Below are 72,089 nucleotides of genomic sequence, written 5' to 3' on the forward strand. Positions count from 1 at the left end.
GTGTTCGCGAAAAGGTGAACCGATGGCAACCGTCACAAACACACGCAAAGGGAAGTCAATTGTTCACCTGAAAAACACGGGAATGTATGGTACAAGTCAAAATAAAGAATTGCATCGGACATCATTTCACCGGTGAGTCAAATTTGGAAATGTCCTCCTCGTATTGAAAGCTTTAATGAGGCCTTGAATGTTGAAACCTTGATCAAACAACTTCTGAACAAGAGTCGTATGGCGCTCTTTGAAATCTTGGTAGAAAGAGCATACTCGATTGTATCAGAATGTTTAAAGAGTCGTAGAAGTAAAACCGCTTAGTGTATCAAATTGTCGGCTTTTCCTTAATCTATTTAGCTGACCTTGTTTGCTGTACAAACACACTCATAACCAGGTTAAAATGATAACCAAAATGGCTTCTACATCCAATTTGTTGTTTAAACAAACTCTTGGCTTCTGATTGGAATCCCCGAGGGCAGTATTTTGGTTCGGTTTGTTGTCTTACGCCGCACTCAGCAATATTCCAGCTATATGACGGCGGTCTGAAAATAATCGAGTCTGAACCAGACAATCCAGTGATTGACATCATGAGCATCCATCCACGCAATTGGGATACGATGCATGCATCAACCAAGTCAGCGAGCTTGACCATCCGATCCCGTTAGTCGCCTCTTACGACAAGAATAGTCGCCTTTTACGGCAAGCATGGGTTGCTGAAGACCTATTCTACGTATATAACATGGATTACAGAGTGCTGTCGTGGACACAGACCACAAAGCTGCGGGAACAATGTCCACTTTGAGTGAGTCAGTGAGTTGGGTTTTACGCCGCTTTTAGCACTATTCCAAAAGTATCATGCCGAGGGACATTAGACATGGACTTCACACATTGTACCCACGTGGGGAATTGAACCCGGTTCTTCGACGGTACGGGCGAACACTTTAACCACTTGGCTACCCCACCGCCTTTATACTGTCTTAATATTGCAGTTATATCACAGAACGTCCGCTAGATGTCGTGGTGAAACCCAGGAGTATGTAGGAAGGCAGCAGTCAAGTCTTTTGTAACCCATTTTGGTAGCAGTTCCACAAAGCTTTGCTTGCCTGACCACCCGATCATGTTAGTCGCCTCTTACGACAAGCATAGTCGCCTTTTACGGCAAGCATGGGTTGCCGAAAACCAAACTGCCTTATCAGGCGCTATATATCCCTGGTATGTATAAGAAGACATTGTATTACAGCTGTAACGGCGCTGTCGTTTTACCCTCTATAGCATTCGATTGAAAGATATTTGTTATGTCTTTACGCCATCGTAGCCATGACAACCAAGGACATCGTTGATGGTATTAGTGAAAACTTGATAATAAGCACATGTCTCCGAGACGCCAATACCAGTGATTTGAAAGAGCAAACATACTAGATTGATAAATGTATAACAGTGACTGCATAGTGCTTGTGTCATCAACCCGCACACTGCAGGTGCGCCATGCAGGTGCGAGCAGGTGCGGCTCGTAGTTGGATGAAGGTGTGCTGGAGCATTAAACCACTTTGACATCCCCATTTCAAAGGATAGTCTTGGACGATAGGTTAAAATATATACTCAAAAAAACTTAAAGAACATCCGATTCTTTCATATTATACTCTTTAAAAAAGCCAGGTAGGAAAATACATTTATACGAGGAACCGTACAAGGTATTGAGCCAAAATATTGTGGAGGGAACACTCAGTTATCGGTACATAGAAAAAATCCAAGGTGAAGGTCAGCTACCCTCAATAACGCGTATGTCCTCCGTTGGAATCGATAGCGGCCTGACGTCTCCTGCCTATGGAAGAGACGAGCATGCGAATCACATCCTGGGGAATGGTAGCCCACTCGGCCTGCAACGCAAAAGCCAACTGCTGCAACGTTCGGGGTTGTGGTTGACGTCGGCGTAGCCCTCTATCCAATTCATACCACAGGTGCTATATCGGGTTGAAATCTGGGGATTTGGACGGCCAGGGGAGAACATCAACGTTGTTGTTGTGTAGACAGGCTCTTGTGATCCGTGCTTATGCGGCTGAGCGTTGTCCTGCTGGAATACACCGTTGCCGCTGGCTTCAATTTGGAGGACGTGTGGTAGTAGAATTTCGTTGATGTATCGTTGAGCCGTAAGATTGCCCTGGATATGGACCAAACCTGTTCTGCCATGATGAGAGATAGCCGCCCACATCATAACGTAACCCCCACCAAACCTGTCCACTTCCTGTACGCAGTCTCCGGCGTAACGTTCTCCCCGACGTCTGTATACTCGTGCTCTTCCATACGCTGCGTTGACGACACCAATGCAGTCGTTGTTGAAGATGTTGTCGACTCAATATGCGCGAGGCAGTGTACAACTGGCATTAATTAACATTCAGTATAAATGTCCAATAATATTGTTATGCATTCATTCCTGTTTGAAGATATTTTTTTTCTGAAAGGCTATTGCTAAGCCTGAATGTAGGTTAGACTCCCATCTGACGTGATACCGCGCCTGAATGTGGGTTAAAAACGTTCTGGCGTGATGCTGTACCCATCTTCCCGAGGCAAGTGAGTTAACTGTCTTTTAAAAGTCCAGTTTCCACCCTTGCTGGTATTTTGGAGTTATATTGGCTGGACTAACGAGTTTATGCATAGTCCAATCAAAATCGCGCAACGAAATCGAAATCAACTTCGTAAACTGTCATGCAGATTTCGACCGATTGCAGGATTTGCAAAACATGTGAACCTCCAACTCGTTGTCAACAGATATTTTCCAAATCATTTCATGTTTTTAATCAAGATTTGATGCACTTCACGATTAACTCTCTTGCCTCGGGAAGATGTGCTGTACCTGAAGGAGGGTTAAAAAACGATCTGACGTGATGCTGTGCCTGAATGTCGGTTAAAGACGGTTCCGGTGTGCTGCGCAGCGCCGCTTCAGTGAGCTGACATTTAACCTCCTTTTTTTCTTGAGGCACTAACTGAAAATTATATGATTGAACGGTGGTAGATAATTACCACTTTGGTGATATACCCTTAAGCTTGCATTGCTTATAATCGGTGACACGTAGTGTCCAACTTATTAATCAAAGCTAACCCACCGAACATGAAGCATCAATCTTTGTGACATCACCCGAAATATGACTGGCTAAAAAAAACCAACAAATTTCCCAGGCATGTATGATCTGCCTCTGATTTTTTAATGCCAATGAAACTATTTAAGAAATACATTTTTATTTACTTTCTCTTTCCTACATTGTTGAATTTGATAGACAATGATTCATCTCTTTGTGATAAAGAACGCTGGCATTCTATCGCACGTATAGTTTATCAGCTCAGGAAGATTACTTTGAATGTTCACAAGAAAACACTTTATATTTTACGAGTGCTTTAGACGCTATGTTGGGTATTTCACAACCCCTGTTTTCTCGTTTGAGTACAAAGAGGATGAAATGTTATTTTAATTGTGGATATGAATGATAAAAAAAACATTTTTTGTACAATATGTTCGAAATATTAAGATATGCAATCCCGTGGTTCATTACAGTTATATGGAAGTGACTCGTCAATTGAAAGAAAATGAAACTCGTCAATTAAAAATACCTCTAGCATACCCCTGTTACGTCAATGTGTCGTACTTTTGTAACATCCATGTACCATACCTGTAGCATACCCCTGTAACCTCCATGTGTCGTACTTCTGTAACCTCCATGTACCATACCTGTAGCATACCCATGTAACCTCCTTGTCGTACTTCTGTAACATCCATGTACCATACCTGGAGCATACCCCTGTAACCTCCATGTGTCGTACTTCTGTAACATCCATGTACCATACCTGGAGCATACCCCTGTAACCTCCATGTGTCGTACTTCTGCAACATCCATGTACCATACCTGTAGCATACCCATGTAACCTCCATGTGTCATACCCCTGTAACATCCATGTATCATACTCTGTAACATCCATGTACCATACATGTAGCATACCCATGTAACCTCCATGTGTCGTACTTCTGTAACATCCATGTACCATACCTGAAGCATACCCCTGTAACCTCCATGTGTCGTACTTCTGTAACATCCATGTACCATACTTGTAGCATACCCATGTAACCTCCATGTGTCATACCCCTGTAACACCCATGTATCATACTCTGTAACATCCATGTACCATACATGTAGCATACCTGTAGCATACCTGTAACACCTGTAACACCATACCTGTAACATATCTATGTTACATCCATGTAGCATAGTTCTGTAACATCCATGTAGCATACTTCTGTAACATCTATGTAGCATACTTCTGTAACATCTATGTAGCATACTTCTCTAACATCCATGAACCATGCTTCTGTAACATCCATGAAGCATACTTCTCTAACATCTATGAAGCATACTTCTGTAACATCCATGTAGCATAATTCTCTTACATCCATGCACCATGCTTCTGTAACATTTATGTAGCATACTTCTGTAACATCCATGTAGCATACTTCTCTAACATCCATGCACCATGCTTCTGTAACACCCATGTATCTTTTATGTAGCATACTTCTGTAACATCTATGTAGCATACTTCTGTAACATCAATGTAGCATACTTCTGTAACATTCATGTAGCATACTTCTCTAACATCTATGTAGCATACTTCTGTAACATCCATGTAGCACACTTTTGTAACATCCATTTAGCATACTTCTGTAACATCCATGTAGCATACTTCTGTAACATCTAGGTAGCATACTTCTGCAACATCTATGTAGCATACTTCTGTAACATCCATGTAGCATACTTCTGTAACATCTATGTAGCATACTTTTGTAACATCCATGTAGCATACTTCTGTAACATCTATGTAGCACACTTTTGTAACATCCATGTAGCATACTTCGGTAACATCCATGTAACATACTTCTGTAACATCTAGGTAGCATACTTCTGTAACATCTATGTAGCACACTTTTGTAACATCTAGGTAGCATACTTCTGTAACATCCATGTAACATACTTCTGTAACATCTAGGTAGCATACTTCTGTAACATCTATGTAGCATACTTCGGTAACATCCATGTAGCATACTTCTGTAACATCTAGGTAGCATACTTCTGTAACATCTAGGTAACATACTTCTGTAACATCCATGTAGCATACTTCTGTAACATCCATGTAGCATACTTCTGTAACATCCATGTAGCATACTTCTGTAACATCTAGGTAGCATACTTCTGTAACATTCATGTATCCTTTATGTAGCATACTTCTGTAACATCTATGTAGCATACTTATGTAATATCCATGTAGCATACTTTTGTAACATCCATGCACCATGCTTCTGTAACATCCATGTATCTTTTATGTAGCATACTTCTGTAACATCTATGTAGCAAACTTCTGCAACATCTATGTAGCATACTTCTGTAACATCTATGTAGCATACTTCTGTAACATCCATGTAGCATACTTCTGTAACATCCATGTAGCATACTTCTGTAACATCCATGTAGCATACTTCTGTAACATCCATGTAGCATACTTCTGTAACATCCATGTATCATACTTCTGTAACATCCATGAAGCATACTTCTGTAACATCCATGTGGCATACTTCTGTAACATCTATTTAGCATAATTTTGTAACATCCATGTACCATACTTCTGTAACATCTATATTAGCATACTTTTGTAACATCCATGTAGCATACTTCTGTAACATCCATGTAGCATAGTTCTGTAACATCCATGTAGCATACTTCTGTAACATCCATGTAGCATACTTCTGTAACATCCATGTAGCATATTTCTGTAACATCCATGTAGCATACTTCTGTAACATCCATGTATCCTTTATGTGGCATAATTCTGTAACATCTATGTAGCATACTTCTGTAATATCCATGTAGCATACTTCTGTAACATCAATGCACCATGCTTCTGTAACATCCATGTATCTTTTATGTAGCATACTTCTGTAACATCTATGTAGCATACTTCTGTAACATCCATGTAGCCTACTTCTGTAACATCTATGCACCATACTTCTGTAACATCCATGTATCCTTTGTGTAGCATACTTCTGTAAAATCTATGTATCATACTTGTATCATATTTCTGTAATATCCATGTAGCATACCCTTGTAACGCCAATGTATCATACCTGTAGAATACCTCTGTAACATCCAGGTATCATCACTGTAGCGTACCTGTATAACACACATGTATCATACCTGTAGCATGTCTCTGTAACATCTATGTATCATACCTGTAGCGTACTTGTGTAACACACATGTATCATACCTGTTGTATACCTCTGTAACATCCAGGTAGCATACATGTAGCGTACTTGTGTAACACACATGTATCATACCTGTAGCATATCTCTGTAACATCTATGTATCATACCTGTAGCGTACTTGTGTAACACACATGTATCACACCTGTAGCATATCTGTGTAACATCTATGTATCATACCTGTAGAGTACTTGTGTAACACATATGTATCATACCTGTTGTATACCTCTGTAACATCCAGGTATCATACATGTAGCGTACTTGCGTAACACACATGTATCATACCTGTAGCATATCTCTGTAACATCTATGTATCATTCCTGTAGCGTACTTGTGTAACACACATGTATCATACCTGTTGTATACCTCTGTAACATCCAGGTAGCATACATGTAGCGTACTTGTGTAACACACATGTATCATACCTGTAGCATATCTCTGTAACATCTATGTATCATACCTGTAGCGTACTTGTGTAACACACATGTATCATACCTGTAGCATATCTGTGTAACATATATGTATCATACATGTAGCATACCTCTGTAATATCCATGCATCATACCTGAAGCATACCTTTGTAAGATCCATGCATCATACCTTTGTAACATAACCATGTAAGAATCATGCAACATACCTGTAGCATATCTCCGTAACATCCATGCATCATACCTATAGCATACCCTTGTAAGATCCATGTATCATACCTGTAGGATATATATGTAGGATCCATGTATCATACCTGTAGCATACATCTGTAATATACATGTAGCATATATCTGTAACATTTATGTACCCTACATGTAGCATACCTCCGTAACATCCATGCATCATACCTATAGCATATCCTTGTAAGATTCATGCATCATACCTGTAGGATATGTATGTAGGATCCATGTATCATACCTGTAGCATACATCTGTAACATACATGTATCATACATGTAGCATATATCTGTAACATCTATGTACCATACATGTAGCATACCTTTGTAAGATCCATGCATCATACCTATAGCATAGCCTTGTAAGATTCATGCATCATACCTTTGTAACATACCCATGTAAGAATCATGCAACATACCTGTAGCATATCTCCGTAACATCGATGCATCATACCTATAGCATTCCCTTGTAAGATCCATGTATCATACCTGTAGGATATCTATGTAGGATCCATGTATCATACCTGTAGGATATATATGTAGGATCCATGTATCATACCTGTAGCATACATCTGTAATATACATGTAGCATATATCTGTAACATCTATGTACCATACATGTAGCATACCTCTGTAACATCCATGTATCATACCTGTAGCATACATCTTTAGCATATATGTACCATACATGTAGGATACTTTTGTGACATCCATGTATCATACCTGTAGCATACCTCTGTAATATCTATGTATCATACCTGTAGCGTACTTGTGTAACACACATGTATCATACATGTAGCATACCTCTGTAATATCCATGCATCGTTCATGTAGCATACCTATGTAAGATCCATGCATCATACCTGTAGGATATATATGAAGGATCCATGTATCATACCTGTAGCATACCTATGTAAGATCCATGCATCATACCTGTAGCATACCTATGTAAGATCCATGCACCATACCTTTGTAACATACCCATGTAAGAATCATGCAACATACCTGTAGCATACCTCTGTAGCATCCATGCATCATACCTATAGCATACCCTTGTAAGATTCATGTATCATACCTGTAGGATATATATGTAGGATCCATGTATCATACCTGTAGCATACATCTGTAATATATATGTAGCATACCTCCGTAACATCCATGCATCATACCTATAGCATACCCTTGTAAGATTCATGCATCATACCTGTAGGATATGTATGTAGGATCCATGTATCATACCTGTAGCATACTTCTGTAACACGCATGTATCATACCTCTGTAACATCCATGCATCGTAACTGTAGCGTACTTCTGTAACACGCATGTATCATACCTCTGTAACATCCATGCATCGTAACTGTAGCGTACTTCTGTAACACACATGTATCATACCTCTGTAACACCCATGCATCGTAACTGTAGCCTACTTCTGTAACACACATGTATCATACCTCTGTAACACCCATGCATCGTACCTGTAGCGTACTTCTGTAACACCCATGTATCATACCTCTGTAACATCCATGCATCGTAACTGTAGCGTACTTCTGTAACACACATGTATCATACCTCTGTAACACCCATGCATCGTACCTGTAGCGTATTTCTGTAACACACATGTATCATACCTCTGTAACACCCATGCATCGTACCTGTAGCCTACTTCTGTAACACGCATGTATCATACCTCTGTAACATCCATGCATCGTAACCGTAGCGTACTTCTGTAACACACATGTATCATACCTCTGTAACACCCATGCATCGTCACTGTAGCGTACTTCTGTAACACACATGTATCATACCTCTGTAACACCCATGCATCGTACCTGTAGCATACTTCTGTAACACGCATATATCATACCTCTGTAACATCCATGCATCGTAACTGTAGCGTATTTCTGTAACACATGTGTATCATACCGCTGTAACACCCATGCATCGTAACTGTAGCGTACTTCTGTAACACCCATGTATCATACCTCTGTAACATCCATGTATTGTCCCTGTAGCATACGTGTACACACCAGCACTGAACATAATGCTAGACAGTGAGAGTGAGTAGATCCACTCCAAGAAGATTCAGGTCACTCTCTTTTAATTAACAAAGACAGTCACGCAAGCTCTGCGTGCAATTATTTATTCAGAGAAGATTATCGGCTTGGTCCGATGATTCCATTATTTAAATATACAGCCTATCATAGCATTTTCCCCATTGCCCTGTGGGGACTCCGGGTTACAGTTGGTCCCCGGCAACCCATGTTTGTCGTAAGAACTGACTTAAGATCGTGTGGTCCACAGGAACAGGGCCACATCAAAATGTTGCCAACAACGTCTCTGTGGGCTCGGGGCAAAGGTCGAGGTTCATACTATTCAACAATGTATTCTTGTTTTATCCGGCAGTATAGTCTGGGGTGCTTTTTTACCTCCCCTGCCAGATGAACCTACAGGTTTGGTACAGTTAGGATGATATACTGACGGGCAAAAGAATGTATACGAATTTTCTTTTTATGGAATTGAACGAACTGTTGTTAAATTTGAGTATGTCTCTTTAACCGTCACTCATTCCTGCAATGAAAGGCGGGGAGTCCACATCTGTGTATAGTTTCCCTGTAAAAAGTAATCTGTGACAGAGTAATTTTGTGTAAAAAAAAATTGTTCAATGAAGAAGGGGGCAAAGTCGGTAAATGAGTACGCAACCACAGGACCCCTACCGTTTTTGAAATGTCGTAATTGTGTGCCGTTCGAAAAATAATAGAAGTGTATTGGTGAGGTGAGGTGAAATGGGGTTTAACGTCGTGTCCAAGATTATTGCACTTATATTGACCTTTTTCACACTTCGCTACTTCCGGTTTGAAAGCGAGGCTTGGAGAGCAGAAGGTGAAGGCTGGATAGCACATGAAACACATGGAGATGTCAACAAGACACGCAATCGTCACAAACTGTGACAATTTAACCATCCCGGTACATTTATCGTAAGTATTGAACATTATTCTTATTCTTTTCATTGACAAACTATATATTCTACTGTTATCTGGTCTCCTTACCGATATAAATTTGAGTCTGGCCGTTCTGTTGTGATTTCAATTTAAAATATCCATGGCCACCTGGTAACTCCCAGTGCAGTTTATGGTAGCTGGACAGACTTAATACAAATGCTACTGAGATCGTGTAAAGAATAATTTAATGTACACACCATTAAGCCAAACTGTTTATTGTTAGTTTAAATAACTTTGCGGATTGTATTTAAAGTCGAAATATTTACCTTTTGACCATATCTAGATATATGTCAGAAACTAACTAAATTGATATGTTGAATTTACAATGGTAACAAATCAGAATTTTACATCAGTTGCGTATTTGTTGTAAAATGCATTCCAATAAAATATTAGACCTCTAGATCCACTTGTGCTGTTGTGATTGTGAACAGTTGTTATTTTGATTGTCAATGTTGACAGATTAGATAGCATGAGGTGTAATATTTCAACTGAATTTTTACATAAAGGGTGTGTAAATATTTGAAGTAAAGTAAAGTTTGATCTGCAATTTTGTAAACAATATTTCTACAAAAATGATATTTACTTTACTTTACCAAATTAATCATGTCACGAAATGAACAAAACCCCAACTAATTGATCGCCAGTAAATGTTCAATCTACATGTGTTCTCTATATAATTTACAGAAACAGATAACTCTTTAACAGTTTGTATTCAAATATTTCAAATACATAATTTGACATTGACATTACTATAAACTTAAAGTATAAACAGAATTATTTTTTATTTCCATGCGTATTGCAATCATAACTCATTTATTCCCTTTGTTTCATTGTGAAACCCATCTGGTTTTATGTCCACAAACATGTTTTGAAACTTTTAGAACAAAATAATTTCTTTTGTGAAAGCAATTGACATGTTTTATTGATTATTAATCATATCATTTTATATGTAAGAATATGGTTGTGCTTACTGTGTCATTTTGCAATAATTATATTGTTATGATGTAATAGTTAACTATTGTTAACAATCTTTAGAACTTTAGTTTATTTCAGTCAAGTCAAGTGGTGTGATAATTTTTATAATTTTTATAATTCAATCAAAACGAGAAATAATTTTTTTTATAAATACATGGAAGAAATTTGTTTTCCTTGTCAAATAACGATGATAGCATGAATTTATCTCATCTTGTGATCTGACAAAGTTAATATACAATAAGTGAGTGAAGATATCAACGTTAGTAAACCACAAGAAGAGATAAACATTTCATTTGACAAAAAAGATTCAAGTCTTGTATTTTCTTTGTGATCTTCATGACCTTACTCAGAAAACCATAGTGTCAATGAGGCCGACTGATTGTAGGTGTGACAAAATGTGATATTTCACCTGATTTCAATAAAACAATTATTTATTTCACTCTAGCGAAAGTATGTTTTCAGCATGGTCAGGATAAACAAAGTATTTTATGATTAAATACATACCGGTAATACAAATATCAAAACGTGTTTCATTAAAACAAGAGTGAATTTCTGTGTGACATTGATATAAAGAGCTGTAGTACATTGTCATTAAATTGATGCATCTGTTGTGTTTACTGTTTACACAGAATGTACTGTTTGAGTTTAAGACATATCAGATGAATTGATGCCTTCAAGATTGTTCTAAAGTAGCATGTAATGTTACACACTGTGATTGATTTTCCTTAAATGTCTCTATTTCAGAAGAATGTTGTTTTCTAAATAAGCAATATTTTGAGAGAAGGTGAATATGCATTGTTTATAAAACAAATTATGGAAGTAGAAATATTATTACAATATTATTGAATTATTCATTTCAGGCTTTGGGTCCAGCGAGTCAACACAATGAAGTACTAGTATCCGGTGATTGATGTCTGGAGGAGCTTTCTGCTGACAGGAACACACTGGTTACAATGTGCGTCCTGTCAAAGGACAAGGAAGTGAAAAGCCACATGCATTCAATCAACAAATGTGCTTCCTGTCCTGAAAAACCTTATTCACTCACAAAACAAAATGGCCAGTATTTATCAGACACTAAAAAAGTACATTTTTTGACTGACAAAGACACCAGGTCCATGTTAAGTTTTGAAAACTTATATTGTGAGAAATAAAGACATGAAAATTTTGGTTTGTTTTTCTTTATTAAATATGAGAAATCCAGATTGTTCCATCAACATAATTTGTACCGATACATATGTTTTATCTTGGCTTGATTTCGAATTGAAGTTGATTCCTTTTCATCTTTTGTTATGTTATCTGTACTCATATCTGATCAAGACATTTTCAAACTATTCAGGATAAATGTATCGGTAGCTTCCTTTTGATATACAATTACCTATCATCATACAGGATTAGGTCAGGGTGTTCAAGAAGTTGGTGTTTGTGTCAATTCTCATATTTCTTCAATTTCATGCATTATTTATGTTTTTCAATTTTAAGTTTCCTTTTAACTTATTTTAAACAGTTGACACATTATTACTTTTGTCGTGCACGGTGCAATCTCAATCGGTAATAATTGGTTAAATAAGTGATGTTTAAAGAACAAGTAAAGTATCATCTGTCATGGTACACACTGAATAGAGTTATCGCCCCTTCTGAATATTTATTTTGACACACGAGTTATTTTGTGAACTAAGTTCATTTACATCGTAATATGTTTAGCTGAAAATCATAGCAGAAAAAGTGTTTTTTGTCAACTGGACTCATGGCAAAACGACTGTGGGTTGTGCAGCAAACACCACTATGAAACGTGAAATAAACATGATCGACGATCTGGAGTTCGCCAAGACACGCATTGACTGAGCAAATTTGAAAAAGTACACTAACGTGTTTCATGTTATGCGGTTCATTTACAATACAAAATTTCTGTCATTGAATGTACTGTCACATTGTACCTATATGCCGACGAGGTTATGATAAAACAATCTATTTCTGAAATACGTATCTCGAAATGCACCTTTCGATTCACTTCCGGGATCCTGACAGCAAAATGCTAATTCCAGTGTATTACAGGCATATTTTAGTTGGACCTCAGGATTAAATGTGAAACATTTTCTGTATTAGATACAGATGATACCAATTTTTTTTTTTTTTGAAATGTCCATCAGTGAAATGCACAACATGCTGTCTGTTCCCTATCAGCTGATGCGACTCAAGCTATGCTCTCCAAGCCTCGTTTTCGATTCAAGATGGCGAAAGTGTGAAAAAGGTCAATAGCGACGTGCAAGTACGTATGTGTGTTTGTGTGGCTGCTTGTACTAGTCCGGACTGATGCCGATTTATAGTGCTAGCTCACTGAGATACGATGCCGCAGGATAAGATGAATACTCCACTCAGACACAGTATACTGACTACTGGTACTGGTAGGAGAATTTCGTTGAAGTATCGTTGAGCCGTAAGACTGCCCTGCATATGGACCAAACCTGTCCTGTCATGATGAGAGATATCATATCGCAGTCTCCGGCGTAACGTCCTCCCTGACGTCTGTAGATCCGTCCCCTCGACGGAGGAGAAATCTTGATTCGTCGCTGAACCAGACATCCCTCCATCGCAAGTGAGGCCATACCCTGTGTTGAAGACACCAATGCTGTCGTTGTTGACGATGTTGTCGACTCAATATGACGCGTCGAACAGGACGTCTGGCTCGTAGACCTGGTTTCGTACGGTCTGGTCGGAGATTCTGCGCAGTCCGGCTGATGTGGCTGTGGTTGTCCTTTCACGTAGGTGGCGCAGTCGGATGTCGCGATCTTGGGCGGGGGTGGTTACTCTTGGTCGTCCCGACCTTTGCCGATCACGTGTTGACCCATGCTGTTGTAATCGATCCCATTGCCTTGTGATGGTGCTGGGCGCTACATTGAAAACCCTGGCTACAGCTGATCGGGATTCCCCTGCCTGCAAGCGGCCTATGACGTTGTTTCTTTTCACTTCTGTTAATCTTGGCATGTTGTTGAACTGTCACTGTTCGATTGAGGCAGATGCCAGGCAATCAAAAAACCCTGCACTTTGATACCGTTCATAGTGCTGCTGCACGTGCAATGCGTCCAGCTCCATGGCCCTTTTGTTAATGCACTGGGTGCGTTTTTCCGAATCGTACGTGTTTCCCGACTAATGGTTTGCATGTCCTTGTTGTGATAATTTTGATCCGGGGGAAATTTGTCACTGACACTATAACACATTAAACCACTTCATTTTGCACCTCTTGGTCATCTGATTTTGTTTTTATGGCCCAAAATATACATACTGCGTTTCCGTTTATGAAGAGTATATGACTGAATTGTCGTACTCATTTCATTTGTGTATTTAGCAAAACACATAGAGTACCGACAAAGGTTGACAGACAAATCCCCTCCACTTACGAGGCTTGGCTGGATCATATCGCTCACCTTGGGTTAATCTCACCAATCAAAAGTGAAACAGACCATAGCTTTGAATTCACCGGACTGTTGGTTTTAACAAAGCATTGCGATGGCTGCCACGTGGTGCTAACGCAAGGTGATTTCTGCTCAGTGCTCTGAATGTCAAAGTGAAGAAATTCAGCCTAGCGCGGGTAAACGGCGAGAGTAACTATATGAATCTCTTAAGTCACCGAACTGAAAGGGGAGAAGGCTATTCAACTGAAAGGGAATATAGCGCCATGAAGATAAGAATTAGGTTTTACTAGTACTGGTACTCAGACTAACTTAACATCTCCGAGTCTTTTGGTATGAAAGTCCTTGGCTCTTGACTAATTAGGGTACAATGCCGTTGCGTCCACGGTTTTATATGAAGGCACCTCTTCGTGGTGGTGCTTTCGATTGGCTGATGTACCTCGGTCGATCCATGGTATTGCGCCTTCTTCAAATATTCCATGTGTACATTTGTTTCCCGTCTCCTGGATGTAACAGTGAAACAATATGACTTAAGCACGTTCAGCCTTTGTTCATAATCGCGACAAAATGCACCGCCCAGACCCAGGTTGGTTTGACGTCCTCCCATGCCATCGCTTGCAAGACCCGTATCATCAGCGTACCACATTGATTTGATATGACCTCAAACCCTGAGTCGAGTCGGTATCCAGTTCCTCTAGCATCGAGGAGACCAAATAAAGGATCTATTGAAAGAATAAACATTAAAGGAGAAAGGCGATCTCCCTGCTTACCGCCTCTTGAATCTGAATCAGGGATGTGAGACCTCCTGGTGCCGTAAACCGTGCACTTGGACCAGTGTAGGGATCTTATACAGTATTCAGAAGATGAGGATGAGCCCTGTGTCTAACAAGTCTGTTCCTAAGGTGCGAATGCGACATCATGTCCAACGCTTTAGACAGAGCAAGAAGGGCTTCAGCCAGGGCTCTACTTTTCCTCTTCGCATGTTCCATCAACAGTTGGATATTCCCTGCGCAGACATCTTAGTGAGCCCACGCTGTCTCGGATGTAGTGTGAAACAAAATTTGAGGCTTCATTTTGACTCTGTTGATTTAGAAATTGTAAATAGTTATGTCTATCTTGGTATAATTTTATTCCATACAAACCGTCGTTTTGTATGTGCATTTAAAAACCTCGCTGATAGAGCTACAAAGGCCATGTTTTGTTTATTAAAAAGAGCACGGAATTTAAATGTACCTGTTGATTGTCTTCTCAAAGCCTTTGGTGTTCTAATCTTGCATATTGTAACCTGTGGTTGTGAAACTTGAGGATACGAAAATCATTCAGTATTGAAAAGAGTACATTTGAAATTCATTAAACTTGCCTTCAATCTTAGACTCAACACCCGATTATATGCTGTATGGTGAATTTGGGAGATTTGCAATAAGTATAATCGTATATATATAAGAAAATTATTTCGTTTTGGCACAAACATATAAGTAATAATCGACCTGTTATAAAATTTCAACCCTAATATTGAAAAACATAAATTCTATAAATAATACTAATAACAATAGAAAGAACTGGATGGAGTCCGTTAAGAGGTTATTAAACAGGTGTGGTCTTTCTGTAGTTTTTAATCAACCGGATTCTGTAAGTCACGGCTGGTTGGTCTCAAGAATTGAAAACATTTTAAAAGATCAATTTATTCAAAAATGGAATATCGATTTAACTACAAGCACCAAAGCTTGCAACTATAGAATTTACAAAACTAATTTCAAATTTGAAAAATATCTTCTCTTATCACCAGAAATCTTTACTCCAATTTTAAAGCCATAGTCGACGAGTTCCATTACCTCTTTAGATGTGAATATTTTGACCAGCGAAGAAAAACATTAATTGATAACAGGTATCTAAACTGTTCAAACATTATTTCCTTTAAGCATTTAATGTCAAATATGAGAACTTACAATCTTAAAAAAACTATCTAAATTTGTAAAAATAATATTATCTGTCCGCTAGTAAAGTAAACCGCTGTTGCCATTTGATCACATTGTATTTTTGTACATATGTATGTTATTATGTTGCTCATATACCACCGGCTTGAGTGGTTTGAGTGGTTTGAGTTAATAAAGAAATTGAAATTGAAACTGACTGCTTGAAAATGACATTCGAGAAACCGGTTGAGTAAATTATACAGCTCATCTTTGGACTTTTGTATTTTATATATATATATATATATATATTCCTCTCTCAAATGGGGAATGGTGTTGTTTTGTGGCTCAACACGGTAGGGAAAGATATATCTACCCTTTTCACACTTTGCCTTTCCTTCAAGTCTTGGTGCACGCAAGTCGCCTCTTGTAGAGGTTATTTGTGAGATGTTCGTTATTCCTGGGAATGGTGTTGTTTTGTGGCTCAACACGGTAGGGAAAGATATATCTACCCTTTTCACACTTTGCCTTTCCTTCAAGTCTTGGTGCACGCAAGTCGCCTCTTGTAGAGGTTATTTGTGAGATGTTCGTTATTCCTGGGAATGGTGTTGTTTTGTAGCTCAACGCCGTAGGTACACACATATCTCCCTTTTTCACACTTTGTCTTTGTTTTCTTGGGGGACGCTTCTCACCTCTTATAGAGATTATTTGTGAGAGGTTCATTATCCGTGTGAAGTTATACGTATGATTGTATTATAATCTTGTAACCCATGCCGGGTGGGCACATTACAATGGCTGCCTGTCTCTGTTTTCATACATAATACCCCTAGAATGCAATACTAGTATTGGGCGGTCGGGTAGCCTCGTGGTTCGCTCGTCACGCCGAAGACCTGGGTTCGAATCCCGACATGGGTACAATGTGTGAAGCCCATTTCTGGTGTCCCCCGCCGTGATATTGCTGGAATATTGTTAAAAGCGGCGTAAAACCATACTCACTCACTCAATACTAGTATTTATCATGATTCGATTATATATAATCACTGGTTTCTTTTCTGGTAACTTTACGTAGTGGCGGTTTATAGAAGACATACTATGTATGCTTCAATTTATCTTATAGCTTTCAATGGTGACAGGCATATTCATCGCAATTTATGTATTCATTGACAATTGTACTTTAACGTTCATCAAACATAACAGTAGACGGTACCATCATCCTTTTAGAATACTTTGAAAACACGACAGGTAAGACATGCTGGTGTCGGCTCTAAATACATGTATATAGATAGACATTACATGAGGATATCTTTTAGTCTCAATTGAATAGATAAACTAGATATAAAATGTTTGTTCCATAAATCACTTAAACAAAAACTTCGCATAAAATATTTTTTAATAAACCAAATTCATAGTTATATATCTTATGCTTTATATTCGTGAAAGAGTCAGGTAACCAAAACACAACTTATCAATTACATACACACAAATTGTAAGAGTATTCACTTAAAGACAACAGCGGGTTTGTCATTCACCTGTCAGAAAAATTCTATCTAAAGTTACGTAAGAAGGGTCGGCTGGCCCTGTCGACATCTTCCCGAGGCAAGTGAGTTAACTGACTACAAATGTCCAGTTTCCAGTCTGTTAACTCTCTTTCCCTGCCAGACCCGTGAATATCCGGGGTAGAATAGGTCTTCAGCATCCCATGCTTGCCATAAAAGATGACTATGCTTGTCGTAAGAGGCGACTAACGGGATCGGGTGGTCAGGCTCGATGACTTGGTTGATACATGTCATCGTATCCCAAATGCGTCGATCGATGCTCATGATGCCAATTACTGAATTGTCAGGTCCAGATTCGATTATTTACAGACCGCCATCATATAGCTGGAATTTTGCTGAGCGCGGCGTTAAACAACAAACAAACAGACAAATCTTGCACTGCCGACAATGAGAGAACCTTCTTTTAACTTGGAAATGACATAAAAGGTAATCAAATATGAACCAATCCAAGATATATAAAACTTTGGGGTCAACAGTTGACCCCTAACGGTGAACGGCTTGACACCTCTAATCTGATGGCGAAATGAGAACAATCGCTGATTTTCTTACTAATAGCCGTCTAGTTAGTGACGCGCATGTATGGATTAACACAATTACACACCTCTGCCTGTCGGCAAAATGAGGAAGAACCGATGAAATATTTCGCCATTCAAACATGTAACAACTTCGAATTAGCGCCAGTTTACAAAGTTCATTCATTCGAAAAACACAGGTGGACGTAACTTACAAAACCCCTATTCATTTTTGCTTGTAATCCCTACAAAGAGGCCTAACACAATGGTATTGGTTAATCTCCTTACATAATCATTCTTCCGTGATAACAGTAGCTAACTGAGAACCAGGAAACAGAATAAACGACCCTAATTAATCGCTTAATCCCCAGTGAGTAATCATTCAGTGTATCAGCTCAACATGCCGGGTAGAGTTTCTACTGACTTTAACTTTTGTTATTGCTTATCTAGAAGTTTTGGAACATCATTAGACCTCTCCGATTTGAAGGTAAGAGGCGAGGGATGAGCTTTGTACTGGACCATTTAGCTGTTGTAAGCTGTACACGTTTTGGGAGGATACCCCACAAAGGGCTCAGACCTTTATCCTTATTGAGAATCTCATTGGCAAACTTGATATATATTTTCATTTGAACATAATCATGTTTATGTACAATTGAAAATAAATATCAAGAATATAAGAATGTTGCTGAGTGTGGCTATATATGAGTTTGAGCGTGAACAGCTGATTGTAAAATGTGTGATGTCATTAGCGACTTATTATCGACATACGCTGACGTAGCTTTGTAAACGCGAAACAACATACCGCCTGGCTGCATACACAGTTCAATACAGAGTGCGTGTTTTCGTGCTTTCGCATTAACTGAAACATTCTAAGCGGACTTTGGCCAATTTTCACAAAACACACATGAAGTTATGCCACGAATGCTGACTCAGTGAAATGTCGAAATAACGATATTTACAACGTCCCAGCTTTAGAAGACACGATGTTTGCATTGCTTTGTGAATCATATCGCAGACCAGATACTTTCCCGCCGAAACCTAAAGTGGGAAGTACATGTTGATTTTCTATTTCACTTCAAAGTTAAGGTTGTATATAGAGACATTGAGGTCCTTCCGGCATTCAGGCGTAGACTCTCTTCTCACGTAATAATGATAATGATGATAACTATGACTGTGGCATATTTAGCCGGACCCCCCATCCCCACCTCCCACCCCCCACCCCATACATGTAACATGTTTTCACGACCCCTCACCCTCAACCCTAAAATAAATTACCAGTAAAATTTATAGAACTAGATTTGTGATGTGCGACTATTCGTATATCCGATCTCGTTATATCGAGAGAATTTTGAAATGGGGAATATGAAGGAATTGTACTATGCAAAATAAACGAAACTATCATAAATTATATCACTGGTGAATATGCTTGTCGTAAGAGGCGACTAACGGGGTAGGGTGGTCAGGCTCACTGACTTAGTTGATGCATGACATCGTATTCCAATTGCGTGGATCGATGCTCATGATGTCAATCATTGGATAGTCTGGTCCAGATTCGATTATTTACAGACCGCCGACATATAGCTGGAATATTGCTAGAGTGCGGCGTTAAACAACAAACAAACAAACAATTAATCACATTTACAATCATACCTACTGATTAAATTTCGAAGCATGATGTACATGTGTGAAACCTATGTTTACGTTAAAACAGAACAAGCTAGTCCCAATCATTAAATCCAATCAACTCCTCCTTTAAATCATTAAGCAAGGCAGAACACGCTGAAGTCACAGCTCAACAGACCTTCTTGATTAAAACTTTATATTCGCTCTCAATATTCGCGCTGCAATCACATTAGCAATTCATTGGCTACCGCCCGACTGGCGAACACAATAATCACATGACAACAAATCAAACTGTAACCATGGAGACAGGTGATGACGGATCCTATTAAGCGTTACATGACTGTACGGACATTTTACAGCATCAAGGTCTTGTGCGCTCGTGACGGGGAAGTAAGTTACATATACTTGTAGTGAAGGATCATGTGTTCGTGTATGCCAAGAGATCTGTGTTAAAAGTTGTTACCTTGTCGGGTGGTTGGAATGTGTACTTTGCATGTATTCAACTGAGGTTACAACATCAGCGTAAACCGTTTGGCATTTGAGCAGATTTAAGTGATGGTTGGAGTGTTTCGTGTAGCCTCGATACGGATATTAGGACAAGTACAACATTTCCTTCCGTGGCGGTGACTGTTAACGCAAGTAAGTATGTGTGTTAGTGCACCCCTGAATCGATGAGATTATGTCAAGTAGTGTAGAAACATTCATGTCGTCCATGTTAGTGCTGAGTACATATCTAGTAGTGAATATGTATAAGCATCCATGTCGTCCATGTTAGTGCTGAGTAGATATCTAGTAGTGAATATGTATAAACATCCATGTCGTCCATGTTAGTGCTGAGTAGATATCTAGTAGTGAATATGTATAAACATCCATGTCGTCCATGTTAGTGCTGAGTACATATCTAGCATTGAATATGTATGTTAGTCTTTGGTAAAAACATTCATCGCGTCCGTGTTAGTGCTGAGTAAATATCTTGTTGTGAATATCTTTGTACGTCTTTGGCATAAACAGTCATGACATCCGTGTTAGTGCTGAGTAAATATCTTGTAGTTTCGAGAACACACGTGTGATTATGTGACCAACTGTTGCTGTATGATGAGTACATTTCAGACAGTAGTAGTGGAAATTCCTATAATTAACAACTGGGATGAAATAGTGTTCGTGCAGGAAAATGTCATGATATCCGTAGATCTCACTTGATGGTTCCTGAAATTGTGGGACATTTAAGGAAACTTATTTTTTCCCGAGAATGGTTCTTAAATTTAAGGCCGTCGCCTTGTCTGCATATTTCAAATTTAAGACCATGCGATTTTTTCTGATTTACTGGAGTCTTGTTTCTGTTTTGGCCATAAACAGGCGTCCGCGCTAGAGCTGAGTAAAGTTCTTATAGTCTGGTGAACATATAGCATCAGCTCACTGTGCCCTCACCTATTGTTATATGGTGATATAATGAGGTATTAGCTATGAACTGTGCAGGTGGCGGCATGTCCCTGTTTCGCCTACACTGTTATTAAACCAATTTCACACTCTATTGCACACACGTCACACTACCTCCAACCTTCGCAAACAATGTCAATTTAACCTCAGCAAATGTCCATAGGTGAAGCCCCGATATCTAAGAAACTTTAATCGTACAGGGTCGTTGATGATGTCCCGATATGAAGTGATGACATCGTTAGAAGTGATGATTGTCGCTAGAAAATCCTTATGTTCTTAAATTTATTACCGTTGTATTCAAGTCCACCTTCGGAGTAAGCAACAAACTGAGCATTAAGTTGTGCATAAGCCATTTGCTATAACGATGGCAATATGTTGTTGTTGTTGTTGCTTTAAGTGTTTAAGAGGTCGCCTTCTGCCTTAGCAACTGACCTGTCCCTCTTTGGGACTTATGTGTGTGAGCAGGGTACAAATATCTTTTGCGAGTTTTGGTATTCATAGAATTTCTGTTTTTGTATTGATATGATTTTTGTTTTCGTATATTGACATTATTTCAATTTTGTCTTTGGCTGCTCTGTTTGTATACGTTCGAGTGTCCATCTGGGTTTATTAAACCGCTGATAACATAATTGTTTTAAATACTATCATCAAGAGATTTACATCTATGTCGGGCAGACATTTGTAGCTTTTATCGATTTTTCGAAGGCATTCGACTCGGATCTCTTGAAAAAGAGTGCAAGAGAGTTGGGTTTAACACCGCTTTTAACAGTATTCCAGTTATATCGCGGCGTGTCAGCTTAATGTGGGAGGAAAGCCCGAAGTGAGGCAGGTCTCAGACGTTTAACACTTTGGTGAAACCCACGAGCACGGGTATTTCTTTCTTTCTCTCTCTTTCTTTCTCTCTCTCTTACTCTCTCTCTCTTTCTTTCTCTCTTTCTCTTTCTTTCTCTCTCTCCCTTTCTCTCTCTCCCTTTCCCTCTCTGTGTTTATAAAACATCTGGTAATATATTATGCTGATGACAGTAACCATAGATGGTCTACGAAAAAGTTTAACTAGATTTTAGGAACACTGCAATACATAGAAACTCATAGTAAATGTAGGCAGTATCCTCGTACCTCAACACGAGGGCATGTCTCTCTCCAGAGGTCGGCAACTGACACAGATTATATATTTCTGTACAGTGTTGAGTTACTTAAGGTAATCTAGACGATTTGGCTTGCTGTAATCCATGCGTTACAGCGGGCAATTGTGTCATTGTCCAGAACAGAAATCCATTACTTAATATTATGACATATATAGCCTCAGTCAGTCGATTACCTCCTGGGTCGTGTCGGTAAGCACATTCATTAGTCCCATGTCAAGGGCGATGCCATTGTCTCTCCGTCTGTCCATTGTCCATTATATATATATAGATATATGTAACTACAATACTGAATAGATCCCAACGCAGTATTCTCAGTAAATTACGCTGTGGCACTTTGCCTTTAGAAATAGAACTTGGTAGATTTACTAGCCCTAAGACACCACTGCAAAATAGGACATGTAAGTTTTGAAATATTGATTGTGTGGAGGATGAAGTTCACTTTTTGATCTGTTGTAGTTTTTACTCAGATTTAAGGTACGACTTGTGGCTGGAAATAATTAGATCAGAACCATTGTTTATTACTCTATCTCATGTTAACCAGGCCGTGTTCCTTTTACAAAGCAAGAAGTTTATTCAACCCCTAGCCGCCCTAGTAAGGCAAATGTACTTGCGCCGTAGGAGTAGCCTTAGCAGGTAATATTTGCCTTATATATCCATGATATTAGTATCATATTACAGATTGTACTGCCATTATGGCTTTGTATGTATCGTCTTTATTTTTTTCATTTTATTATGTACTGTATTGTGCTGTGTGTCGCATAGGCCTGTTGGCCGGATGTTTTATATTTCATCAAAGTTTTTAATTTTGTCCTTTATTGTTGCACATCATTAATATATAATATGTGACACAATAATAAACTATTTTTCTTCTTCTATATATAGTCTACAAAATTAATAAGATTTTTGCTGATGGTCTTATTGTACTTGTTCATGGATGTTATTGCATCATCTCCATGTTGATGTCGTATCTTATTAATTTTGTTGTCCTTACATGTACATATATATGCTTTGTGCCTCATGGCATTCATTCACCCGATGAAGGTGTAAGCATATACTCCTCATAAAAGCAATTGAGATCCATATATTTTCTTCCTTGCAAAACATACCAATACGAACATAGAAGTCTTATCTTGACAACGGTATAAGGATCTATACCGAAACGTCGCTTTCCACAATATTAAAGAAGTTGTTATCCATAAATTGTGTCTACTTTGTCATCCCTCAACTTCTAAGTAACTCATGAATACCCCACTCAGAAACAGTAGCCTGACTCCGAGCCGAACAGTCCATGTTGAAATATTTGACCATTCGTGATGTTTAGTAGGCATATTGAGAAGTTGTAGCTTTGGAAAAGTTTAAATGCCCTAAGGATATGGAAGTGTTCAATCACTCTCAAAATACACGTCGCCTCACGTAACGGGTATAGCCTGTATGCATATCATCTACTGGTCACCAATACTCTCATTCTATTTCGGTTAATCCACACATTGGGAGCTGCTTCACATAACATGTGACCCGGTGTTATGTACGATTGGTGGATTCTTGGCCCCGAGTAATATGAAGTCAGGTCAAGGGAAGGCAGGACTGTAAGCCTTATTATTGGAGTGCTTTCACTTTGCCGGCAGGTATTGTTCTCATATATAATTCACGAGACCGAGATAATCCCCTGAGATACCACAATGCCTATGTAACAGGAGCTTAGTATACCGTACGGTAATAACCATGTCATTGTTGTTACAAGCATGGGTGGCGTGTCAAGGCAACATGAAAAAGCCCCAAAGCGATATTTCAAACAAGAGCTTACTATTTTATTGCAAATTGTGTGTATGTCGGCTACTTCCGATAGGGCAGGACATGCTTACCCTTTTCGCGACCACCTGTTGTCACAACTGATTTTCAGTGGCCCATTCATATAATTTCTATTGCTAATGTGCCCTTCAGGCCAAGTGCAAACTGTTTCGGCAGAAAATGTAGGCTGGTTTTTCTCTTGCATTGACAATGTATATGGTTTAAACCTATTTTTATTTCAACTGAAAATTGGGATCGGCAACAAGACAGCGCTTATTTGAATACCTCTCTCTACATAGAAATTGGGAAATAAAGATGGTCAAGGCGCTTACAAAATATTTACACAAAATACCTTGGTGGTCAGTTATCGAGCATGATAAGCAGAGTCCGAGTTTGATAGTCAGAGTAATGTTTTTTTTTGTAGTATAAAGTACTACATAATGTACATAAGATACATATTTATTATATTGAGATTTTTGTGTATTATTTAAGTTTAAAACTACCAGAATTTGTGATGAAAGTATGGACAGATAGGAAAATGTCTTGATTTGTTTCAGATGATAGGCCTTTACGTCCGTATAGTACTGTACATATCCTTCATATAATATAATAAGTTGCTTCTAATTTGATCATAATTGCAACAAACAAAGAAGTAGTGTAGCGGGTCTTCATAGTGGTGACCAGAGGAACAACCTGGGCTGTCAGTTATGAATCTGTCGAATTTATGTCCGTTTAGGTCACTACATCCGAGTCTGAGGCGGCAGCGGATAACTTAACAGAATCTGGATTAAAAATCTGTATTGAAGAAATGATTCTGTGATACAAATTACCATAATCATGAAATTCAATATCGATTATATCAGTTTTGTCTTTCAAACTACAAACATTTAAATGATATATTTTTGGCAATTTATCTCACCAGGCCTTGGGTTTGGTTGCACATCCCCACAGCATAGAATAATTGGTGTTATTAGTGAAATTTGCATGTACAGTACAGTAATATACAATTTTGAGATATTTAATCAAGCTTGTGTTTAATATTATGAATATGAATATATATATATCCTAGGAACACACCCACAGCTCGCCTATATTGTACTAAATTAACCGGCATCGTCAAACATTATCGGACATTATTTTACAACAGGCTTCCTGTGGGCTGGCTTACAATGGAAAATTATTGAGTATATACTTCCGGAACTGTATATGATTGATAAACCGACCCCCATGTAACCAAACTGATAACAAGAAACGGAAGATCTGCCTATTGCAGCGTAATAAAGATAGAACAACACTGTTGGCAACATGCAACTTGGAAGAAAAGACATCGAAATGAAGGAACTCTATGAAGTCTAATCAAAGGAAAAATACACAACGGAGGAAGGGCAAGTTACGCAAGCTTTGATCATTGATTAAATAACTCATAAATAATACGAAATGAAGGAGTGAATGAATGGGTGGGCGAATAAGTGAATGATCAGCCAATCAGTAATACCCCATGGAGATTACATAACTGAATCATTCACGCGGAAAGCATGTGCACTGATCGTGCCACTGCCCTGTAAGACCTCATTGTGGGTCACATTTGCAAATACTCAGGTTATGGATACCAGCTGCTATCCAGATGAATTGTGGTGAGTTTATTAATAAGCAAAAAGTCTTTATGTAATAGTGAACAATATATCTAAAAATATTCAACCAATTCCTCATTTTGATGTGTTTCTAGGGACACCTTAGACGACATATTGGACATAAGTCATACGGTGTTAGACCATATCTCTCTTGTGTGAGGGGGCACGGGTGACCCGGTCGTCTTGGGCGCCGCAATTAGCTGTGCAGAGTTGCGTCCCTTGGGCACGCCAGAAACCTATGATTGTTGGTTCGAATCCCGGTTCGCCCCGATTATGTTTCTAGGTTTGTCAGCACCATACCCGTGCTCGTGGGTTTCACCGAAGTGATCACTTCGGGCTTTCCTCCCACATTAAGCTGACACGCCGTGATATAACTGTAATACTGTTAAAAGCGGCGTTAAACCCAACTCATTCACTCACTCATCATATTAGAGTCACCACTTGATGGTCTATAAATTCCAGATAAACAAACATGTCACCTTAAGTGGAGTCTGTGTATGAATCATATTAGAGTCACCACTTGATGGTCTATAAATTCCAGATAAAACAAAACATGTCACTACCTATTGGTAAACTAAACATCTGACTGTTTCAATGAAATCTGTAAATGGATCATATATGAGGTCGCCACGTGTTGGTCTATGAATTCCAGATAAACAAACATGTCACTGCCTATTGGTAAAATAAACATCTGACTGTTTCAATGACATCTGTAAATGGATCATATATGAGGTCGCCACGTGTTGGTCTATGAATTCCAGATAAACAAACATGTCACTGCTTTGAATTAGATATGTACATGAATTATATTGAGGTCACCACCCGTTGGTAAATACGTCCAAATAAACTAAGCTTGTCACAGTTTCAAATGAAATCTGTAAATAGATCATATTTGAAGTCACCACTAGTTGGTCTGTGAATTCCAGATAAACAAACATGTCACTGCTTTGAATACAATATGAACGTCACGTGTATTGTAATCACCTCCTATGGGTTGATAAGTTCCAAATAAACTAAGCTTGTCACTGTTATAAATGAGATTTGTAAATGGATCATATTTAAGTAACCACTAGTGAATTCCAGATAAACAAACGTGTCACTGCTTTAAGTGGAATCTGTGTTAAGAATTGAACGTCAGTTTGGATGGGTTCATTGAAGTGTGAACCATTTCACTGGTTGAACTGTGTGAACGAGCTAAACTCCAAATATCAGATCACGTGACAACCCATTCAGCCCATCAGCATGAAAGAAACAGTGTAAACTTTAAGGTATGAAATTATTATGAATTATATTCAGGTCATCACTTGTTGATTCGCTCGTCACGCCGAAGACCCGGGTTCGATTCCCGACATGGGTACAATGTGTGAAGCCCATTTCTGGTGTCCCCCGCCGTGATATTGCTGGAATATTGCTAAAAGCGACGTAAAACCATATTCACTCACTTACTCATCACTTGTTGGTATATGAATCCAGATAAACATGTCACTGGCCTGAATGCAATAAGTACTGTACATTAATTATATTGGGGTCACCACCTGTTGGTTAACATAGGCATGTCACTGTTTCAGATGAAATATGTAAACATTAAAAGTCACCACTAGTTAGTCTATGAATTCCAGATAAAGAAACGTGTCACTGTTTTTGTGTGGAATCTGCATATGAATCATCATGTCAAAATCAACACTTGTTGGTGTGTGAATTCCAGTTACGCACACATATCACACTTTGAATATGCATATAAAGTTTATTGTTTGTTTGTTGTTTAACGCCGCACTCAGCAATATTCCAGCTATATGACGGCGGTCTGTAAACAATCAAGCCTGGACCAGACAATCCAGTGATTGATATCATGAGCATCGATCCACGGAATTAGGATACAATGACATGTATCAACAAAGTCAGCGAGCCTGACCACCCGATCCCGTAAGTCGTCTCTTACGACAAGCATAGTCGCCTTTTACGGCAAGCATGGGTTGCTGAAGACCTATTCTACCCCGGATCTTCACGGGTCGCTAGGGTAAGAACATCTGTTGACTGGACGAGGGTCACCACCACTTGATGGATGAGGTCCAAATAAACATATCAGTGCCTCAGTTCTATAAGTCAGCACTGATTGGTGTGGGAATTCCACATCAACAATAAATGTCACTGTTCCGACTTCCCATGTTGGGATTTTGCTGATTAAACAGTCGGTTGAGAAAGTCTTAGTGTTGATTTGATTTTTGTACACTCGACCAATGCTTCCAACTGCTCTTCAATAGTAAGTCTGATAACTTTATTAGAGTCTTTCAGTATGACAACCACGACCCCATCCCCGACCCATGTCTTGAATATCTTCTGATCTTTAACCAGTTTTCGAGCACAGCTGCTGATCGTGTTTTTGTAAGGTCATGGTTAATATAGATCTTCTTACTTTTGAGGGCTAACCTCAGTGACAAAAATTCTCGCTTCTTTAGAATGAAAGGAACTTGACTTGGATTGGTCTTTGGTTTGTCAGGTGAGTATTTGCCAGGTTCACCACACCTGTGTGTGCGCTAAGTATCATAGAGTATTACATCAGAACCTATCTCTTTCGCGATGTCTGGTGGAAGTGAATCCGTATTTTCACCTTCATGTTCAGCAATTCCAAAGATCCTGATATTATTTCTGCGACCATGTTGGAATAAATTATCTATTCCATTTGATTTCTAGGCCAGTTGTTTGGAAAGACATTCAATGCTAGCTTCAGTCTCATAATCAGCCATGCGCTCAAAGAACTTGTCCAACCGTGAATTCAGTTCACTGCCCTGTTCGCCTGTATAGCTAGTAAACAAGGAATTTGCAACCGACTTTTTGTAACACTTCTTGGGTTTGTAAGGCCTGGATTAACTGGGACACGATATCACTGCCAGACATTTTGCTTGGTTTCCTAGGTGACATGTTTATTTCGGAGTCCGTTAATGAAAACACGTCACTGTCGGATAGTGATCTTGTTCTTTGATATGTTTCAATTTTCGATTGGGAGATTCAGACGAGCTAGTGCGTTACCGTTTTTGAGATTGAAATAGGGGTGTTGGACATCGAGATTTGTCATCGAGAAGGTCATATAAATAACTTCATCCACGATTTTCGTGTGAGTAATCTATCAAGTCATTTGTAGGATGTTTGTACTTGCTATCTAGAGTAATCTATCAAGTCATTTGTAGGATGTTTGTACTTGCTAGCTATTTTCCTTCAATTCGATGTTGTATGGAAGGTTAACCGATATCTTTTTATCATGTGGTGAGAGCTTGAAAAGTACGTCTTATCCTAACCAGCCTTGACCTTGACAATGTATATTAACATAGGCTACGTTAACGTTTCATTATTGTACACTCACAGCAAGTCCAGTGGATATTGATTGTGCTCCTGTTCTTGATACGATACTTGTATCCTTCAAAGACTAAGTTACGACCACCGCGTCTGTTCGCAATCAACCGTAAGTTAAGGTGAACATTGTCCATTATGACACGAAGACGAATTCTAATCGTTAAGCTTATAAACCACAATTTAGTGATGAATTGATTAATGAAATTGTGTGACTATCATTAATGAAATTAAACTTGTTCACTTATTTCACTTGTCAGTTAATTTAAAACTCGGGTGAATTTGGTTTTAGCTTTTAGCAGTATTCCAGCAACTTCACGACGAGGTCACCAGAAACTGGTTCCCCACATTGTACCCATGTTGGGAATCGAACGCTTTAACCACAAGGCTACCCCACCGCCCTACAGAAGTTGAAATACAGATTGATTACCTAATGAAATATTTATGAAGCATTATTAAATAAGGGGGCACGGGTGGCCCAGTCGTCTAAGGCGCCGCGATTCGCTGTGCAGAGTTGCGTCCCTTTGGCACGCTAGAAACCTTTGATAGTAAGTTCGAATCCCGGTTCGCCCCGATTAAGTTTCTAGGTTTGTCAGCACCGAAGTAGTAAACGTCTGAGACTCGCATCACTCCCACATTAAGCTGACACGCCGTGATATAACTGTAATACTGTTAAAAGCGGCGTCAAACCCAACTCACTCACTCACTCATTCATTAATAAATAAGGGGTATATTCACTTCTCCAGGAGTATGTTTGAAAGGATATCTGTTATTTGTTTGGTGGGGTGTCACCAGAAATGGGCTTCACACATTGTACCCATGTCGGGAATCGAACCCGGGTCTTCGACGTGACCAGCGAACGCTTTAACCACTAGGCTACCCGACCGCCCCTATGTGGCAAGAACGTTTCAGAGCATGACAGAAGGAATCGAGTTTGGAGGCGTACTAATTAGCGTTTTATGGACATGCTTATCGAGCCAGGCTTGTGAAACAAATCCTCCAAACAGCAAATCTTCCTTGTCATGCCATGGGCAGTGCTCAGTCCTGACCTTTGCCCATTGAACTTACCATTGGCGTCATTGGCTGACATTGGTCGACTCACACCAGGCATACCTCGAAGAATTCGTACATGTCTGGCCAACAGATGTGATTTTACCCGATATTAGTGACGTTGCCTGCAAACTGACATTGCGAATTTAAATCTAGACCTATTTAACGACCTTGTGCGCCACCATCTCATCACACCAACCATTAGAACCCATTAGATCTGATCGCCTACTTCCCAACAGATATGATCATATAATTACTATTTGCCAATACCATATAGATCAGAAGATATGCCTTGATGATTCGACTATCCCGTACTCTTTTTTTTCGTCATATTATATAAGCAACAAAAATGGAATATCACTGATCTGTTTTAGGGAGTAGTCTTTTTAACCATGCACAGTGTTTGTACTTTCTGTAACAGTTACTATCTGTTCACAATCTGAAAAGCTGTCACGGCAAATAAGCTTTCCTATCTTCTCTACCAATTTCCAAACATTAATAGCATCACTTGGATTATATAGATAGCGGCAGCATTCAGACACCGATACTATCATACATTACGAATAAATTAAAAATAAACCCCGCTGTCATCCAAAACGATCGACATGTGTACCTATATCACAATAGGTTATTCTAACTGTATTATTTTAAATTAATGAATTTCACTCCAAACATATCATAGGGGAATAATCGTTCATTTCTTATTTTTTATAACCTCGAAAAGAGAACTTTTCCAACGATTGCTATTAATTGTATCAATATAAACCGTCAGTGCTGTGGCTTCAGAGTTGTGTTTGTGACAGGTACAGTAGACTACGGTTATAACGAACTCAAAGGGACCACTAATTTTAGTTCGCAGTTACCGTAGTTCGTTATAAGCATATATACAGCATATATACAACAAATGTCTGGGACTAAAAATAAGTTCGTTATATCAGTCAGTTCGTTATAAGCCTGTTCGTTATAAACGTAGTTTACTGTAAGTGGGTTGGGTTTAATGCCGATTTGAACAATATTTCATATGCTGCTTAACTGAGGGGGAAATGATGCAAATATTAGATGCTCACCCTTCTAGGGAATCCCACGAACTTGTGTAGAGTCCTGCCAAACACAGTTTCATAATTGGGATTCCTAACAAGCACAACTCTGTAAGTGAGAAATCATGCAATCTCATTAAAATCAGATTTTAGTTCTCGCTACCGCTAAACAAAAATCTGAGGACATCCAACTAGGGGTCACGTCTGAACGACCTTTCATCCGACCAATCAGATCGTCGCTTACCAGATCATGAAAGTGACAGTCGGAATGTAATTTCTAATCATGCAACCTCGAAAACTTTAACACGGGGTATTCCGAACGATAGTTACGGGTTAAACGACTGAATCCATACCATCTCGACCATCAATTAGCCATTCCAGAATGTTCTTTTGTTCAGGTTTCAATTTTTTATCGAGAACTTGTCAAAATATGTTTCGAAGCGTAGTCGCCAATTTGAAATTAATGCCGTAAAGCACGAGAAAGCCGCCTTCTGACTGGCTAATGTCGACTTCTTGTCAGTCATTCCAATGGTCGGTCAAAGTTTGAGCAAGGTCGGTCTGACGTGATCCGTAATGGTATGTCCTGAGATCTTTGTTTTGCGGTAGCGAGAACTAAGGTCTGATTTTAATGAGATTGGAAATCATGAGTGAGTGAGTGAGTGAGTTGGGTTTAACGCCGCTTTTAACAGTATTGCAGCTATATCACGGCGTGTCAGCTGAATGTGGGAGGAAAGCCCGAAGTGATGCAGGTCTCTGACGTTTACCACTACGGTGAAACCCACGAGCACGGGTATGGTGCTGACAAACCTAGAAACATAATCGGGGCGAACCGGGATTCGAACCGGGATTCGAACCCACAATCATAGATTTCTGGCGTGCCAAAGGGACGCAACTCTGCACAGCGAATCGCGGCGCCAGAGACGACTGGGCCACCCGTGCCCCCTCAGGTGAGGTGAATCATCGCCGGTCGCGGAGAGTCCATGGATGGGAAACAGTGTTCGGCAGTTTGGCTCCTGAAATTTTCTAGGGCTTCGGTCCTGCACCACACTGAAGCACATGTAACACATGTGGCGTCTCCTAGGTCAAGTGACTTTATTCGAAATGCGCCTCTGTTCACCCAGCAGTAAATGGGTACCCGTAGGATGAGATGACAATATGGTTGTGAACCTTCTAGCTCCAAACGGGCAGTTTGGGTTTTAAATTCCCAGGGAGCTGAGAATGATTTTTATCATTATTATTATTCTTACGAGACTCGGTTGATTCCAGAAGTAGAATCATCTCGCCATGTTATGATTGATAATTGCTCTATGATTTTGCATAATGATCTATATTGAGGCAGTTAAAATGCTCGTTCAGAGATGGCCAGTGAATTTCGGGCTCAGGAACAGCTGTGGAGACAATGGCGTGACGTCATGATAATGGTTTAAAGACAGCGAATTGCGGCTTTTTAGCCTCCTGGGTTATCCGTGCCCCTGCCTACGATATAGCCGACTGTAACTCATTAATAATCAATACTTATCCTGGTACGTTTTTTTCCCTAGAGATGCCGTTCCGGATACCAATGTGTTGGAAGTTCAGCAATCGCCATCTCCTCCCCATCACCGCCCTCAACCTCTGCGTCCTCATCACCATCTTCTTCATCTTTGACGTCATCCCCGTCTCTAGAAGAAAACTCCGTGAGATCAGAACGACCGCGCCCTACCCACGAACATCTTCCAGCCCCTTGGTCGAGTACCACGACACCCCTAACTGCAGCGATGCCTGTCCTGTTCCGTCTGTACCCCCATGTCCGAGGGACGCCGTCAACCCCTTGTATGTGTTTTACGGTCACCAGGAACTACTTTCGTCACCGGAAGTGTTTACACCGAGGCGTACTATCATTACGCCGCTTAACTACCCTTTCTCCATAAAAAGCAACGTCTGTCCTGATAAAAGTAGTCCTCTGTTGTTGATAATGGTTCTTTCTGTGCATGATCACATAAGGGAACGAAATAGCGTAAGAAACACTTGGGGGAGCGTCGCCCGTGATAAACCATGGCCTAAGAGAAAGTTATTCGGCGAAACAAAATTGGTGTTTCTTCTTGGTACTCATGCGAATGAGAAATTAAATGAGAAAGTTCGCGCAGAAGCGGAAGTGCACGGCGACATTGTAATGGCGAACTTCACAGAATCGTACTACAATTTGACGTTGAAGGTACTGACTGGGTACAAATGGATGAAGATGTTTTGTCCGGGTGCACAGTTCGTGATGAAGATTGATGAGGACTCGTTCCCTGATATTCCCAGAATAACGAACCTTCTAGTTTCCATTGAAATGCAGAACACGATATACGGACCGCTAGCCTTCTCTGAATCGGTTGATAGAAAGATCCCAAAAGCCAAAGTGTCTCAAGAAGCTTATCCAGCTAAATGGTACCCGCCTCACGTAAAGGGTAACATGTACGTGATGCCAAACGCTCTGGCTTTGAATATCCTCAATGTGTCTGTGTATTTCCCATACGTTAACATTGAAGATGCTTTCATCACGGGAATACTCGGCAAGCATTTCAACGCCCATCATTTGAACATACCTGCTTCGCTTTATAATAGACACCCCAAGGGAGAGCTTAACGTGTGTAGCTTTGTGTTTGAGAAGACAATACTAGCACAGCAAATATCCCCGGAATTGGCCGAGAGATTCTGGAGACGAATTGTTAGTCCTGAACTTTGTGGAATTCTTTGAAATAACTGGACCCGAATGAAACGATATTTTTATACACACATTTATACGAATGAAATGTGGAAGTACAGGATCCCTTCCCAACAAGTCCAACCGAGAACATCGGATGTTCGACAGGCACAACAGTCACGACTTCTCTGTGGACCTAATAAACATGCATGACTTGAAAAAAGAGGACTAGAATATGTTCTGTGGTGTTCTGGTTATCATGGCAGCACAAACATAAAACAGAGAATGTAATCATGAACACTTTATATTTTATCTAGAAATAAAGAAGAGAAATTTGTTTTGTTTAACAAGACATATTCTTTCAATGTAATTGAAATGCTTTCTTAATGTCAATGGAAATACAGGTATTATGATCTATTTTACCCTTCCTTGGTTGCGTGATGATCTAAGGTTGACACTGCAGAAAAGGTACACGCTCCCGGTGACAATACGTTATGTCTGTCCGTCCTACATGTTGTTGTTTGTTTGTTTGTTTTTGGTTTTTTTTATTGTTAAACGCCGCACTTAGCAATATTCCAGCTATATGACGGCGGTCTGTAAATAATCGAGTTTGGACCGGTCAATCCAGTGATTGACATCATGAGCATCGATCAGCGCAATTGGGGTCGATGACAAACATCAACCAAGTCAGCGAGCCTGACCACCCGATCCCGTTAGTCGCCTCTTACGACAAGCATAGTCGCCTTTTACGGAAAGCATGGGTTGCTGAAGACATATTCTAACCGGATCTTCACGCGTCCGTCCTAATTGTACATACATAAACGTAATCCATCACTTGTACGTAACGTCTATAAATATACATTACCTGTATAATGACCCACATCACCCTCAAATAACCTCATATTATATATGTTTTTTGTTCTGCATTTTCTGCAATGCTGGATTTTTAAGGTAATTGTCCATAAGATATTTCTTTTCGTATACACAATAAAAATGTGTTCAGGTATAAAACAGGTGCTCGACATATTTTGTTTTAAAGTTTTAGGATTATGCTTTGGCCAAAAAAGGAACATTATCTTTTCAGTTGTACTTTTGCTGCAATACCGGATTTGAAGATTATTGTCCATGAGATGTTTCTATATGTATACACTGTAAAAATGTATTTGGGTATATAACAGGTGCTCAACACATCTTGTTTTAAAGTTTTGGGGATTATGTTTTGGTCATGGGGAAACAAAGGATTTGTGAGTTTTATCTAAACATCTTTAGGAACTGTAACACATACAATGGACTAGCACCTCACTACATACCCACAACATTCCCAAAATCTAAGCATGTTTAGAACAAAAGGTGTGGAGTAAAGTAAATGGGGGCATTCTTTAGTTATCGCCGCCCCTTCGAGAGTAAAGACGAGGTACGTACGTTCGCATATACTGTCGTAACAATCATTATATCATATCACGAGTCTTGAGGACATTCCAGCATCGGACAATGAAATCCATTATCAGTCAGAACAGAAATTGCACATAATTCTTTTTGTGATCAATCTCATCTTTATGTTTTGATAATGTCGCCCAATCAACGGACATTTAGGTATGCATCACTTTAATTCTCTGAGTGAGTGAGTGAGTGAGTATGGTTTTACGCCGCTTTTAGCAATATTCCAGCAATATCACGGCGGGGGACACCAGAAATGGGCTTCACACATTGTACCCATGTCGGGAATCGAACCCGGGTCTTCGGCGTGACGAGCGAACGCTTTAACCACTAGGCTACCCGACCGCCCCTTTAATTCTCTGAATAGTGTATCGTTGGATAAGGACAGCGACACGCAAGAGTCACAGAATGTAGAGATGTACTTGTTTGAACTGACATTTTTAAATTTGGTGTTTCAATTCACAATTTTGTCACGGCAGTGTGCAATGTCTTCAGCTACATCTGCATGAACAAGTATTATTTTAATTCAAACCAAGAGAATATTCACATTATTTTTAAAAAAATAATATGAAATTAACTTTTTCAAAGATATTCTTAGACAACGCTTTCCTCGACAAAATCCCATACCTTAACACAGACTTACAACAGTCTTAGCGCTAAGATTGCTTTGTGGAAAGGAACACAGTGATGATTGTTAGTGGCAGCAGTTATGAGGGGCTTAGCACTCTACCCGACTGTAGATGTAGTGAGTGTTAGCGTCTTCTGTCTTGTTATTCAGTATGGAATGACAAAGTCGATGGTTGAGAGGAAACTGGTCTTGGCAGCGCCGGCGTTATGGCAGTGGAAGAATTGGCGTCTACCTTAAATGTGCTTTTGATTGAATGTGATTATGGGCCATTTCAGAGAAGCTACAGATTTATGGTCATTGCGGAAATATATACATATCTACTTACTTAAATATATATAAGCAAGTATATTTGCAAAGATGTTTCAGACCGAGGACAGGAAAAACGAAGCGACAAAAAACATTTCCATAAGACATCTGTAATAAAAACAGAGTGTATTGTACGATTGCGGCTAAATCATAAGCACCTGTTAATGAATCACTATCAAAAGGCGATGACACCAGGTGTTCGCGAAAAGGTGAGCGTATCCTGCGTATGACAGCGGTCACAAACACATGCAAAGGCGAGTCAATTGTTCACCTAAAATACGGGAACATATGGCACAAGTCAAAACAGGGAATTACATAATTTTCGTAACTGATGCGCCACATTTGGGAATGTCCTCCACATGTCTATCATAAAACTGTTTACACGCTTTACTGAGGCCTTGAATGTTGAAACCGTGGTCACACAACTTTTGAGCAAGTGTCGTGTGACGCTCCTTGAAATCTCGGTAGACCGAGCATGGTCGATTGTACATCAAAAGGTTTCAAATGCAGACACGAACGGTTGGTGCTGCAAGAAAAGTGCTCGACATGAAGGGGAGGTTGACGTTGAAGTCATTGCTCCTGTCATAGAGTGTTGTGAAGTTGTTGTTTTTGTCTCTATGAATCTTTGTGCATAGATCTAAATATGAAACAGGTAAGGCGGTTTCACTGGTCTCTTTTATTTCTTGTTCAGGTGGGTAAAAATGAAGGACTGAATTGGTTATTTGACCGTTATTGAACGATATCAGATCATCTATACACGTAAAGCTTAAGTCAAAGAAAGTCCCTTGTTTTGAGTTTGCAAATTCGAGCAGAAATTCCGATTCATTTTGCATAAAGAAACAAATCGCAGATTGTGCCCATGGAGATCCCTACTTCTAAATGTCTTATCCCCACCTTTCTAAATGTCTTATCCCCACCTTTCTAAATGTCTTATCCCCACATTTCTAAATGTCTTATCCCCACCTTTCTAATTGTCTTATCCCCACATTTCTAATTGTCTTATCCCCACATTTCTAAATGTCTTATCCCCACATTTCTAAATGTCTTATCCCCACATTTCTAACTATCTTGTCCCCACATTTCTAAATGTCTTATCCCCACATTTCTAAATGTCTTATCCCCACATTTCTAAATGTCTTATCCCCACCTTTCTAATTGTCTTGTCCCAACCTTTCTAAATGTCTTATCCCCACCTTTCTAAATGCCTTATCCCCACCTTTCTAAATGTCTTATCCCCACATTTCTAAATGTCTTATCCCCACATTTCTAAATGTCTTATCCCCACATTTCTAACTATCTTGTCCCCACATTTCTAACTATCTTGTCCCCACATTTCTAAATGTCTTATCCCCATATTTCTAAATGTCTTAACCCCATATTTCTAAATGTCTTATCCCCACATTTCTAAATGTCTAATCCCCACATTTCTAAATGTCTTATCCCCACCTTTCTAATTGTCTTATCCCAACCTTTCTAAATGCCTTATCCCCATATTTCTTAATGTCTGATCCCCACATTTCTAAATGTCTTATCCCCACCTTTCTAATTGTCTTATCCCCACATTTCTAAATGTCTTATCCCCACCTTTCTAATTGTCTTATTCCCACCTTTCTAAATGCCTTATCCCCACATTTCTAAATGTCTTATCCCCACCTTTCTAATTGTCTTATCCCCACATTTCTAAATGTCTTATCCCCACATTTCTAATTGTCGTATCCCCACATTTCTAATTGTCTTATCCCCACATTTCTAAATGTCTTATCCCCACATTTCTAACTATCTTGTCCCCACATTTCTAAATGTCTTATCCCCACATTTCTAAATGTCTTATCCCCACCTTTCTAATTGTCTTATCCCCACCTTTCTAATTGTCTTATCCCCACATTCCTAAATGTCTAATCCCCACATTTCTAAATGTCTAATCCCCACATTTCTAACTATCTTGTCCCCACATTTCTAACTATCTTGTCCCCACATTTCTAACTATCTTGTCCCCACATTTCTAACTATCTTGTCCCCACATTTCTAACTATCTTGTCCCCACATTTCTAAATGTCTTATCCCCATATTTCTAAATGTCTTAACCCCATATTTCTAAATGTCTTATCCCCAATTTTCCAAATGTCTTATCCCCATATTTCTAAATGTCTTATCCCCGTATTTCTAAATGTCTTAACCCCACCTTTCTAATTGTCTTATCCCCCCATTTATAAATGTCTTATCCCCACCTTTCACATCACATTTCATTCACATATGGAGACTAGAATACTAATAATCCGTATGTGTCACACACACTAAAACATATACGCTTACAAGTATATAAACAATGTTACATGAATGTTTCTGAGCAGTAAGTGGGAGTATACTATGATCTTTCTTGAAATACTATGGAACGGTTACATAGATACACAAAAAGTGTGTATTTGACATACACAAGGCGATTGAAATCTGCTTCGTTATTTTTATTTAATTGCTAGGTTTCTCCTGACAGGAGCTTTTGTTTTTTAAATCAATCTTGAATCTTTTTATAAAAACGAATATTAATATGGCGGAGACTGTTTTCAAATTGCATCTCTTCGTGCGAGTATCATTCGCACTGCAGAGTTGGTTCCTTAAGATTGCCAAATCCCAATACTCACTGGTCAGCAGTTGCCCCGATTCTGCTTCTTGGTATGTCAGCACCATACTTTTTCATTTCTTCCACAGGCTCGCTGGCTTGGTTGATGCATGTCATTGTATCCCAATTGCGAAGATCGATGCTCATGATGTCAGTCACTCGATTGTCTGGTCCAGACTCGATTATTTACAGACCGTATAACTGGAATATTGCTGAGTGTGTCGTTAAACAGAAACAAACAAAACATGTAACTACAGAATGGTATAACAAATGTATGAAGAGACTGTAAAATACTTGAAGTGTGGGGAGTTTATGAAGTGCACGTAAAATATTGACGGGCTGAACCCCGTTGTCCAGGCGCATGTGCCAGGTTGACATATATTTTGTTTGAATATTGTTCTGGCCCGAAAGCCTGCATCAATAAACTTGATTGATTGGTTGATATGAGTATCATAGTTTTGTTTTGGAATGTAACTTTCCAGTGTTTCGATGACTGTTTTCAGCGTAGTAACGTTTTGATAACGTTTGTAAATGTTGTGATCATATCTTCACTCTCTGTGCCATCTTGAGTTAATCGCGGATTTCATTAGGAATTTTGAACAAATGATAACGTTATGGTAACAAATAGTATGAGTTCACCACGGATGTTGAGTGATGATAACATTATACAAAACGGACACATTATCATTATTATTAGTTTGATTGATGTTTTGAGTTCATGGCGTCTAAAGTATTAAACTGCAGATTTGCTCTAAATCTAAATGTCCAAACATTTCGGTGATCTGAATTAAATTTCACGTTGATAGACACCATTCACCATAATGCTTTTCTACAAGGGCCCAGATCAACATTGGGAACTGGGGACACACACTCACTCATCTCCTCAGCCAACAGGCTCTCTCATCACACCAACATTGGGAACTGGGGTCACACACTCACTCATCTCCTCAACCAACAGGCTCTCTCATCACACCAACATTGGGAACTGGGGACACACACTCACTCATCTCGTCAACCAACAGGCTCTCTCATCACACCAACATTGGGAACTGGGGACACACACTCACTCATCTCGTCAACCAACAGGCTCTCTCATCACACCGACATTGGGAACTGGGGACACACACTCACTCATCTCGTCAACCAACAGGCTCTCTCATCACACTAACATTGGGAACTGGGGACACACACTCATCTCCTCAACCAACAGGCTCTCTCATCACACCAACATTGGGAACTGGGGACACACAGTCATCTCCTCAACCAACAGGTTCTCTCATCACACCAACATTGGGAACAGGGGACACACACTCATCTCTCCAACCAACAGGCTCTCTCATCAAACCGACATTGGGAAATGGGGTCACACACTCACTCATCTCCTCAACCAACAGGCTCTCTCATCACACCAACATTGGGAACAGGGGACACACTCATCTCTCCAACCAACAGGCTCTCTCATCACACCAACATTGGGAACTGGGTTCACACACTCACTCATCTCCTCAACCAACAGGCTCTCTCATCACACCAACATTGGGAACTAGGGTCACACACTCACTCATCTCCTCAACCAACAGGCTCTCTCATCACACCAACATTGGGAACTGGGGTCACACACTCACTCATCTCCTCAACCAACAGGCTCTCTCATCACACCAACATTGGGAACTGGGGACACACACTCATCTCTCCAACCAACAGGCTCTCTCATCACACCAACATTGGGAACTGGGGACACACACTCATCTCTCCAACCAACAGGCTCTCTCATCACACCAACATTGGGAACTTGGGACACACACTCACTCACCTCCTCAACCAACAGGCTCTCTCATCACACCAACATTGGGAACTGGGGTCACACACTCACTCATCTCTCCAACCAACAGGCTCTCTCATCACACCAACATTGGGAACTGGGGTCACACACTCACTCATCTCCTCAACCAACAGGTTCTCTCATCACACCGACATTGGGAACTGGGGACACACACTCACTCATCTCTCCAACCAACAGGTTCTCTCATCACACCAACATTGGGAACTGGGGTCACACACTCACTCATCTACTCAACCAACATGCTCTCTCATCACACCAAAATTGGGAACTGGGGACACACACTCATCTCCTCAACCAACAGGCTCTCTCATCAAACCGACATTGGGAACTGGGGACACACACTCACTCATCTCTCCAACCAACAGGCTCTCTCAACACACCAACATTGGGAACTGGGGACACACACTCATCTCCTCAACCAACAGGCTCTCTCATCACACCAACATTGGGAACTGGGGACACACACTCATCTCCTCAACCAACAGGCTCTCTCATCACACCAACATTGGGAACAGGGGACACACACTCATCTCTCCAACCAACAGGCTCTCTCAACACACCGACATTGGGAACTGGGGACACACACTCATCTCTCCAACCAACAGGCTCTCTCATCACACCAACATTGGGAACTGGGGACACACACTCATCTCCTCAACCAACAGGCTCTCTCAACATACCAACATTGGGAACTGGGGACACACACTCATCTCCTCAACCAACAGGCTCTCTCAACACACCGACATTGGGAACTGGGGACACACACTCATCTCTCCAACCAACAGGCTCTCTCATCACACCAACATTGGGAACTGGGGACACACACTCACTCATCTCTCCAACCAACAGGCTCTCTCATCACACCGACATTGGGAACTGGAGACACACACTCATCTCTCCAACCAACAGGCTCTCTCATCACACCAACATTGGGAACTGGAGACACACACCCATCTCTCCAACCAACAGGCTCTCTCAACACACCAACATTGGGAACTGGGGACACACACTCACTCATCTCTCCAACCAACAGGCTCTCTCATCACACCAACATTAGGAACTGGGGACACACACTCATCTCTCCAACCAACAGGCTCTCTCATCACACCAACATTGGGAACTGGGGACACACACTCATCTCTCCAACCAACAGGCTCTCTCATCACACCAACATTGGGAACTGGGGACACACACTCACTCATCTCGTCAACCAACAGGCTCTCTCAACACACCAACATTGGGAACTGGGGACACACACCCATCTCTCCAACCAACAGGCTCTCTCAACACACCAACATTGGCAACTGGGGATCAAAACTCTTATGTTAAACCAGCTTCTGGTTTCATTGGTATGTTTGCTCACACAAACAAAGAAAACAATCTCAGTTTTAATAAAATATATATTTTGACTTTATTTTGCAAGCAGTAAAGAGATTATAATAGGTTCATAAAAAAGATTACTGTTAACAACATACAGTGTCAAAAGACAAATTATAATTATGTAATATGTTTCTTTGTTTTTTAATGCCACTGTGGGAATTGAGATCTAACAATTTCTTTATTCTGGCCTTCAGACAATATACTTGGCCAGGACGTCACTCTCACTAAACAAACAAGAAACTAGAGGTATAAACAAGGACCCTTGTGATGCTGCTTAAATATTTCAAGATCTATCAGTATCACATCAGTGAGTGAGTGAGCATGGTTTTACGCCGCTTTTAGCAATATTCCAGCAATATCACAGTGGGGGACACCAGAAATTGGCTTCACACATTGTACCCATGTCGGGAATCGAACCCGGGTCTTCGGTGTGACGAGCGAACACTTTTACCACTAGGCTACCCGACCGTCCCAGTATCACATCAGAAATGTACAACTCTACATATAATAAAGTTATAAAGGATAGTGTATTTCTGACACTCATGTGATAATAAACATCAGAACAAACATCTAGACATATTTAAGCAATGAAACATTTTTAAGGGCCTGTGTTCACTGCATCTTAAATCAGTGGCAATATTCTCAAAGAGTGAAGACTCCAGAATTAGACGTTCAGATGTAAAACATCATTAACATAGCATTGAATGCAATAATGTACATGCAAGCATTAAACCTGCTGCTTCTGTAGTCATGGAAGTAGGGCTGGGACGGGTAACTCGGATACCTAGATCGGGTGGGTAATGAGTAGGATCCGGGTAACCACAGGACTACCTGCACCCGTGGTTAGTCACATGATATTTTGTTTAATGACAAAAATTATCTAGAACTCTATGGTTACACTAAAGTCACTAATGTTGGCATTTCTTTGACTATGCACCCATTCCTTCTGATTTTTCATATGGTTGAATAAAGATATAACCTTATTCAATTTCAGTGTATGAATGACCAGACTGTTTAATACATGTACCTAAATACGTTTTGCCAGGCCTATGCTAAAAATGTTCCCAATCGGACATTTTGAGACATCTCCTCAGACCTACAGTGGGTATCCGGGTAGGGTCGGGTATTAGGGGGGTGGGAACCCGGGTAGTAAATTTGGACTCGTCCCAACCCGACATGGTAGTTGTCCTGTTATACTCTTTCCCAGGTTGATGGTACACATTTGTTTATTTGGTTACCAGTACATACCGATTTGAACAAGCGAAAAAAAAAAAAAAACACTGCCCGCACTATATTTTCAAAAGTCATTGCCTGAGAACCAATTCTAATATTTTTAAAGGCTAATGTATGTACCCGTACATGTTTCTTCATCACCCATATATACACAGGGGCGGATCCAGTATTTAAAAAAGGGGGAGGGGTTCTACTTTGGCCATTTGTAACTTGATTATATGTAAACCATTATGAATAATTACATGCTATCATAGTGGGACATACACATACAGAATGTCATCACATGTAAAAAGGGGAGGTGGCCACACAAAGAATCCCCCCCTGTGGATCCTCAACTGTATACACACAGCTGACATGTGGTGTCGTCGTAATGCAGTCTGTTTTAAGCTGAGAGGGCCATGTATTTAAGGCCATGTAAAAGTTATATTGAAGGCAAATGAAAAAGTCAGATTTCCACATCTTCCCAAACTTGAAGAAAGAACTGTCTGGCAAGCATTATGCAAATGATGATGACATCATTTCTGCTGTGGAGGACGTAGTACACCACCAGAAGGAAGCCTTCTACACAAGTGAGATCCAGGAACTCCAGCATCGGTGGCAGAAGTGTGTTGACCTCGATTATATTGAAAACTAATCAGCAACCAGCTCCATCAACACAGTCCGTCACAGACAGGCTTAGAACTTTTCAGCCACTTCTCGTAGATGCCACAAATCGTGTGTATTTCCATTGCGATTTGTGCCCTCATTGGTCTGAAAACTCCAGGTCTCTCTCAAGATTGAACCAATGTATGTATACAAGGGTCATCGAGGAATGAAGTGCATACAAACCCAGGAAGAGTTGAGGATGAATAGTGGCATGCATGGGTTTTCTTTATGGCAAGGTATCAGGTTTTGTTTCATTGTAGCAATAAGACACAAACTGTAACACATTTCTGCCATGCGATGTGCCTTTGATCGCTATCATGGTAGAGGCATACTCAGCTCCACTTCTAATCTGATAATTCTTCACACCTGTAGAAGTCAGACATGTCTCATAGTTAGGGTTCCAATATATACATCCATGCAGCAGTTAATTATAATACATTTTCTAATATGGCCTTGCTGAATTGTTTCTTCAAACTGAAAGTTTTCTCTCCACAAAATATACTTAATAACAACAATGTAGAATAAGAGTGTCAACAAAGGACACACAATAGTACAACAAGAGAAAATAGCACTAAATAGCACCAGCATGTATCCTGGGGAAGTGGGGAACCATGGCCACTGCTAGTCCTGTGCCATGACAATATATATAATTTTACTGAAAGTCTTGGCAAGTCTAGATCAAACTAAACCAAGTCTACTTTCCTTGATATGAAAACAGCAGAGGAGGAAAGGTTCTCATGAAAATAATGAATTACAATAAAAAAAGAATTAAAAGAAATGTTTTTACGGACTAAGTGTCTATGCCACTGCCAATGTGCAGAATTAGAGTGACCTCCCTTTCTAAGACCCAGGAACAATACATACATATAAATATGTCACTGAACTGTATGAATTCACTACAGACAAACCTACGATCTGCATTCGCATAGAGATGATTTTGCATTTATTTACAACTTGTCTACTATTCGTGTAGGTTTTTTCACTCAGCTAAAAAAATAATGACTACTGACAAAATGCCCCAGATCTTACTGACTACTGATTTCTGACACCCCCGACAGGACCTGGTTACTGGTTTCAGTAGTTGTGGAAGAAGGACAATAATTCATGTAAATATTCGGGACAAGTTATTTGTTTTGTAGTAAATGCTAATATTTTTTTATACTTCATAGAGTTTTTGAAAGAAAAGCCTTATTTGGGACTATCTACAAAGCATGAAGAAGAAAGAATGAGTAATAATTGTTTTTTTATTTGTTTTACCAAAAAGTCTTTCAAAGTGTAATAAACATGATAAATGATGATTGAAATATATATTAAAACATTGTGTCTTTAAGTGATCTCTTTAAAATATTGTTGGTCTGGCACTTCTGGTGAAATACCAATTTCCAAAATATATTTTTAATGAAATTTTAAAGAATATTTTAAAATGGGAAGAAGAAGTTTTTGTTTGTTTGTTTGTTTGTTGTTTAACGCCGCACTCAGCAATATTCCAGATATATCACGGCGGTCTGTAAAATAATCGAGTCTGGATCAGACAATCCAGTGATTGACATCATAAGCATCGATCCACGCAATTGGGATACGATGACATGTATCAACCAAGTCAGTGAGCCTGACCACCCGATCCCGTTTGTCTCCTTTAATGACAAGCAAAGTTGCCTTTTACGGCAAGCATGGGTTGCTGAAGACCTATTCCACCCCGGATTTTCACGGGTCTAGGATAAAAAGTAAGTGAGGTACTTCTATTACTACTTGAATTATATTTCAAAGAAAGTATGCAATAAATTCAACAGGAAGAAAGAGGACTAGTCTAAAAATGTCAATGTTAATTATATTCCACATCAGTTAAATTTGATTCAGAGGATCTTTAAACCATGTAATACATGTAATACAAGAAAACTTTGATGCGAGGCTGCAAACATTTTGTTCATAAAATTATTAAATGATTAATCAAAACAGCATGATTAAATCAATATTAACAATACTGGTTTCAACAACTATGCGATTACCTCCCTTACATACTGAAGGTGATAAACAAAGTCTGTCCACGATAAATGATCACATTAGCCTATTCAGGCCAGAACGAGATGAAGCAGCATTCTGCTTGTGATGAACAAGTACAAGGGCATTGTCTCCCTCTAATTACGGAGGTAAACTTTTCCACAAATGTCATGCATTTCAGGGTTCAAATAAAACTAAAACTGAACAACTAATAACATATCGAGAATCTTAAGATCTAGTAGATCAAATATGATATGTTAGGCTAAAAAAAACTCAGGCACCACCCACATCATCACAAAGTCTGCCGCATGTTTTTTATTTATTTCCATTTTAAAATAAAATATAAAAATCCTAATACTTAAACTGACTGAGCGCTCTTGAGCAGGCAGTATATCTGGATAAGTAGTGCTATATAAATGCGTAATTTAATTAATAATTAATTAAACACAATGCACCAAAAAAATTGAAAATGGAAACCAAAACAAAACGTGCAATGAACTTTATGATGATGTGGGCAGTGCCTGAAAACCCAGTCTATTAATTTTTTAGCCTTTATGAACATTTGTATAAAAAAAGAAATACATTTACTTTCTATTCAATTACCTATAAGTCCCATAGACTTCAGAATTATCTAAGCATCTCATAGACTTTTCTGAAGTATCTATAAATCTTTTAGACTTTCAGAAAATCTGAATCTTATGATTATTTCAATCCTCGTACATAATCGTCTAGACAGTCATATAAGGCTGCCTCGAGGTCGAGGAACCGCGGGTCATCCCACACACCATATTGGGAGGCATAGTTTGTGAGGTAGCCCACAGACAGCTGGTTGACGGGGTCAAAGTGGCCAACTTGACCTCCATAGCCTGGGTGGCCAATAACATTCTGGCCCTGAAAAAACAGTCAAGTAATAAATCAATTTTTCCATGAATTTGGAATTTCGATTCTGATTGGTCAATAAGAGGTGTCAAATCACAATAACCACCTCTGGCTGAAACACCTGATCACAACCGCATCCCCTGCAAAAGCTAATATTTATGGAAAAGAACTTCTTTCTTAGTGAGTGAGTGAGTGAGTGAGTGAGTGAGTGAGTGAGTGCTTGAGTGAGTGAGTGAGTGAGTGAGTGAGTGAGTGAGTTTGGTTTAACGCCGCATTTAACAATATTCCAGTTATATCACGGCGTGTCAGCTTAATGTGGGAGGTAAGCCCGAAGTGATGCAGGTCTCAGACGTTTATCACTTCTGAAACAAGCACGGGTATGGTGCTGACAAACTGAGAAACATGATTGGGGCGAACCGGGATTCGAACCCACAATCATAGGTGTCTGGCGTGCCCAAGGGATGCAACTCTTCACAGCATATCGCAGCGCCTTAGACGACTGGGCCATCCGTGCCCCCGAATAGATGTTGGAAGAAAAACATGATAGAATTTGACAGAGTTCTCAAGTTTTGAGACAACAGTGAGCTTAAAATTTGGTGTCTCTCTATATCCAGATGTGATGTCATATCTTTTGTGGTAGCGTGGTTAGCTCTACAGGTTACCTAGCTCCAAACTGAAAACACAACATGTTTATCTCCTAAGTAAATGGGGGACAAACACAATGTGTTTTCAATGTAGAGGTTACCTATAGATAAACCATGCTTAACAAGTAAACTGAACTTGAAACTTCAGCATCTGATGACCCACCTGTTGAAAACAATACAAGTGGATGAGATGGGTATAAATCCACTTTTAATCTTTTTTACTGTATTCACCATAATAAACACCCCATTCCAAGAAGTGCCCCGCTCCAGTAAGTGCCCCCTGTGCAACTTATAGATCAATCTGTAAGTAATCTTTATATGCGGTGGTACCAAGACCGGAAATAAGCCTGACCATTTGTATTTTCTTATTACAGATCTTTTTACAGTAAACACAGCAGTGTGGAAAGGGGGATGTACTGCCCAGTAACTTTTACTGAAAACATTTTAGCTTCATGGAGGTTTGAACAAATTATGTTCTCTACCACTCGATCCCTGATAACAAATGTAACTTGTTTATGGACTTAATAAACAGCCCTCTGTGTCAATTTTCTATGTGCTCAGTGCGCTAATTATTGCTAATATGGTAGGTACATAATGGCATGTCAGCTGTTGGGTCAAAGGTGACACAGGTCATAGGTGCACTTCGGTATGCATATGGTGTTGAGTGTGAGTGAGTTGGGTTTAACACTGCTTTTAACAGTATTCCAGTTATATCGCAGCGTGTCAGCCTAATGTGGGAGGAAAGCTCGAAGTGATGCAGGTCAGAAACCCACGAGCACGGGTATGGTGCCGACAAACCTAGAAACATAATCGGGGTGAACCGGGATTCGAACCCACAATCATAGGTTTCTGGCGTGCCCAAGGAATGCAACTGTTCGCAGCAAATTGCGGCGTCTTATGGTGTTGAGAGATTAAGGATCACCTACCTTGTACTTTGTGTACGGGAGTTCACGAATAGCTACTCCTCTGGCCCAGCTACCATTCATCATAGGAATTACAAGATCAGGTCCGGTGCTGAATGGGCTTGTCAACAGTTTCCAGGTTTCAGGTTTTAGGAGTTGTCTCCCTTTGATACTTCCGCCCATGGACATGTAACTGTAGAGCTTAGCAATGCTGCGGGCTGTCCCAATACCAAGGAAAGCTGATTGACCAATACTCATCACTTCAGGGTCAGTGAGCCTATTGTTCTGTCAATAAAAAGTCCTATCCACTGCATGTGCTTGTTATTGTGGCTTATCTTATGATGAGAAGATCGCAACAGGATCACGACTCTCCTAATGGTTTGTTTGTTTGTTTGTTGTTTAACGCCGCAATATTGCAGCTATATGACGGTGGTCTGTAAAAAATCAGGTCTGGATCAGACAATCAATGCTCATGATGTCAATCACTGGATAATCTGATCCAGACTTGATTATATACAGACTGCCGTCATATAGCTAGACTATAGCTGAGTGAAGGGTTAAATAACAAACAAACATTATCTTGAACCTAGATGGTTGGTTGGTTGTTTGGTTGTTTGGTTGGTTTGTTGTTTAATGCCGCACTCAGCAATATTCCAGCTATATGACAGCGGTCTGTAAATAATCAAGTCTGGACCAGACAATCCAGTGATTGAAATCATGAGCATCAATCCACACAATTGGGATACGATGACATGCATCAACCACGTCAGCAGGCCTGACCACCCTTACTTTGATATATCCAGACATTCTTGATAACATGGATAACTAGGCATGAACATTATATAGTAAGGTGGTCGGGAGAAAAGGTTTGAGATATCGGTACGTTCAAGATAATGAGATTCGACTGTACTACATATCTTTAGAGCAGTTATTATGATTTTTCAATAGCAAAGCCAGTTCTTATTTAGACTTATCCACACCGCCAGGATTACGATGACACACAATCAATCAAGTCACAAATCTGACCATCCCATCTCAAAGAGTTGTCTCTTACAACCAGCATATGTCACTGGAGGACTATTCCAACTTAGCAATGTAACTAGTTGAACAGTTACTAACCTTCATATCTATAACAGTCACGGCCTTGGCAGTGAAGGATTCTGGGTAGAACATGATTCTAGAAAAGAGGACAAACTTCTTCCATGATGTGATGGCGGCAAAGAGAGACTCCAAGTTAGACATGTACTGTCCGCGAGCGACTCGATATGACAAGGACTTAGGGAGGCCAATGTGGAAGTCGATATCTGAAACAGATACATGGAGATTGTTAGCCAAGCATGTTTGTTTATTGGAAATATCATAGGAACAAGAACAAGGTAAAAAGTAAGCAGGTCTCACTAATACTCCCAACCTCATCTTCCCGAGGCAAGAGAGTTAACTGACTTTGAAAGTCCAGTTTCCACCCTAGCCGAACTAGGCTGGAATTCCTGGGCTCGATCGTAGCGCCACCAGTGGCTATTACGAGTTATGTCCTTTCTATGCCTCTCCTATTGACCTATCAGATTTTAACCTCTCGTATCACTTGCATTTGTTTCAAACAAAACGGTGGCGCCCAGTCAAGACGATCTGATCGATAATCAAGATCTATATTGTGATAAAACGAGTCTTACATCGCGAAGTGCATCAAATCACGTGAGCACCTTGATTAAAAACATGAAAAGATTTAGAAAATATCTGTTGACAATGAGTTAGCGGTGCACATGCTTTGCAAATCCTGCAGTCGACCGAAATCTGCATGACACTCTACGAACCGGATTTCGATTTCGTTGCGCGATTTTGATTGGACTATGCCTAGACTCGTTAGTCCAGCCAAAATCTAACTCCATAATACCAGCCTAGTTCGGCAAGGATGGAAACTGGACTTTTATAGTCAGTTAACTCACTTGCCTCGGGAAGATGCCCAACCTCGACTCCAACATATTTCAAAGTTCAAAACATGATAAAGCATTATTTTCTCAGAAAATCCACTAATCGATATCAAAACTTTTGCACTGCACCTCTCCTGTTGGTATAGGAAACTGTAGCCCCATCAAAATCAAACTTTGCACTGCCCCTCTTCTATTTGTATGGAAACTGTTCCCTAAAGTTGAAAAGAATCTAGTTTGAAGTTTTCAAGTTATAGGTCACACAAATGTTTAAGTAAAGAATATAAGTAAAAAATTGAAAAATAACTATAATCTTTTTTCAGGAAATCTGAAAATTTAAATCAAACTTGGCACTGCATCCCTCCTATTGGTATAGAAAGTGTTAAGCAAGTTTGAAAAGAATCTATGCAGTGGTTTTCAAGTTATAGGCCACACCTCGATAAATGTCCTTGGAAGGCTGGACGGATTGAATAGACATGATAGAAGAATGGATGGAATTCCTTGGTGTAACTATGTCACCCTGTTGGGGATATAATCATGTTACGTGAGCCTTTGGAATCCACAAGCAGCCAATCCTGGAGCAGCTGACATGACTTGAGGATGTCCTGTAACTTGAGACTACTGGGCCTACAAGGACTTTAAACTAGTGCTACCGCACTGCAGCTCACCTAGATACGTCATCAGTTTAAAGTGTCACAAAAGAGTGAGTGGGTGGGGTGGGGTAGGGTGGGATGGGTTGGGGTGGGGTGGGATGGGGTGGGGTGGGGTGGGGTGGGGTGGGGTGGAGTGAGTGAGTGAGTGAGTGAGTGAGTGAGTGAGTGAGTGAGTATTTTAGCAATATTCCAGCATTATCACAGTAGGGGACACCAGTAATGGGCTTCACACATTTTTTTTTTTTGTTTGTGTGTGTGGGGGGGGGGGGGGGGGGGGGGAGGAGAGAGAGGTAAGTAACTTAAGAAACGTAAGAATCCATATATCCATATCGCTGTGGCAAGTTTTCCATAACTAGAATTAGGAGGAGGCTTTCGGGGGTGGGTGATTGGGTGTCGTCTTATACACAGGGTTGAGTATTTTATGTTTTTTATACACAGAGTTGAGTATTTTATGGTTTTTTTCCGCAACACTAAGACATTACTATGGGCACGTAACACCAGAAATACCAAATCAACAAATCCGTACTGAAATACCCAAATTAATCATGTAATTACACTGTCTGGTTGTAAAAACAGTTCATGATATATCTGGACTTATGTTGGTTATCTATTTTATTAACTTTATTCAACATTTCATTCAATATTGTTTCAATTCATTTGGGCAAAATCGTATGTGAAGTGATCGGAAGATCGCACAACTCACAGTTATTTACAGCAACCACGGTCATATTGCTGCTATTGAAGCCTTGAAACAAACTTTAGTGGATAGAGAATGGATAGATTAATGAATATATCATTAATACCATACATTGAATCGCTGAAAGTCATATTAGTTGTAGTTTGACTATTATATGTCAACATAAAGTTTTCACAATCGCGGGCATATGAGCATGGACGGTGATTGGTCAAATACTTCCATTCGAAAACATTTCCGACAATGGCGATCAGTTGAACCAAAGTGCTTCGCTTATGGTTATTAATTTATTTCACATATATATAGTAAAGCTGCAACTAACATGATATTGGAATAAATTATTTCTGATAAAATAATAGTTTCAGATACAATTCTTCCGCTCCTTGTATCAAAATTCTTTAAAGTTATATTATTGGGTAATTTTTTACCGAATCACCAGTAGATTCCGAGAAACCCGTGTACAGGTGATTGCTACTTCCGGCTTAGTATACGAGACAAGACGCACGGTAATCTTAATCTCTGCATATAAAACAATGCCAATCAGAACAGGAAATGCAATTTAATCAGCTAATCATTATGTTTAGTGATGTTTTATCTCAAATTTCAAATTTGTATTGGCCAAGTTTGTTATAATCTGTTCCCTTTCCCTGAATTCGCTGAGGGGCTACGATGTAATTTGTTTTTTCTGAGGAAGACAAACGCATTTTAATTGCAAATGTGGGGATTTTGTATGCACTAGTGATGTGCTTCATTCCGACTGGCTTTATAGCCGGGGTGTATAAATTAGCATTGATTTCCCGCTTATTTTACGAGACAAATAACCTCTGCATATGAAACATTGTCCCTCATACAGTACACAAAAACCACTGAATTTGTATTTGAATACCATCATCATGTCCAGTGATGTTGTATCACAAATTTAATGTTTTCATTGACCAAATTTGTGGTTAAAGCGTTAGCTTATCACGCCGAAGACCCGGGTTCAAGTCCCGACATGGTTACAATATGTGAAGCCGATTTGTGGTGTCCCCTGCCGTGATATTGCTGGCATATTGCTAAAAGCGGCGTAAAACCATACTCACCCGCAAATGGCAAAGCAAGCACACAAACTCCTATTGCTGCCATGACCATAACACACGAGATGCGCACTAAAGCAGTGCGCATGAAAAGGGAAGTAACTGTACGTTATATTGGATCGCATTGTTTTTAAGTTTTGTAGCATTTCACAGTTGAGGTCGTGTGTTCGAGACGCGGAACATTTAAGGATTATTTTTTTGGGAAAAACCGAAATAAAAACATAACGTGCGGCAGACTTTATGATGATGCGGCGGTGCCTGACAACCAGGAATATCATTTTTTAGCCTTAGGTCTTTGGTGTGATAAGCGAATGCTTTAACCACTTGGCTACCCTACTGCCCCTATACCCAAAGATAGTCACTTAACAAAAGCTGCTGTGCAATTCCTGCTTAAATATGGAGGCTAAAATGAACACACAATGTGAACAATCTGATGATTTGCATAAATTATGTTATCACAAGAAGAAACATATAGGCCAAAGTTCAGCTACCTATGCCTGGCAATTTCAGAGAAGTTTATCATGTTTACAGAGCTATGTGTATCATGTTTATGGCTTGACTTATTGAAATCAAATTCAAACTCTTTTACACATTCAGGTGCCATCACCTTGGGAACATTATGTGAAGTCTCAGTTTCATTGGTCCAGTAGTTTTGTCGCTGATAATGTTTACAATCCGAAGAAACCCTTTTGAGAGAACTTAGGAGCAATGTCAAAGTGCAAAGGACAAATATATTTCAAAATTTAAAATGTAGCAAAAAACAGAACATATAATTATGTTGAGGCCCAACAACACATACCAAATTTCATTATATTATTAAAAATACATGGCAGAGAAATGGCCAAAAATGTTTTTTTTAATAGGGCTGCCATTGTGGCCATTTTGAAAATAAAAATTAAGCCTCTTTAATAATTGCGGTGTCACTATAAGAAAGAACAAATATGTGAAAGTTTAGCATCATTGGTCCAGTGCTTTCTTAGGAGAAGCAAAGATGTTTACGATGGATGACGGACAAATAAGTCATGACATAAGCTCACTTGAGTTTTATAGTCAGTAAACTCCCTTGACTCGGGGAGCGATTCATAGCATGTGTCATCCGCCAAACCCATAATCATGATGACATATTGCGTGACCCCGAATCAAACAGGATGTTTCACAGGACGCTTGGTACTTGATTTTCCTGCTATTTGACTCTGTCTAACCAGGATAACATTTTAAAAAGGACAGGTTTCATCAACGTGACAAAAATACCAAGGGTAAACCAAAGCCTGTTACAAATATACTTACCAAAGGGCTCAGCGATCTCCTCTCGGAATATCTGTGTCATGTTCCTGTGTTTGGGGTCAGCCATCCTCACCAGTGTGTCCACATAGAAACCAAACGTTAGGGCATGGTAACCATGCGCAGTGCCTGAACAAAGAATGAATGAGTGAGTTAGTTTAATGCTGTTTGAAGAGTATATTACCGTATATGACTGCAGATAAGCCGGCCCCCGTAGACACAGGAACTCGATGATAGCGATGTTATACACATTATATATTCGTATAGAGAAAAAAATCACACCCCTCTATATACATTAGTGAGTGAGTGAGTGAGTAAGGTTTTACGCCGCTTTTTAGCAATATTCCAGCAATATCACGGCGGGGGACACCAGAAATGGGCTTCTCACATTGTACTCATGTCAGGAATCAAACCCGGGTGACGAGCGAACGCTTTAACCACCAGGCTACCCGACCGCCCCTATAAATACATTAAAATATATAAAGAGGGGTGTGATTTTTTTCTATACAAATATATTATGTTATACACACTATCATCGAGTTCCTGTGCCCGTAGATAAACCGAGGTATTAATTTGACCATTGACATATGAAAGAACATTATATGACCCGTAGATAAGCCGAGCTAGGAAGTGAAACGCAACGACACACCGCAAAGTTGGACAGCAAGACTGTACCAGTACTTGCAGACATTCAATAATATTTGATGAGAAACGTTGTAATTATATTGAAAAAGTCATTATAATTTCTAATATAGGTTTAACAAACAAGTCATCCTCTCACCTAATGGGGGAAGCTGGTTCTGTTGTCTTTTTTTAACCTCATAATCATCGTTGTGTTGCCATCAACAATGAGATGCAATTTTGTGAATTGTTGTATTAAAAATTATGAACCCATGCAGTAACTCACCAATTTGCTTCAATTCAACATCAAACATTGCTGACACTATTGTATGTTAATCCAACTGAATATGTAGTGAATTGGTAGTTATATCACAGCATGCCAGCTTGATGGGGGAGGAAAGGCTGAACTATGCACGTCTTTGATATTTACCACAATGGTGAAACCCACAAGCACGGGAAAATGGAAAAAAACAATCAGGTGAATCTTGGTGTCAAACACACAATTATTGGATCCTGTCATGCCTGAGGGAGATAACTCCTCACAACAAACTGTAGTCATGGTAGTACCTTAGACGCTTCTGCCACCTGCTACCGGGAATCAGACATAGGAATCCCCGCTGGGGTATTCGGAACTAGGAAGTAGGGGTGTGGGGGTGGGGGTAAGGGGATGGGGAGGGTGTGTTAAGCAGGGTCCTAGTGTTCTTAAGGTTTGCCCCTATAGAATATGAATCTAGGGACTACCTAAATCTTTAACTAAATATTAATATTATGATTATGGCAACAAATTTCGTGCTAAGTTTCGAGGGCACAGGTGGCCCAGTCATCTAAGGCATCACGATTCGCTGTGCAGAGTTGCGTCCCTTGGCCACGCCAGAAACCAATGATTATGGGTTCGAATCCCAGTTCACCCCGATTACGTTTCTAGGTTTGTCAGCACCATACCCGTGCTCATGGGTTTCACCAAAGTGGTAAACATCTGAGACCCACTTCACTTCGGGCTTTCCACCCACATTAAGCTGACACGCCGTGATATAACTGGAATACTGTTAAAAGCGGCGTTTAACCCAACTCACTCACTCACTCATGCTAAGTTTCAAACACTGAATAAAATGCTTAGATGACAAAGCAGAGACCTGGTTTCCAGAGTGGCGTCACCCTCTCCAGTCTGTGGGTGAACTCTTCCTGGTTGTCACGGTATTCAAACAGATTTGTCATGTTGCCGATGCTCACCAGACCACCCTGTCAACACCCCCCGACTGTTAAACACATTTAGATGAAGCACAATAAATACCACTGGATTCATAGCATTCATACAGTCTTGCATTGCTTTATGGTAGCATATGATCTACAACAACAAAAGTTTTTCATTATTTTTGTGGACATGTCTGCCCCTTCACAGAGGTTTAGTCATCTTCCCGAGGCCAGGGAGTTGGGACTATAAAGTCCAGTTTCCACCTTTGCCGAACTAGGCTGGAATTATGGAGTTAAAATTTGGCCAGCTACCATATTTTATTGAGTATAGTGCACACTTTTTTTCCAAAACACACAGCTGTGTAGAAGGGGGTGCACATTATACACGAATTAATGAGTTTTGATGTTTTTTTCCCCATGGAAAGACATTACCGTGAGCGCGTAACAGCAGAAATACCATGTCAACAAATCCATACTGAAGTACGCAAATTAGTCATGTAATTACACTGTCTGGCTATAAAAAGTGTTCTTTGTATATCTGGACTTATGTTTGTAACTTATTTTATTAATTTTATTCTATGTCAACACGCAATTCTCGCGATCACATGATCACGTGCACGGGAGCCTTGACGGTGACTGGTCAGACTGGTTCCATGTAAAAAATAATACCCGGCAATAGCGATCAGCTGCTTCGCTTGGGGTTATTATTATTTTAAATATGTTAAGTAAAAGCTGCATCTAAATTAACAAGATATTGGAATATATTATTCCTGATAAAAAAATAGTTTCCGATACAACTTTTGACGATCCTTGCATTAAAAATCCTGTAAAGTTATATCATTGGGTGTGTCTTAACCGAATCACCGGTAGATTCCAAGAAAACGTGTGTACAGCTGATTGCTGTGTCCGGCTTAGTTTACGAGAAAATACACATGGTAATCTTAATCCCTGCATATAAAACAATGCCTAGCAGAACAAAAAATACAATTTAAACGGTATATCAACATGTCTGGTGATTTTTTATCTCAAATTTTGAATTTGTACTGACCAAGTTTCTCATCACCTGTTCGTTTGCCGGACTTCTCTAAAGGGGTACTGTGTAAAAAAAATTCTGCGCTTGGTATTTGAAAAAAAAATTCTCCAAAATATTGAATCATTATACATGGGTGCGCACTATACTCAAGAAAATACGGCAATGAGTCTATGCATAGTCCAATCAAAATCACAATCGACATCCAGTTCGTAAACTGCCCTGTAGATTTCGGTCTATTGCGGTATTTGTAAAGAAGGTGACTGTCAACTCGGCATCAACAGATATTTCCCAAATCTTTTCCTGATTTTAATCAAGGTGCTAATGCAATTTGATGCACTTCGAAGACCCATTTTATTACAATATAGATCTTGATTAATGGTCAGATCGACTTGACTGGACGCTGACATTTTGCTTGAAGAAAATGCAAGTGATATGAGAGTTGTAATCTGATTGGTCAATAGGAGGAATATAGAAAAGACATCACTTGTAACAGCCACTGGTGGCGCTACAATCAAGCCCAGAAATTTCAGCCTAGTTCGGCAAGGGTGGAAATTGGACTTTTAAAGTCAGGAAGACCCGGGAAGATGAGGTTTAGTGTGGAGATAGTCAGATTATTTTCTCCTGGAGAATCATATGCATAGTCTTTTTGAGTGAGTGAGTGAGTTGGGTTTAACGCCGCTTTTAACAGTATTCCAGTTATATTGCGGCATGTCAGCTTAGTGTGATAGGAAAGCCCGAAGTGATGCAGGTCTCAGATGTTTTGCCACTTTGGTGAAACCAACAAGCACAGGTATGGTGCTGACAAACCTAGAAACATAATTAGGGTGAACCGGGATTCGAACCCACAATCATAGGTTTCTGGCGTGGCCAAGGGACACAACTCTGCACAGAGAATGGCGGACCTTAGACAACTGGGCCACCCATGCCCCCACATAGTCTTTGTAAAACTTATTCCCTAATGTGTCTCTGCACCAATTTTAACCATTTGTGAATTCCTGTAGACTAAAGTTTTAGGAAGAAACATTGAATAGTTTATTAAAAGTAATACTCAAGAAATGAACTCTACCATCATTTGAACCTAATACCAACTTTTTTCCTTTAATATTCAAAAACAATTTAAAATGTTTCTGAATAGCAAATAGCTCGTCATTCTCCTGATCTGTATACAAAGTTTCATAAACAGTTTGTGAGAAAAACGAAATGTGACTGAAGAGCAGTTGTAAGTAAGGATATATCCAACCTAAATATTATTCCGGGGGAAGTTTTACTCTAGAGTATAGTATAGTATAGGATAGGATTAAACAGACTGGGTTCAAATGTACTAGGGAGAATCATCCTGACACTAGAGAATTTCATCCCTGGGATAATAAATAGGGTAGGATAATATTCACTCTTACACAGTGCCTGAATCACTACATGAAAACCGATCCAAGGCAAAAGGAGAGTATGTTACACAGTCGTGTCAATAGAGCCTGGCCACCCTATTCACTGTGGTCTGCTATTACAATAACCATGTTATATTGGGCACCTTTTCTTCCCTATTAAGAAGCAGCAATGAAGTGACCTACCTCATGACTCAGTAGCTGTTCCACAGTTATCTCCCCTTTGCCATTCTGGGCAAACCCTGGCCAGTAGTGGGCCACTGGCTTCTTGTAGTCCAGCCAGCCCCTGGAGGTAACCATGGCAACAGTATGTTGAGAATCAAAAATCATGAAATGAGGTTAGTACTTTGTATGTTTGATTTTATTAAAAATGATTAACAAAAATATAGCATTGGATTAAAAATTAACTTTAAGTTGACAAAGAGAATACAACATGGGCCTCTATCAAAGTTTCTGACAAAACATTGAACCATCAGCACATTATTTTTCACAACATCTTGCATATCCAGCAAACCCTGAGAAAAACTATTATTTTCAAGCATTTTGAGGAACATTATTTTTCAAAAAAAACCACCAGCCCCTCCCCACTACTGAATTCAAGTGTGTGCTGCCATCGAAACAGAAGTACATGTCTATGAACATTGATCTGTTGTAAGTTGAAAGTGATCTGTAGAAATTTGTTTTCACTAAACTATACTTTTTCAAATGTATCAATCTGATTGGTTACAGATAGTATGTCAACAGCCTTAATAAATAGAGTCTGGACCAAACAAATTGACAATCCATCCTATCAGGGTACGATGACAACTGCATGTGAAGATCCTGATTTAAATTGGTGTTCAGCAACCCATGCTTGCCGTGAAAGGTGACTATGCATGTCGTAAGAGGCGACTAACGGGATCAGGTGATCAGGCTCGCTGACTTGATTGATGCACGTCATGGTATCCCAATTGTGTAGATCAATGCTCATAATGTCAATCACTGGATTGTCTGGTACAAATGTGATTACTTAGAGACTGCTGTCATGTAGCGGGTGTATTGCTGAGTGTGGCGTTAAACAAGTGTGAGTGAGTGAGTTGGTTTATGGGTTTAATGCCGCTTTCAACAGTATTCCAGTTATATCACGGCGTGTCAGCTTAATGTGGGAGGAAAGCCCGAAGTAATGCGGGTCTCAGACTTTTACCATTTCGGTGAAACCCATGAGCACGGGTATGGTGCTAACAAACCTAGAAACATAATCGGGATGAACCGGGATTCGAACCCACAATCATAGGTTTCTGGCGTCCCCAAGGAACGGACGTTAAGCAACAAACAAACAAACAAATGATGACAACTGAAACTTGGAACTACAGATTAGTGTCTTGCCAGGCTAAAAGAATCATAATATTCCTTCAATCTGTCAGATAATCTCTTATTCCATGTAGACTGGTTGTCCCAATATTCTCTTATCCTCTGGGCAAATGCCAGAGGTGAAGGACTCACTTGTCTACCATCCTTGCTACTGTGATAGCAGCAACGCCCTTCGTGGTCGAGAAGGCAATAAACATGGTGTCACTGGCCCATCGCCTCCCAGCTTCCTCATCAGCATAGCCGGCCCACATGTCAATCACAACCTCACCACGGTGATATACAACAAAAGCTCCGCCCCTTTCCTTGCCACTTTCGACATTTTCTCTGAAAAACAAGGATGACTTTTGACAAACACCATACAGAGGAAACGAAAGTTGATGAAGATATATGGGTAGAAAATCCATCAAAAACCTTATTATTGAGCAGTTCAAGCTGATATCATGAATATCAAAGTTTTTGAATTCTTTTAAGCTTCTGTTGAGCCAAATGTTTGAAATATGACCATTATGACAAGGACCATGTTTAACATGTTTAACCATGTGACATGGTGGTGATGGGTGGAAGGACCGATGGAAAAATTGGTAATCTGATCACTATGGACAACAAAATGGTTATTGATTGCAAAAATGCCTAGTCGTTTGAACAATCCTGTATACCGGGCAGGTTACCGGGTGCAGCCCACGCCACAATTTGGTAAAGCAGCTGGGGACCTAGGAGACAACCAAGGATGGATCTTGTAGGGATAACGTTTCTGCACTCATCGGCAAACATCTTTGTAATTGTAATGTTGGGAGATTTAATGGTTGATTTATATTTTAGTGTTACGATATAGCAATGCATATTTTATTATTAGCGTTACGCGAGGATGAGTTATGTCCCTTTGAATGGAAGTGGGGAGGAGCACATGTTTTGATTTGAAGTGAAATGTGTGGGATTTGCGAAAGCGATTGCGTTACACATTGAACTTGTCAAGTGAAAGTGTATTTTTGCGACGATGTGTTATGCTTGTCTGAATCCTAACAATGTTTTTTACGTGGCCAATGATGACAGGTCTCAGTAATAAATCCATCAAAAATCATGAAGTGTTGCATCTCATGGTTACATCAGGAAGAGCATGGAACATCAACCAGATACGTGGAATAAGCTAAAACCACCAAATCAAGAACCATTACAGTAATCATCAGGTGGTATTCAGGTGATTCTGAGTGTAATCAACTTGCCTGCCAAATCAGACAGGTGACAGATCAACTTCATCAACATGATCAAGACTATACACAGCAGAGAACATACAGAAACAATGCCAACCATTAAACCATGGACACTTAATAATACACTATAGTTTGGGTCCATGGTGAAACTAAACAAAGATATCAGCTTGTTAGCTTGTTTGTTTGTTGTTTTTAACACAGCACTCAGCAATAATCCAGCTATTAACGGTGGTCTGTAAATAATCGAGTCTGGACCAGACAATCCAGTGATTGACATCATGAGCATCAATTCACGCAATTGAGATACGATGACATGCATCAACCAAGTCAGCAAGCCTGACCACCCAATCCCGTTAGTTGCCTCTTGATTTCTAGACTTGCTCAGAGACCAAAAGTCAACAAAGTCTGAAGCAAATGTCAATCAAAATTCCCAATTTGAAACCAAGAAATTCCCAATTCATGACGTAAGAAGATGTTTTAAAGCTTCGTTTTATATTATTGCATTAAATCCAATCACAAAATACAAGGTTAAAATACTTCTGAACATGCAGAATTGATGAAAATAAGAACTTTTGAAAAATAAATAATCATTTTTCAAATTTAACCGGACGGGGACACTCATTAAGAATCACAGATAAATCCCTGTAGTTAGTTTGATCCATCAGCAAACACCTACACTGTATACTGCTAATAATCATATGGTAAGCACCTTCTATAAAAATGATAAATCACTTAGCTTTCCCAAAAAGTAGGCTCTGACTGAAGCCTGTTTTGTGAAAGACAAACTGCCATAGAAAGGTACAATGATGAACATAGAGCAGCAATCAGAGCAACTTGACCAGCAACAAAGGCATGTTTACACTTATATCTGTCTACACAGGCTATAGCAGCTTTTCTACTTACCGTATTCGAAGTAATAAGTGCCCAGGGCTCTCTCAAAATTAGAAATAGGGGGCTCTTATTAGAATGTTATTTTGGTGAAAAGCAGAGTTGAAAGATAAATTTCGTGGTTTATGCGGACAGCCTGAAAGGTTTATGTACGACAGATATATTTTTCCAGAATTAAATGCCCATAATTAAGGGTGCATATAACACACGAGTGCGTATTATACGCGAATAAATAAGTCTTGTGTACATTGATCAATCGGAAGGGGTGCTAATCGGGATTGTTCACTAGCCAATATCTTAGCAAATGTTGCCGTGGGCGCATTAAAGCGGGGCGCTTATTACGTCGAATACGGTAATTTAATTGACAAGCTTGAAGTACTGTATTTCCTCAATTTGATGTTGGTTGTCTTTAATATTGTGCAAGCTGCAGACTAGATGTCCATTGAAGGCCAGCATCCTTTAGAGGCCTGGCGTGTATTCTGTTTAACATGTTTAACATGTCAAGTAATGCTGAGACACTGGCAACTTACAAGGATACAGATACGAAGATTTCAGCTACGACCCAACACTCATATAAGTAACAATTGTCGTTTCATTTCACATCATTCCTCATATTTCCTAAGTTAGAATTGTAATGTGTATTATAAGGATTCTGTTCAAATACAAAACAGAGCTACAGATAAGCTGTGTATTTGCGTAAAATACCCCCCAAAATATTCAAAACCCAATTACTTTCAATTAACTTGCGTACAGAAATGCATGCATTAAATGAAAAACTCAAATGTATAGAAACAGCAGGCGTAAATACCCAATGAAGCTTTTTCAGCATGCATACAACGGAGCTAATTTCTGAAACACAATTACGAGTTACTTTCCGAGGCAAGCCTACATTTAGAACCTTTGTATACATTTAAAACATGTTTTTGTTGTTGAAATCTCAAAATGTGTAGATCTACTTATTTTGGGAAAAAACAAATAGAGTGATGAATAGCAGTGTGAAAAATATACGTTAGCCAATGAAAAATGTAATAACCCAATTAAAATAGAAACTTCAAGTAAAAACTCAATTCCTCAAACAGTTATCTGAAGCTCTGGCAACATTTATCTCTGCCAGGACAGAGAGACTTTCCATAGAATAGCCCCTATGGGACAGAGAGATATAAATGATACATAAACTTCGAATGACAATGGGATGACATCACAGGATGTTTATAAGTCTGTACATGCAAAGTCCACATATCAAAAGAAATTCTACAATTTAAAGAGTGGCTATATAAATGTCTGCCATAGATCTACTAGGATATCAAATATAAAGATTGAAATATTGTCTTTTTAATAAATATATTTTATATCACACATCCAAATTTATGTGCTTGGAGCCAGTCATGAAAATGGAAATTCACAGACTCACTGGAAGCGATGACCAGAGACAGTAGATCGATCGCGGTCAGCTGGCGATCAGCTGATGATCGGCACTGGTCATTTGTCGGCACTGGTCATTTGTCGACACAGGGTACTAGTATCTACATGATCTATCATATGTTCAGTCGGTACGTCTCACTGGTCAAACCACAATTCATATCTTACACAGACCACTGTATTTGGACTATGGACACGGTAAACAAACAGCAGCAGACATACCTGAGAGTCTCGGCAACCTTGCGAAATTTCGGGTGGAAATACCCTTCAACGATAGGAAGAAGCTTTGGTGCGAACAGTCTTGGTAGATACGTGAACGCCAGTGTGAAGAGGATGAGGGTAAAGCCCCATCGTATTAGTCCCATTGTCACCTGTCAAACCTCTCATGTATTTCGCAAAACAACTAAACTACAGCTTAAAAATTGAGCCTTGCTGTACGAGGGAGCGAAAACTCGGCACCTGTCTCCCGTCTACCGCTGAGTTCTCTGGAGAATGCGCGTTGAATGAAACACCAGTTTAGAACGGATTTACGATCGGCTAACTTCGGTCTTTTCCGTGTCGTCTACCGCAAGAGTTTTCACACACTCCGTCGATGCGATACCACATATTTGTACTGTTTTTCTGTTGTTTTTTAAGTGTTGTTTTACAGGTCCGAATACAATCATCTGGGGTCAAAGCCTTGCTCTTGTTCACATATTAGACAATATTCATGAAAACATAAGCCTTTAGACACACTTTAATAGCCGTACGTATTCATTGAGTGTTCTTATAAATGAAAAGTACCAAATTTTCAGAATGATTATTAAACGTATTCCTCATTTCCAGATTAAAGCAGATACACCGTGCTTCGAGGAATCAACACAGACCGGCAATTACTCGTTTTCTAGATAACCTATGTTAATAGCTGTTACACACCTAATGCTTACGTGTAATAGGTCACTCATATTGAATGAAGCGTCTGTATAATATATAGAGATAACTATGTTCTCGCAGGCCCATTTACAATCTGTTTTTAACGGGTAAGTGTATTTTCTTTTCATCAAAGCATTGTGAAGATACAAAACAATACGTCAGTGTACTTTGTGATTTTTGGTAGGCATTATAGTAGTGTATCAAACAGATGCAAGGGTGAGGATAATCTGTAAATTTCCTGGGAATGTACGTTTTGTTGTATTCACAATAGTGTTACTTATAGGCATAAAGTGAAATTCCTCTTCTACACTCTTCAGAGTACAACACGTACGGATGTTTCTCATTCCACGAAAATTACTTCATTTGAGAATAGTTCAGTATACTGATCGGAATGGAGCGTGGGACTCACGGACGGAAAAGTCGGTGTCAAAACATCCGTTGTCGACACGAAGATGGTTGCTATAGTTAGGAGAAGAAGAAGAAGAAAAATAGTTTATTTAAGTGTCCAGCGGTGTATACATAAAATTACATCAATTTATTCAGTAGATAAAATATATTAGAAGATATACATCGCCCGGCCAGCGTGGGCCTATTAGACACCAATGTTCTTAAAAGCAAGTGATATGATAGTTATAGTGGACAGTGATGAATTTATTTATTAATGGTGCACAAATACGTGATAAAAGTATAATACTCATAAATTTATAACAAGCATTGCCATACAATGAGATGTTTTATAAAATATACAGGGGCATACAATACAAGAATGGGTTTATGACACGTTGTTATATAAACTACGTTTGTACATGGATCTAATTAGCGCAGCTACAGAATAGGATAAATTATCGCCCTTCATAAGGAATGAGGTTTGATCTATAGGTGTCATGAAACAAAAATTTGGACAAAGAGACGAGGCATAACCCCAAACATATTCTCGTTGATCTGCATAAAGATTACACGTTGTTAGGAAATGAACCTCGTCTTCGATACTGTTTGTATTACAGTGTTTACAAATACGATAATGTGAGGGGATTTTTGGTTTCAAGAAACGACCAAGTTCAATTTCCAGAGGGAGGGTGCCACATCTGAATTTAGCAAATATACTACGATGTTCTCTGTTGGCTAAATTAATGACATATTTGGAGGAACTTAAAGACGTTTTAAACAGTCGATATGTTCTTAACTTAATACCATTTGTTAATCCTCTGTCATCCCAGAGCTGTTCCAACAATAGTTCCTTATCCTTATTGATGAGTATATTTCTAGCATGGTCGAAGTCACAAGATAATAGATTAGTTATAACAGAAGTAATTGATTTCACATCGAATAATTTCTTAACTGAATTATCCCATGACTTACGAAATTTAGATGACCATCTTTGCACTATATTGCCCGTTTTCATCTGCCAAACTCAGCCTTTTCCAGAAACGTACTATCTCAATATTTTGCTTGGTATAGTTAGATGACCATCCCATTTCCCCAACTAACTCCCAAATTAGGTGTTTTGTTGCCTACTCCCAAGAAAAAGCGGCAAGCTCTATTTTGGATAGCGTTAATACAACTAAATTCTTTGGTGCCCCAAATAGCTGAACCATACGTTAAAATTGGTTGAACTAAGTTATTGTATAAAGTAGTGAATACATCAGGTCAGGAGTGGGAAACACAAACTTAATTATAATCAGAAATCAAAACATGCCCCATTCCCTGCAAATATTTTGGTTGGCTAAATCAAATCGACATAATTAGTAACGAACTCACACTTGTAAGCGCAGAGTAGACACAATTTATGGATTGGGGCTTCTTTAATATACTATTATCCATAAATTGTTTCTGCTTTGTCATCCGTCACTAAGCACGCAAATATGACGCATGATACTTTAGGTCATATTATGTATAGTACACCAAAAAATTGAATGATATATTTATTACATTTCCTATACGAAAATATTTAACATGCAGATACTTGACATCTATGGCGAGAGAGTTAGAGGTTATTATATGGATAACATATTGAACCAAGTAACATAAATATAATAAAGAGTTGGGAATGTATTCCCATGTACAAAGGTCTCTTGCATAACGTTAACAAACGGGGTGGTTCAGTATACATGTACTACAAATAGCGATATAACTGGCAAAGTGTCAAATTAGTAATGCTGAAAAATAACATCTATTTTTGTAAAAATAAGTATATAGGCCACAATGACCAACCACATATTCCTACGTTTGGTTTATTATGATATTTGAAAACCCAAATGTGATTAATAATAAATCTAATAATGCAGATCCGTTTATTCTTATGCTTTGGTTTATTGTACCAACAGTTGTTTCAATAAAATAAAAATCTCCTTTCTAAAAATATAACTGCGAGTTATGTACAAAACAACAAGGTTATCATTTCGTTGCCAAGGGTTTAACCAGATACGTTTGCAAGATACTGCATCTAAAATGGTGTCATTGTGGTTCGGTTGTATATGGCTTAATTCATGGTATCCATAGGGCTCATATTTGGTGAGTGAGTGAGTGAGTATGGTTTTACGCCGCTTTTAGCAATATTCCAGCAATATCACATCGGGGGACACCAGAAATGGGCTTTAAACATTGTACCCATGTCGGGAATTGAACCGGGTACTTCGGCGTGACGAGCGAACGCTTTAACCACTAGGCTACCCGACCGCCCCGGCTCATTTTGGAGCCGAGGCTTGATATGGTGTATTAAAATGAAAACTGTCGTAAAATAACATTTTTATCATATACAACAACATCAATAGCAAAATGTGCCACTTCTGTCGGGTCTCGCAAACTGGGACCCGGCAGTTCCTGAATAGCTTCAGCTGGCTGTCGGTTTAACAAAACGTCCGTATCCGTTTTTCTTTTAAATCGCTCCTCGGTAGTATTTATAGCTCCATAATTCTATTTGCAAGTGAATGCAAACATTTTCACCTTGTTTGGAAGTAGGGCTGGGATGGGTAACTCGGGTACTCGGGTTGGGTGGGTACTGAGTTGGACCCGGATACCCACAGGACTACCCGGACCCGTGCTTAGTCACGTGATTATATTGTTTAATGGCAAACATTATCTAGAACTCTATGGTTACACTATAAGTGACAAATGTTCACATTTCTTTCTGACTATGCACACATTCCTTCTGACTTCATATGTTTGCATAAAGATTAAACTTCAGGCAACTTCAGTGTATGCCTGACCAGATCATTTTATACCTGTATCTAAATACATTTTGACAGGAGTACGGTCAAACATTTCCCAATCGGACATCTCTTGAGTCCCGCAGCGGGTACCCGGGTAGGGTCGAGTAATAGGAGGGTGGGCACCCGGGTAGTGAATTTGGACTCGTCCCAGCACTATTTGGAAGACTGTCACGGGAAACCCAGACGAGCAGACGACGCATAAAGGGACGTAACTCCAATTTCTTACCACCAGGGCTGTTGTCGATCGCCCGTTCTAAATGATTGACAAGTCGTATCAGTCCGGCAGATTTGTAATGCGGGTCTGGTTATTACACCCCTCTATATGTTGGCTCTATCTCAGATGCAAAGTGCATCCTGAAACACCGGACACATGCAGTCTCTTCATATATCAATCCAGTGTTTGAGCAATACCACGATACTGATCATTGTGTCGGATTAACGAGACTGATTAATTAATGAGTGATTAGGGTTATTCGTTGCAAATTAGGTGTGTCGGAATCGGAGTGCGAGACTGTTGGATTAACGGGTCTGAATAGCACTGATTTAATCGGTTCCCATCATTAGTGTCGGATAAGGCCGATTGTCGGATTAACGAGTGTCGGATTAACGAGATTGTATGTGTGGATTTTTTTATTTTTAAAAATAATATTATTTTGCGTTTCTTTATTTTGTCTTTTATTAAGTTTTGTTTTGTGTATACAGTGTCCATTACAATTACGAACACCTAAATTACAATGGAACTCCGCTAATGCGGACCATATATAACCGGAAACCTCGCATACCGGACAATATTTATGTGAAATAAAATAAATAAAACGTAAAATGCTTATTTATCACGAGTATCGGTTGCCAAGATTGTTTTGCAATATCTTAAGGGGTGGGTGCCATGCGGTCACTGTGTTAATTAGTTACGTGAAAAATAATAATAATAATAACATTTTATTTATCTGTCACGTATGGTACACGTGATATATTGGATGAAGGCTATAGTGTTGTTATTTCAGACCCCTCTCAAACAGTAGTATCTACAAGCCAACACAGACCAATCCGAACGTAATGTTGTTTGAAGATAATTGTATGCGAATGGTACATTTCCCCTCGTGAACAAAATACGTTAGTTACTTACGCTGGAATACATATTCTGATGTGTGTATTAATCATCTTCCCGAGGCAAGGGAGTTAACTGACTATGAAAGTCCATTTTCCACCCTTGCCGAACTGGGCTGGAATTATGGAGTTATGTTTTGGCTGGACTAACGAGTCAGGGGCCTGTGAAGGGAACATACAATCGCTAAGCATAGTCCAATCAAAATCGCGTAACGATCTAGACATCCGGTTCGTAAGCTGTCGTGCAGATTTCGGTCGATTCCAGTATTTACAAAGCTTGTGTACCGCCAACTCGACGTCAACAGATATTTTCCATACATTTCCATGTTTTTAATCAAGGTGATCATATGATCCCGTTTTATTACAATATAGATCTTTATTTTCGATCTGATCGTTTTGACTGGGCGCCGCCATTTTGTTTGAAGGAAATGCAAGTGATCTGAACGGTAGAATCTGGAGGGACACGTGGCTCGTAGTAGCCACTGGTGGCGCTACGGTCGAGCACAGATATTTTTGCCTATATTCGGCAAAGATGGAAACTGGACGTTTATAGTCAGTTATCTCCCTTGCCTCGGGAAGATGCTGTTTTTTAAAACATAACTATATTTGGTCTTTGAAAGGCATTTAGAGGTGATACACATAAGGAATAAAATATATGGATGTCAACTTCTTTCTTTTTATGAGGAACACAACGTTTCGGAGTATATGCTTACTCCTTCATCAGGTAAATGAATGCTATGAGACAGAGAACATATATATATATGTACATGTGAGGACAACAACATTTATATGATAACAAAAGGTGGAAAATAACAAAGGGTAGAACAAAGGAAGCCAACAGAGGATACAGGAAAAACAACTTTGCGGACTGGCGTACTAGAGAAACCCACCAGACCGTGCCGAAGTGTACTGTCACCTGAAGCCTGTTTGTCACCGATACATAATCCAAAGTGAACGAGGTCAAAATCTGAGAACAGTCTCAAGGTTGGGTAACTGCCTACATATGGTACACTCTGCCGAGGTGTGTTATTCACGTAGATTCAAGTGGAAATTAGTCTGATATTCTGTACCGGGATCTGTTGTATGACTCAATCAGCGTGATGCTCTTAACGTCACTCAAACACGCAACCACTAACCCACCCAAACTTTTAGTCATTTAACACACAACCACTTACCCACCCCACCCAACACCCACTCACTCAAATAAACAACCCCTAACCCACCCACTCACTTAAACACACAACCACTTACCCACCCCACCCAACACCCACTCACTCAAATAAACAACCCCTAACCCGCCCACTCACTTAAACACACAACCACTAACCCACCCCACCCAACACCCACTCACTCAAATACACAACCACTAACCCACCCACTCACTTAAACACACAACCACTAACCCACCCCACCCAACACCCACTCACTCAAATAAACAACCCCTAACCCACCCACTCACTTAAACACACAACCACTAACCCACCCCACCCAACACCCACTCACTCAAATACACAACCACTAACCCACCCACTCACTTAAACACACAACCACTTACCCACCCCACCCAACACCCACTCACTCAAATAAACAACCCCTAACCGACCCACTCACTTAAACACACAACCACTTACCCACCCCACCCAACACCCACTCACTCAAATAAACAACCCCTAACCCACCCACTCACTTAATCACACAACCACTAACCCACCCCACCCAACACCCACTCACTCAAATAAACAACCCCTAACCCACCACTCATCCAGTCAGTCACTCAAACACACAGCCTCTAACCCACCAACTCACTTAAACACACAACCACTAACCCACCCCACCCAACACCCACTCACTCAAATACACAACCTCTAACCCACCACTCTTCCAGTCAGTCACTCAAACACACAACCCCTAACCCGTCCACTCACTCAAATACACAACCCCTAACCCACCCCACCCAACACACACTCACTCAAATACACAACCCCTAACCCACCACTCTTCCAGTCAGTCACTCAAACACACAGCCTCTAACCCACCCCACCCAACACCCACTCACTCAAAATACACAACCTCTAACCCACCACTCTTCCAGTCAGTCACTCAAACACACAACCCCTAACCCGTCCACTCACTCAAATACACAACCCCTAACCCACCCCACCCAACACACACTCACTCAAATACACAACCCCTAACCCACCCACTCACTCAAACACACAGCCTCTAACCCACCCCACCCAACACACACCTGTAGCAGGGCAGTGAATGATGTGATAGCCAAACACACGCTACGGGTGAGGGACGTTTATTTCGCCAATGGATCTGTCACATATTTATCTATCTAATATGTAGTATCTAGTATCTACACCCTGAAACATATTAAAGGAATGATAAGTAATATTAACAATATACATAATGCAATCATCGACATCACAGTATTACAAACCATTTTACATTACAAACACATCTTCTTCATATATTAGTTGTTACACTGTACAATGATCTGCTAACTGATGTAAGAACCAAATAGAATAATTATTTATATATTAACTAGGTGTAAAGAGATTATAAATCTCTTTCAAAATACATACATATACATGAATCTACGAGTGTGATACACTTATGTGTTACACAAATATAGAAACTGACTATACAAGTTATTATGTGCCTACCCTGTGGGTGAGACTGGGGTGTCTTCCCGACTAGCGCCGCAACTTATAATTCCGGATATCTGAATAAAACATATACTTTTATAACAATGACTAATACAACTATTTACATACACGTTAAAATATTTCTCCGGATCCCGTATAGTACAGACTGTATATTATACAGAACTGATCACAAAAGCATTTAAAACATAGCCTATTCCATAAAACAACACATACATTCTTCCTCATACATACAAGAATAAAGAGACAGAAAAGTGATATATTAGTAATTACCCAAACTTTCATTTATAAGTCTTGTTTTCCACATTTATTTAAATAGATTGTAACTGAGAATATGATAATATTAAACACGTTTAGGTAAGTTTAGTATTATAGGTTTAATATACTGCAACATTTAACTGCAATAACATACAATACAAATCTATATTAAACTAACCTGATTTGAGATAATTTCACCTGTCAACTTGTCTGTGCAGGAAATGTGTGCAGACTGAGAACATGCAGTGAGACAAAGGGTCAACTTTGAGGGTTAGCTTGGCCAATCAGTTGAGCACGTCATGGCACACACACACACACTCAAATACACAACCCCTAACCCACCACTCACCCACGCACTCACTCAAACACACAGCCTCTAACCCACCCCACCCAACACACACCCACTCAAATACACAACCCCTGACCCACCACTCATCCACTCACTCACTCAAATACACAGCCTCTAACCCACCCCACCCAACACACACCCACTCAAATACACAACCCCTAACCCACCACTCATCCACTCACTCACTCAAATACACAGCCTCTAACCCACTCCACCAAACAGCCACTCACTCAAATACACAACCTCTAACCCACCACTCACCAACTCACTCACTCAAATACACAGCCTCTAACCCACCCCACCCAACACCCACCCA

General features: G+C 39.7%; 2 protein-coding genes across 5 annotated transcripts; one reads left to right on the forward strand and one right to left on the reverse strand.

The window, feature by feature from the left end:
• Positions 1 to 9,770: 9,770 nt before the first annotated feature.
• LOC124142450 (beta-1,3-galactosyltransferase 5-like) lies at positions 9,771 to 34,369 on the forward strand. 4 transcript variants are annotated; one of them, XM_048389645.1, is made up of 2 exons: positions 9,771 to 9,925; positions 32,907 to 34,369. In XM_048389645.1, the coding sequence occupies exon 2, from the start codon at positions 32,909 to 32,911 to the stop codon at positions 34,085 to 34,087; it is 1,179 nt and encodes a 392-aa protein (XP_048245602.1). In that variant the 5' UTR covers positions 9,771 to 9,925; positions 32,907 to 32,908; the 3' UTR covers positions 34,088 to 34,369. The 4 variants fall into 4 exon arrangements, with proteins under 4 accessions (XP_048245602.1, XP_046366876.1, XP_046366875.1 ...); XM_046510920.2 differs by lacking the exon at positions 9,771 to 9,925 and adding an exon at positions 20,181 to 20,322; XM_046510919.2 differs by lacking the exon at positions 9,771 to 9,925 and adding an exon at positions 20,230 to 20,571.
• Positions 34,370 to 45,712: 11,343 nt separating this feature from the next.
• On the reverse strand, positions 45,713 to 63,761 carry LOC124142451 (beta-lactamase domain-containing protein 2-like). The gene is made up of 8 exons (XM_046510921.2): positions 63,489 to 63,761; positions 59,884 to 60,075; positions 58,588 to 58,687; positions 55,929 to 56,034; positions 54,181 to 54,303; positions 49,665 to 49,849; positions 48,570 to 48,830; positions 45,713 to 47,011 (listed from the first exon to the last, which is right to left on the reverse strand). The coding sequence occupies exons 1-8, from the start codon at positions 63,629 to 63,631 to the stop codon at positions 46,823 to 46,825; spliced, it is 1,299 nt and encodes a 432-aa protein (XP_046366877.2). The 5' UTR covers positions 63,632 to 63,761; the 3' UTR covers positions 45,713 to 46,822.
• Positions 63,762 to 72,089: the final 8,328 nt, after the last annotated feature.

Source organism: Haliotis rufescens, unplaced genomic scaffold (assembly GCF_023055435.1).
Source record: "Haliotis rufescens isolate VD_foot unplaced genomic scaffold, xgHalRufe1.0.p SCAF_8, whole genome shotgun sequence".
NCBI classification, from domain to species: Eukaryota; Metazoa; Mollusca; class Gastropoda; order Lepetellida; family Haliotidae; genus Haliotis; species Haliotis rufescens.

Coding starts and splice junctions, on each gene's coding strand:
- LOC124142451 (XM_046510921.2), bottom strand. CDS start 63,631: ATGGGACTAATACGATGGGGCTTTACCCTCATCCTCTTCACACTGGCG. Junction 49,850..54,180: donor GGAGATCGCTGAGCCCTTTG/GTAAGTATATTT, acceptor TATCTGTTTCAG/ATATCGACTTCCACATTGGC. Junction 47,012..48,569: donor TCCCGTACACAAAGTACAAG/GTAGGTGATCCT, acceptor CTGTTTTTTCAG/GGCCAGAATGTTATTGGCCA.